This window comes from Moschus berezovskii, chromosome 4 (assembly GCF_049115385.1).
Source record: "Moschus berezovskii isolate FMDL1 chromosome 4, NW_MosBer_1.0, whole genome shotgun sequence".
Taxonomy (NCBI): domain Eukaryota; kingdom Metazoa; phylum Chordata; class Mammalia; order Artiodactyla; family Moschidae; genus Moschus; species Moschus berezovskii.
In genome coordinates, this window is record NC_142463.1 from 109,126,929 (window position 1) to 109,199,017 (window position 72,089).

The window sequence follows — 72,089 nt, forward strand, 5'->3', positions numbered from 1 at the left end:
CAACTCATGCTGGCCAGTTGCCCACTCAAGACTAGACAAACAGCCACCTTTCAGTATTCATCCCAACAAGTCTCAGAGGTCAGTTTGACAGTCACGTGGTTCCTATGGGACTGTTGATCTAGGAATCATTAGGACACCTCACCCACCTGCTGTGTCCCCGTTTCCCCCGACACTGGCCTTGGCCACGCCATCTGCTCCTGGAACATTTGCACTGGTCTAGCCCACTCCAGGCCACTCAATAGGAACTCAAGATTCTCATAAAGAAAGTTGTTTCCAAAGATGTCTTCTCTGTAATCTTTGAGAGTGGGGGTGGGGAGATCCTCACGGGCCAGGGTTGGTAAATAAGAGGTAAAGGGAGAATACTGGGGAAATTGGATCCATGAGAGGTTAAAGACATTAAAAAAAATCTAAAGAAAAGGTCAGTGGTAACCAATGATTGTGATGGGTGGCCTGACAAGTCCATTCATCAGATGGAAAAGATAAGGCTTGGCCTGGAGTAGACAGAGCCCAGAAATACCTCCTGGGGAGGTCCTTTGTAGAAAAGAGGCCCTGGAGGATAGGGCAGAGGTGAGGCCCGGTCTCCTGGAGATAGATATGGTTGTGTGGAAGGCACATCTGCTCCTGGAACATGGGTTTGACCCGGGCCCGCATCCTGAAAGCCATATTAAATGGAGGATTGAGATGAAATGCTGGGTGAACAGCAACCAAAATGCTGAAGGAAATCCCTCTTGTGTTCTCAGGGGGCAGCCTTACCTTCCAGCCTATCTGGAGCTGGGAGCTGGGGGACAGTCTTACATCCTGCACTCACCTTAGGTATGAAGAAAATGGTTCATTTCCTTAAAGGCCTGGATACATCTCCCTCTAGGTGGGACCAGATGCCTGAGACCAGAGAGGACAGAGGTGTTGAGGCTCCAGGCCACACAGCAGGCAGAGACACTGTCCTTCACTGTCTGTACAATCTGTTCAGCTCGCCCGACTGTTTCAACAGATTGTGAGTGACACCCGTGCAGAGTTCTGGCCCTAGGTTAATGTCCCCAAAACATATCGCTGGCCCTCCTGGCCTCAGTTGTTCCATCTGTATAGTCAATGAAGAGGAGGTTTCACTGTGACTTAGAAGGCCTCACTGTCAGGTATTTCCTATCCTCTGGTATGGTAGTTTTACAAGGTCAAAGAGACTTGCACACATCCTGACCCAACGGCAATGTGGAAAATGGTGTTTCCTTTCTGAAATCAAGACAGAGAAATACTCTAGCTGCCATCTATAAAGTAAAAAGCAAATGGCCTGTCTCCTAAGACAGTAGCCAAGTCAGGTCTGTCCAGGCTACAACCAGCACCTCCCAGCAGGCAAACAGGTGGGGGTGGAGGGCTGTAGGAACCCCTGGAGTTGCATCTGTGGTCTGTGATGCTGTCTCAAGGGACACTTTCCTACTCTGGGCCTTGAAATCTCATGCAGTGTGTGTCTGGGGACAAGATACTTGATGGAGGGCTCTGCTGGGGAAGGTTGGGGTGTGGAACTGGGGAAGTAAGTAAAGGTTGTCTGATGCACCCACCATGGACCAGACAAAAGCTCACCTTTGAGATGGCTCCTCTCTGCTGGCTGAGGGGGACCCGTTCCCCAGGTTCTGAGCCAGTCCCAGCTACTGCTGTTGCTGGAAATCCCAAGACCACAGCTCCCTCTGTTCTCCATTTTCTTATCCCCCAGAAAACCAAGACTCGAGGCTTTCTAAAAATTCAGATTCTTTTTTTTTTTTATTTGTGAGGAATGTATATCGTTAGTCACTTATACCAAAGGACACATAAAAGCAGAATCATAAAACTGACTGCACCCATTGTGGCCCCCAAGTCTACGCTTGGGCTCTTCTCCACTCTGCTCTTGGGAGTCACTACCGAGACCCCAAAAGCCAGCAAAATCCTTTCAACGTGAGTAAAGGAAATAGCTTGAAGCAGCGACAAATTTTTTTACATGTGATTATTCAAAGAATGCACAATAGCCACAGTTCAGACAAATCAACTACAAAGATCATTAAAAAAAAAAGCTGGGGAGGAGGTCTTGCTTATCAAAAACAAAGAATGGACAAAAAAGTGAAGCAGACACTTTAGGCAGGTGGGAGTTTGCCTCTTCTGAGGGAGGTCGGTGGGGCGCCGGGGTGGGGGCGGCCGTGCAGGGCCCAATACAGGCTTGTATCCAGAGGACGCACGGGTACAGGGAAGCCTTGCTCTCCCCCTACAGCAGAAACTGAATACTGTAAGTTCGCTAGACAAGATCTTGGGGCAAGCAGGGGCTCTGACTGGTTGAGAGAGCCCGGGCTCCCAGCTGAGAAGAGGTGGCTGAGACTGAGCTCTGTGGAGGTTCTAATGCCCAGAGGGGCTGGACATGCCAAGGAGTGAGTAGGTGATGCTCTCCAGCCCAAAGAACCAGAGAGCTGAGCTGCCTCCTGGGGCGGGACTGATCTCATGTGCCATTGGAAGATTCTCAGGACCGAGGGGTAGGCCCCTGCCACCTCAGAAGACAGGCGCTGCTTCCCTTCTAGTTCCATGGGACACTTTGGTGTTCTGCAGAAACATCCTTAAGTGTATTTGAAAGACTTAACGTTTTCTCACTTTGGTCAAAAGTACAGAGGGCACAGCAGCCACGACAATAACTGTGCAGACCTGGTGTACCCACTGTTGGCAGGGTGGGACAGACAAGGGTTAACTAGTCAGCAGTTTGCAGGGTGTGGGGAGGATGGAAAATCAGCTGAGGGCACTGGTTTGGCATGTTCACAGGTGACAGAAGAACTGTCCAGAGAGAATGAGGCAGGCTCAGGTCTGGAGAGGGCAGAGCCTCTGTACTTTTCGGGAGCACACCTGGCTGCCTTAGGCCCGGAGCCAGACTCCACAGAGAGACGAAGGCTCTGACCACAGGAGGCTGTGCTAGCTTGAAGTGGAGACCCTGAGTCCCACCTCACAGAGTTTTAGGACAACCTACCCTTTCACTTGGAATTACTGCTCAAGGTCAACCCTAGAAAGATTCCCTAGCAGGCAGGAGACCTCGGGTCTGTGACCCGCCCGCAGACAACCTTCTGAAGCTATTAGGCAAAACAAAAGCACTCGGTTAATCAACGGAAAATGACATCTGAACTTCAAATCTGTGCAATTACAAGTTATCTGTAGCTGTTGAGGATCAACATTTATGGCATTCTTTCTAAAACTCCCCATTTACCATGAATTAGTCACCTTCCCTTGGTGTCACCATCATGAGAAATATGCTGCGGGGAACAGTGGTCTGACCCAACATGATTTTTTGCCTTATTCCTGCTAAGTCATGATTATCTGAGCAGAGACGATTTACCCTCTAGGATTTACCCTGGGTTTCTTCCTACCAATTGGTCGGGGTCTACAGCATTACTTCCCCCGTCAGCAGGACAAATTCCTAGGAATGCTTTAGGAGGAGGAGCAGCTGGGAGCTTGGCAACATTCCAAGGTGTGTCTGCCTACCAGGGAAGTGGTCTGTGTTACCCCTGGAGGGCAGGCCTCCTCCAGTGCTCAGGCAATTCCATTAGCCCCATCTGGCTGGTCCCAGCCCTTGCCGCCTGGGGAAGGGATGCACCTCCCCGGCAGCGGCCTCCCCTGCTGCTGGGCCCCCCCCAAGCCGGCTAAAGTGCAAGATCACGGAGCATAATCTGCAGGTTCTCATCACGCTTGGCACCAGTAACAAGCTGACTGCAGCATTCGACTCCGGCCCTTAGAAATGTTTCACCAGATTCTTTAAGTTCACGGCTTTACCCTCTTGGAGGAAAAGGAAAAACTAACAATCACGAGGAAGGAATCTCAGAAGGGGAAGACGGGAAGCAGAGGGGCCTCAGAATTCACAAATGAAAAATCCTCTGTCCCTGGCATGATGCACACGGTTGACTGGAACCTAATCGAGACCACAAGAGGTCAGTGTAGCAAACACAAAGGGAAAGGAAACAGAAAAAAACCGGAAGTAGACCGGAAGAGGACATGGCGGCAAGAAGGAAGAACCCTCCTCTGCCCTGCGGTCTCTGTCTCTCTGCTGGGGAAAAAAGAGGGGGGATGGTGAGACCCAGCCTGGTATTCCCAAAGAGAAGTGGAAGGACAGGAACCCAAAGTTCCCAGAGTCACCAACCGTGGTTCCATTTTTTTTTTTAAAAAAAAAAGGAAAATAAAACCCAAACCCCTTGACCCACGTGAGAAGGAATGCTACGACCTCTCTCTCGCACCCAGTGTGAAACACCCAACCTGTCCGTCACTGGGTCACACTACACTGGGCAGAGGTAAAAATTCTTCTCCTCCTGGGGCTTGCTTATCCAGTTCCCATAGCCCATGTCCTTCAGACATTTTTTGAAGTAGTTCTTGGCTATCTCATAGTCACGGGCAGCTTTCTTGGCCTCACCATAGGAGAGTCTAAGTAGATCTCTGCGGTATCGGAAGGAGCAGAGCTTCTTAAATAGAAGGAAAATGTTCTTTTTGGAGACCCGGGACAATTCGTTCCGTGGCCTGGGGAAACAAAAGAACTCATTATTCACCTGGAGTGGAACAAGTGGAGGCACTGGGGGTGGGGAGGGGGCAGCTTTTAAACTCTGGTGTTGGACAAGGTGACGCCCCTTGGCAGTCTGGCTAGCACGCCTGGCTGTGTGGCTGTGCTCCCGCAGCTCCTTACCCATCCACGGTGCCTCTGGTCCCATCTAGGATTTCTAGGTCATAGCCATCAGCCAAACACCAGTTGACACTTGTCTCCTTAGTCTTCCCAGACTGCCTTTTGGAATCGTATACGCTGACTCGGCCCACCTAGGAATTCCAGGAGCAAGGGGGAGGAAGATGGAAACTTTCAGGGAAAAACTTCTGAAGCAGGGACTCAAGACTCACAGGAAAGAGGGAAGACGGGGTCACAATCTTTCCCCCTTGTTTATGATTCTGTTTGGCTAAGACTCAGATGTACTAAACCCACCTCAATTCAAATGAATTCCAAACTAAAAGAAGGAAAAAAGTGAAAGTGTTAATTGCTCAGTCATATCCAACTCTTTGTGACCCCATGGATTGCAGCCTGCCAGGCTCCTCTGTTCATGGAATTCTCCAGGCAAGAATACTGGAGTGGGTTGCATTTCCTCCTCCAGGGGATCTTCCCAACCCACGGATCAAGCCCAGGTCTCCTGCTTTACAGGCAGATTCTTTCCTATCTTAGCCATTGGGGAAGCCCCCAAAGAAGGCAGGCCCTTAGCATTCAAAAGGAGGGAAGGCTAAGTTTGAGGAAAACCAACTAAGGCTCCCCTTGCCCACACTGTACATTTCTGCTCTGCTGACAGGATTACTTGAAAAGGAGAAAACATCAAGGGAAAATGGGATTGGCTTATCGCACCTTGGGGTGGTTAACAATAAAGGGATGTCGGAGTCCATCCTCAAATGCACTTCCATCTCTTGTCACACGACAGCAAATGGCACGGGTCAGGTGCCCCTGGCTGAACAGGTAACCTGGGCACAAAAAGAAACGCACACATCTAATTATCCCCAGTGCCATGAAGCAACAGAGGCATGTGGGGAGGGGGAGGGCACAGACAAGAGCATCAGCTCCCTAGGCAGGGAGCACCTGCTGACTGCGGCTGCCCAGGATACACAGGGATCATCAGTTAAGCACAATAGATAAGGTTCCAGGTACGGCCAAGCGCTGAGAGGGCAAGGGCACTAAGACGCTGCAGTTTTAAGCTGCTGTGTTTCTCTAACTCACCTTGCAAGACTTGGCTGGCATGTCGTTACTGAGACTGCTGCCTAAACCAATTTTCCCATTACAGCAGACGGGACACTCAGAATCAATTACTAAGCACTGAATCGAGCACACTTTGAAAGGGGACATTCATGTTAACACGTGGCAACGAAGTGTGCGGTTTGCTGGGATCTGGGAACCAGGATGACAGTCCGGTTCCAGCTCCCAAGACAGGTCCTTACCCAGAGTGACGGATTTGAGATACACAGGTTGCAGGAAGTGGGTCAACAGTGCCCCCTGCAGGCCCAGCACATTCCAGCGCAGGATTTTGTCGCTGCAGGACATGGTGCGGAGTCTCTCCCCCAGCCGAATGCCATCCCATGTGGGCACAATGTCACTGGACTCCACTGGGATCGTGCCTTCCCCTGGATGAGAGACTTGGGTTAGACCTGCAAGGGCCGCTGGACCAGGCCCCTCCCTGGTGTGGCATTTTCTGCTCCTTAGACTTGGGCCAGAGGCTTCTCAACCATTTGTTCTTTGAATATTTCACAGCAGCTACTTTGTGCTGGGCACTAGGCCTGGTGCTGGGAAGCAATGGTGAGAAAAACCAAATCAGACCCTTGCATTCCTAGAGGGTTTATGGGAGTCAGGGAGCAGAAAGGGAACAGACACTAAACAAGAAAGCCAGTACACACATTAACAATTGTAGATGGTTTGAGGGAGCTATAACAGACAGGTCAGGGAATCTCCTGGGACAGGATTGTCGGGGGGCTGAGACACGAAGGAAGAGGAGAAACAGCTGAGAAAGAGTGTTTCAAACACAGAGGTCAGCAAAAGCAAAGGCCCTGAGGCAGCAGAGGGTTGAGCTGTTGAGGGACCTGACAAAGAACCAGTATGGCTGACGTGGTAGGGTTTGCTTTCATGTAGTGGGAAACCACAACAGGGCAGTGGGCTTTTCGCTTTTAGTGCACTTTAATGAGATACAATCTACCCATTTAGAGTATATAATAATTTTCAGTGTATTCACAGACTTGTGCAGCCATCACCACAATCAATGTGAGAACATTTCATCACCCTCCAAGGAACCCTCCTATCCATTAGCAGTCACGCCCCCTTTCCCTCCAGCCCCTTCCACCCCTGGCCCAGCCAGCCCCTAATTTACTTTCCTTCTTTATGGATTTTCCTATTCTAGACATTTCAAGTAAATGAAAACGTGGGAGCCATGTAATACAAAATCTATCGTGACTGGCTTCTTTCCCTTCTTAACACTGTTTCTCAGGTCCCCTCGTGTTGTGGCAGGTACCAAATGATATACCCCATTGTATGGATATGCTTCATTTTGTTTATCCAGTCATCCACAGATGGACACTGGGGCTGTCTCTACTTTTGGGCTATTATGAACATTGCTGCTATGAACGTTCTGTATTAGTTTTTTCTCCCAGGGTCTCCATAATGGGAGACTGCAGGGGGAAAACAATGAGAGGAAAAAAAGCAGACGCTTTAGGGCTGAAAAGCGCAGGGCCAGAGCAGCAAATGCAGTAATGATGCGGCAGCCTGGAGCCTCCTCAGCCCCAAGAGGGGCAATGCCGAGAGAAGGGGTAGCTGGTCTGTGTTAGCTTCTGTGTGGGTGTATTTTCATTTCTCTTGGGCATGTTCCTAGGAGTGAACTGCCAGGTCATACGGGAGCTCTGTGTTTAGACTTCAGGGTTTTGAGCAGGGAGGCAACAAGACATCTGTTTGAGGGTCACTCTGATGACTGCAGAAGGATGGCCTGAAGGGCATGGAGTGGCCGTGAGGAGACGGTGAGGAGACATGGGAGACAGAAGAGACGGAGGAGCTGGCAGACGAGGTGCAGACTCAGCAGCCAACTAGGCAGGAGGGGAGGCGGGGGCGCGGAGTCCTCCTGTCAGCGCCTCAGGCTTGTTTTCTTTCCATTTTCTCCAACCTTCCCTGAGGTGATCCCATCCCTTTCCATGGCCATAAAGATCTACTGTAGGAGAAGAACTCCCCAACTTTGATTTACAGCCACCTCTCTCTCTGAGCTCTCGATGGGTACCTCTGCCTCCTATTGGACTGGAGATCCCCCCAGCTGACTGATTCAAAATGGATCTTCCCATAGATCTTCCCCAACCTACCTCTTCCCTCTCCCTGGAGACAGACCCTGGTATCCCACCCACTGACGGCAGAAACCCTGCAGCTGTGCCCTGGCCCTGTGACGGGCCTGGGGCTTTGCAAAGCCTCTCTGTGGGAGATGGAGGGCGTGTCACTCACCATTCTCTACCTTGGTGCGGAGCTTGCCCTGTTTGGGATTCTCGAAGACAGGGTAGTGGCGGGAGTCTGTGTTCTCCAGGGCTCGGTCGCTGCAGGACTTGTCAAAGAGGGCGCCATCCCCACATGGGGCCGTGCTGCAAGGCAGGGGTGGCTGTCAACACCCACCCGTGCGCATGGACCTCTTCAGCTGCCCGGGGCTCAGGAACAGCTCCGTGTGGCAGAAACAATGGTTTGTTTTTTTTTCTCTGAAGCCTATCAAGGGCTACTGGAGTGGGCAGAAGTGTGTCATTCCACACTGGGATGTGGACCTCAAACAGGAGTCAAGCATGGCCCACTGAACAAGCTCTGAATTACGGACGAGGAGACCATTCAGACACCCAGCCCCGGAAGGCCAGCAGGCCAGCTTTAGTGGCAACAGAGACTGTACAGACCTGATATAGAGGTGGAATGACACGCTCTTTTTTATTTGAAGCTTTTCTCCCCCTTTAGCAGGTTCAAATATACTATCCTTCGCCGTCTGGGGGTTGTATTTCATTAACTCGCTGTAGAGAAACCTAAAAGAAGAAAGTCTGGTTAAGAAGACAGCTTTGATTCTGGGAACAGTGGTTGCTTCTATAATCTGATCCCAAGTAAGGAAAAGCCTTAACGGTGCAGACCTTTCACGGTTTCTCAGGTTGAAAGAGTGGTAGAAACTCTTCATGGGTAGCATTTCTTACAGTTAAGTTAGCCTTTCAGGTCAGTTACAATTCTGCCAAGAGTTTCTTGCTCTGGCAGCGACAGGGATTTTAGGGCAGAACAAATTGATTCAAGAACTGCAGGAGGCTGTGGCTTCTTTCCCTTCACAAATTAAAGATGAACTGGAGAGGAAAGCTGGCAGGACGGTGGGTTTGTTTGCAGGTCCTCAAATGGAGACGGAAGGCCTCCTCATCCCCATAGCACTGAAGATCAAGAGGTCATCATGTGTTTTTTAAAAGGGGCTTGAAGTGGAGTTAGTGGGAAAAGACAGCGCTCTTCAACAGCAGGCCGAGGAGAGGGATGTAGCCATGTCACCGAAGGACTGATTAAGAAGTTCAAAGGCGGACACGGCAAGGCTGAGGGCCTGCCTGTGAGCTGGTGTCGGAGCCCCGACGCCCCGTGGCCCTGCTCACCTGATGAAGCCTCTCCGGGAGATGATTTCTGCATGACAGTCGTTGACAGTTTCCCCCTTTAGGCTCAGAGAATCTCCTTTCACGCAGCGATTCCCTGGAAAGGCATTTAAAGCAAATGTGAAATTTCCAAAGGAAAACAATGATGAATAGGATATAGGCTGCTGGTTCTTAAAGCCTGAAGGTACAAATAGCCTCAATTTATCAATCCTGACTCCTGTATTCTTTTTCCTAAATATGAGAATTCATTCCTTGCTCTGAATAAACTGTAGCTAAAAATATAAGCTGAGTCTTCTGCCTTAAATTCACCCACAGAGGAGCATAAGGAGGTGTGTGCAGTCACCACAGGGCATGGGGAGCTGGGGGGACACATTTCAGAGCCCACTTACCTGTCCCCAGGCTGACCACAACACCGAGGTCGTCAGAGTCTTTCTTCATGATGATGGCAGCCAGGATCTTGCGGCCGAGTAAGGAGGGCTGGAAACTGTTGGTGAGGGCATTGAAGCACCGGTGACTCAGCATGGCTATCTGGTCGTGGAAGGTGCTGCCCGTGAGAGGAAGCTGTGGGGACAGGAGGCTGTGTCAGGGCCACAGAGCCTCGCCTGCGTCCACCATGTTTCAGACTGTGCGGGGAGGTCGAGGACTACTCGACCTGTGGGTCATCTTTCCCCCTCTGGCACTAGCATCCCAGCTCTGTGGAGGCTAATATTAAAACCGAGGGACAGTTCACATGACAGCAAGTTAAGAGCTGACTCCACCCAGACAGGAGTTAGCAGGACCCCCAAAAAAAGATAGCACCAAAAGTAGACGGCTTAACTGTCTTTCGCTTTGCTTCTGGGGACCTTGAGAGGAGGAGCATAGTTCTTCTGAGACTGGCCCCTGTCACTGGGGTTACCTCTGTGAAACCCATGCGCTCTGCCTTCTCGTCCTCCCCAATCAAAACGCGGAGGGCCGCATCTGCAGCTTCCTGCTTGCCTTGCTTCTTGCTGTGTGCGCAGACGGCTGGGAACCAGCGACCCCCAACTTTCGCTTGGTAAACGAACCTTGGGGATGAGAAGCAGGGAATAAAGACAAGTACCTGACCCCGACAGCTGCTCCAGAAAAGGGCTGGTTTTGCTCAAGGGGAGGCCAGACTGGCTGACATCTGGCCTCATCACTCCTGACAGCTCTGTTTCTAAGGCACCACTTCCCAGACTTTGAATATTCCTGAATCATAGTGTGGTTTCCGCTATATCCAGGTATCACCTGAGTATTACTTACTTAATATTTTTCTCTAAATTGACTCTTTTTAATGTAAATACATTTTAAAAGGACACTTTGTATCCCTACTGTAAATGAAAAATCAGGATCACTTGCCATACACGGAAGGTGGTTATAAATAAACAGGATAAAATCAAGTTATTAAATTCTGACGAGACACTATGGCTTGCAAAGGCTCTAAGCCTATCTTTATCATAAAGGAAATTTAGTAAGTATTAGAGAGGCTTTAACGAAATACTAGCACCACATGTGGACTTCCTTTTTGACTTAAGCAGAAACGAGATGGGAGTAACTTTCTTCCCGCTTCAATCACTGTTTCTAATGCTCTGATTTTTTAAGTACCCGATTCCATTTCCTCATGCATGTCCTGATTAGCTCAAGAGGACTTAACCTGGAGAGATCTGAGAGCAAGGCTGGCTTTAGCTCAGGGAACCGCACCTTTATTAGGAGTTACTTTTAGATTCCTGGGGGATACCCTGGTGGCTCAGACAGTAAACAGTCTGCCCACAATGCGGGAGATCTGAGTTCGATCCTTGGGTCTGAAAGATACCCTGGAGAAGGAAATGGCAACCCACTCCAGGATTCTTGCCTGGAGAATCCCATGGACAGAGGAACCTGGCGGGCTACAGTCCATGGGATCACAAAGAGTGGACACAACTGAGCGACTACACTTTCACTTTAGATTCCTGGAGGCCTCACGATAACTAAGGGGGAGGGAACAGGTAGTGAAGGGAGGCAGGCAGTGCTGCCAGGCAGGGATGGGAGTGGCCTGTGGTTTCCCTCCCTTCCTGGCTAAGCATCTCCACACACACAGAGGGAAGGAAGTGATGGAGCAAAACAGCTTGGGAAGCTACCAGGCAAGGTTTCAAGAATCCCAGCTTTTAACCAGATCCTAACCTGCTTTCGGAGAAGGCAATGGCAAGCCACTCCAGTACTATTGCCTAGAAAATCCCATGGATGGAGGAGCCTGGTAGGCTGCAGTCCGTGGGGTCGCTACGAGTCAGACATGACTGAGCGACTTCACTTTCACACATTGGAGAAGGAAATGGCAACCCACTCCAGTGTTCTTGCCTGGACAATCCCAGGGACAGGGGAGCCTGGTGGGCTTCCGTCTATGGGGTCACACAGAGTCGGACACGACTGAAGTGACTCAGCAGCAGTAGCAGCAACCTGCTTTAGGGAAACCCAGCTTTTTGGATAATCTAACTGCATATAACAAAGGTTTCAGTATCAGGATTTATCAGTCAGCTCAAGGCAGTGAAAGGAATCCATCTTTCTGGTCAACTACGCTGAGCTTCTCACTATTACTTGCTTGTCATAAGCATCTGAATGCTTTTGCTCCTTTCTTTGATGATGCCAACTGGTTTGTGCAAGCCAGTGGGTGGACTAAAGCTTATGAAGGAAAAGCACACAGGCATGAAGAGATGTTGAAGAGAGGGGATGGGGCCAAACTGTGTGGAATCTTGACCTGAGGGATCCAGGAGAATTTCATAAGTGTTCTCTGTGTTTGAAAAGAATATGAACTCTTAGGCACAAAGAGATACACATACATACATATACACATACCTATATATGTACACATGAAAACAAGATTGAAGGCAAAAGGAGAAGCGGGCAGCAGAAGATGAGATGGTTAGATAGCATCATCGATCCAATGGACATGAAAGTGAGCAAACTCCAGGAGACAGTGGAGGACAGAGAAGCCTGGGATGCTGCAGTCCATGGGATTGCAGAGTCAGACAGAACTTAGTGACTGAACAACAACAATATATAGAACAAAGTTTTTCAGTTGTGCAATTAGGATCCACTAGAGCTTCACTGTCCAATATGATAGCCACTGGCCACATAAGGCTGCTAACTTTAATCAAAATTCAATACAACTGATAATTCAGTTCCTCAGTTACACAGCCACGATTCGAGTGCTCAGCAACCACATATGGCTAGCGGTTAGTTAGCCTTTTAGTGGAATGCTGGGGACTAAAGCCTAACTGGAATGAGTAGAGGAAGGGAAACCAATGAAGACACAGAGTATAAACAATTCTATTGAGGGGAGCAGAGAGACGAGGTGGTATTTGGAGGGAGAGGTGGGGTCGAGGGAAGGGTTTTAGCAGATGGGCACAGGCGTGTGTGAAGGCCGATGGGCATGACCCAACAGAGGGGGCAACTGACCATGAGTGAGAGAACGGACGGACAGGGCGAGGGGCCCAGGGCACGGGACGGAAGCAGGCTGCCTCCTGTACACAGCACAGGTGTCAAGTGCAGATGCACGTGGGAAGGTGGCCATGGTGATGGAAGAGTAAGGACTGTTACTGCTAGTATCTACTACTGTGGGCCAGAATCCCTTAGAAGAAATGGAGCAGCCCTCATAGTCAACAAGAGTCCAAAATGCACTACTTGGGTGCAATCTCAAAACGACACAATGATCTCTGTTCGTTTCCAAGGCAAACCATATCACAGTAGTCCAAGCCTATGCCCCAACACTAATGGCAAAGAAGCTGAACTTGAACGGTTCTATGAGGACCTACAAGATCTTCTAGAACTAACACCAAAAAAAGATGTCCTTTTCATCAGAGGGGACTGGAATGCAGAAGTAGGAAGTCAAGAGATACCTGGAACAACAGGCAAGTTTGGCCGTGGAGTACAAAATGAAGCAGGGCAAAGGCAAACAGAGTTTTGCCAAGACAATGCACTAGTCAGAGCAAACGCCCTCTTCCAATACCACAAGAGACGACTCTACACATGGACATCACCAGATGGTCAATACTGAAATCATCTTGATTACATTCTTTGCAGCTGAAGATGGAGAAGCTCTATATAGTCAGCAAAGACAAGACGGGAGCTGACTGTGGCTCAGAGCACGAACTCCTTATTGCCAACTTCAGACTTCAATTGAAAAAAGTAGAGAAAACCACTAGGTCATTCAGGTATGATCTAAATCAAATCCCTTACAATTATACAATGGAGTGACAAACAGATTCAAGGGATTAGATCTGATAGAGTGCCTGAAGAACTATGGACAGAGTTTTGTAGCAATGTATAGGAGGCAGTGATCAAAATCACCCCCAAGTAAAAAGAAATGCCAAAAGGCAAAATGGTTGTCTGAGGAGGCCTTACAAATAGCTGAAGAACAGAAGCAAAAGGCAAAGGAGGAAAGGAAAGATATACCCATTTAAATGCAGAGTTCCAAAGAACAGCAAGCAGAGATAAGAGAGCCTTCCTCAGTGATCAATGCAAAGAAATAGAGGAAAACAATAGAATGGGAAAGACTAGAAATCTCTTAAAGAAAATTAGAGATACCAAGGGAACATTTCATGCAAATATGGGCACAATAAAAGATAGAAATGGTATGGGACCTAACGGAAGCAGAAGATATTAAGAAGAGGCAGCAAGAATACACAGAACTGTACAAAAAAGATCTTCATGACCAAGATAATCATGATGGTGTGATCACTCACCTAGAGTCAGCCTTTCTTGGAGTGTGAAGTCAAGTGGGCCTTAGGAAGCATCACTAAGAACAAGGCTAGTGGAGGTGATGGAATTTCAGGTGAGCTATTTCAAATCCTAAAAGACGATGCTGTTAAAATGCTGCACTCAATATGCCAGCAAACTCAACAGTGGCCACAGGACTGGAAAAGGTCAGTTTTCATTCCAATCCCAAAGAAGGGCAATGCCAAAGAATGTTCAAACTACCACACAATTGCACTCATTTCACATGCTAGCAAAGTAATGCAGAAAATCCCCCAAGCTAGGCTTCAATAGTATATAAACTGAGAAACTGCAGATGTTCAAGCTGGATTTAGAAAAGGCAGAAGAACCAGAGATCAAATTGCCAACATCCACTGGATCATAGAAAAAGCAAGAGAATTCCAGAAAAACATCTACTTCTTCTTCACTGACTACGCTAAAGCCTTTGACTGTGTGGATCACAACAATTTGTGGAAAATTCTTAAAGAGGTGGGAATACTAGACCACCATACTTACCTACCTGCACACAGGTGTTACAGGTCAAGAAACAACAATTAGACCCAGACATGGAACAATGGACTGGTTCAAATCTGTGACAGGAGACAGTATGTCAAGGCTGTATATTGTCATCCTGCTTTAACTTATATACAGAGTACATCAAGCAAAATTCCAGGCTGGATGAAACACAAGCTTGAATCAAGACTGCTGGGAGATATATCAGCAACCTCAGATATGCAGATTACAGCACCCTTATGGCAGAAAGAGAAGAGGAACTAAAGAGCTTCTTGATGAAGGTGAAAGAGGACAGTGAAAAATCTGGCTTAAAACTCAACATTCAAAAAACTAGAATCATGGCATCCAGTTCCATCACTTCATGGCAAACAGATGGGCAGTGACAGACTTTACATTCTTGGGCTCTAAAATCACTGAAGACAATGACTGCAGCCATGATATTAAAAGACACTTGCTCCTTGGAAGATAAGCTATGTCCAACCCAGACAGCATATTAAAAGACAGAGACATTACTTTGCCGACAAAGGTCCATCTAGTCAAAGCTATGGTTTTCTCAGTAGTCATATATGGATGTGGCAGCTGGACCATAAATAAGGTTGACTGCCAAATAATTGATGCTTTCGAACTATGGTGTTGGAGAAGACTCTTGAGAGTCCCTTGGACTGTAAGGAGATCAAACCAGTCAATCCTAAAGGAAATCAGTCCTGAATATTCATTCGAAGGACTGATGCTGAAGCTAAAATACTTTGGCCACCTGATGCGAAGTGCTGACTCATTGGAAAAGACCCTGATGCTGAAAAAGACTGAAGGCAGGAGGAGAAGGGGATGACAGAGGATGAGATGGTTGGATGGCATCACCGACTCAATAGACATGAGCTTGAGCAAGCTCCAGGAGATGGTCAAGGACAGGGAAGCTTGGTATGCTGCAGTCCACAGGGTCGCAAAAAGTCAGACATGACTGAGTGACTGAACGACTATAATTTCTCAGTTAAGTAAGATCATCAGTTTAGAGTGAGAAAGGGGTTTTGTTGGAAATTTGAAGACAAATGTCTGAAATGGTTTTCTTAGAGTATGAAGGAAAATGCAGTATAAAAATATAGTTAGGAAAAATGCCATGGAGAGGGCAAAAGTTGGGGTTGGGGGGGGCAAGTGAATCTCCCTTACTTAAAACCCTTCAATGGCTCTCTACTGCTTGGGAGGCAGGAGGATGACATGGCTCACAAGGTTGCCCCTTCAGTCTCATCTGGCATCAGGCCTCCCCTGAGCTCTCTGCTCCACCCACTGGCCTTCCTGCAGCCCTTTACTAGCTCTGCAGACCTGGGGGTACTAAGGTCTCAGCTTATGCGTCACTTCTCAGGGAAGCCCTCTCCTCTCTCTGTACTGAGTCAAGTCATGCCATGTAGGTTCTCATCACATCATGCAATGTGAGCTCTTTATAATCTATCAAATACAAGATCTTACATTTCTTTATACGATTATTGATATCTGACTCCCGTTCTAACAAATACAATGTCCTTTATAGATATCTGTTGAATGAATAAATAGATGTAGAGAGACCAGGAGACTATTTCCTGGTTTAGGTGACAGAAGACAATGGCTTAGCTGAGAGAGTGTCAACACTGGAGGCAGAAAGGGGAGGAAGGGATTTGGGGTAGAAATTGTAAGTACAATAAACAGAGCTTCCCTGGTGGCTCAGAAATGAAAGAATTTGCCTGCAATGTGGGAGACCTGGGTTCGATCACTAGGTCGGGAAAATCCCCTGGAGAAGGGAATGGCTACCCACTCCAGTATTCTTGCCTGGAGAATTCTATGGACAGAGGAGCCTGGCAGGCTACAGTTCATGGGGCTGCAAAGAGTTGGACACAACTGAGCGACTAACACCTCCTTTTTTCTTTTCTTCAAGGATAGTTTGGCTGAAGGAGGTGAACTGGATAGGGGAGAGGGTCCCCAGGTTTTTGGCATTTTATCTAATGCGGAACGCACATATTCCCTATTAGGAATGTGTCTGAGTCACTTATCTTTTTAGCTAAAGTTGCAAACAGAATATTTTCTACTACATTTTTAACTGCTTATTACTATACACAAGAAAAGTTCTTGACTCTCACACATCATTTTGTAGTCCCCTGTTCTCCTAAATTCTGCTTCATCTCTGTATTTCTTCAGTTTTCTCACGAATATTCCAGGCATACTATCGAATCATCTACAAATAATGGTAACCTTACCTCCCCTTTCCTCTCTTTGCACTTGATTCTTTCTCTAAACGGCTTGCATTAGCTGGAATTCCGGAATGATATTAAATAGTGATGACACTGGCAGCCACACCTTCTTCCTGACTTTAATGGGAGCAGTTCTGGGTTTAACATTAAGCTGCTGGCTTTTGACTTCAGACATGTTCCTTACCATGCAAAAGATGTATTCAATAATTTCTGCTTTCTTAACAACTTGCTTTCTTATTCTGAATGGATGCTGAATTTTACTATATGTCTCTTTGGAACCTCAGGAGATGATCATGTGGTGTTTCTCGTTTGACCGATTAATGTGGTAAATAGTAATAATAAATATCCTGGTGTGGACTAGGCTTTGCACTGCACAGAGACACCATTTTTCGCCTTTTAGAATGCTTATGAGGTAGAGGAAGAGACATTCTTTATATATCGTTGGTGGAAGCATAGACTGGTATAATTTCACTGGAGGAAAATTTGGCAAAATTTACCAAAACTTTAAATGCACATATGTTATTCATTGTAGCCTTGTTATAATACCAAGTTTGGAAACAATCCAAGTATTCATTAACTGGGGCTGGTTAAATAAATCATGATAAATCCGTACACTGAAACACTATACTTTGCAGCTGTATGCAAAGAACACAAAGTGATATGAAAAATTTTCTAAGATAATAATTTTATATGTAAAAAGCTAAAAATTAATGCATATATGTATTCCTGTGTAATGAAAGGGAATATAGCTGCTTGTATTTATATGGACACTCTGGAAGGATATATAACAGTGCAAAGTTATTACATGTTGGGGGCTGTGTGTATATGTATGTAGGTAGGTAAGAGCTGGGTGAAAGTGAGAATGAACTTTTAATATTTTTATTTTTGAATGATATTTTTAATTTTATGTAATCTATTACCTATTTAAAATACTTAAAAAACAACGTACAAGCCTCATGGCCCAGAACTTCCACTCCTGAACATTTATACCAAAGACAAGTCTGTACATGTAGACAAAGACATGCAGAGCAGGATGTTCACTGCAAGACTGCTTTTAAGAGCAAGACAAAAACCAGCCTGAATGTCACCACAAGTTGGTCAGATAAATCAAGCAAGGTGGGGCTTCAGACAGTGGTAACATTCTCCTTAAACTACGAGGTAGGCAGTTGAGTGTCTGTTTTAAGAGGGCCTTTTATATCTCCTGTTCAGTAAAGCAATTTAAAAACTGCAAATATCTATTCAACGGTGCATTTATGTGGTAGGTCTATACACACTCATTTGTAATGACCTCTGAGGCACACGGTTAAGTAGAACAGAAGATGATATATACTTATTTTAAAAAAGAGAAAGAAAAACAGGCTCATTTGTGCATGGACTCAAGAAACTGGTAATAGTATATGAGTCTGGGGAAGGAAACTAGAAGTCTAAAGTAGAAATGAGACCTTTTCATTGCACATCTTTTCAATCAGCTTGAATGATTTTTTATGGGTGTACATATCCCTTTAAAAATTAAAACTTGTTTAAAAAAATTTAAAAGGCTCACACTCACTGCAAGAGTGGGTATCTTCTGAAGATGGCTGCTCTAGTGTCTTCTCAGAGGCCCCGGGGACAGGGCTCTCTCAACATGCCCCTGCTGTCCTTCACAGCTAGTATGCACCCTTCCTTTTCCTGGGTTACAGGCTGTCCCACCCTGCGACACAAGGCTGTAGCCAGGACTGGAATACTCACTTGGGCTCGTGAGGAGGTCCGGACTGGTCAACCAGCTTGAACTCAGCAGCAAAGCCGTGGGAGCGGGCGTACTCCAACAGGCCGCCCACAGGGTTGGTGTTAAGGTATCTGACGAGCTCACTGATCCTCCTCACCTTGCTGGGCATCATGGATTCCAAGTTATCGAATGATTCCGTGTTCGCACTTCCGGGCTGAAGGAGAATCAGCCAAAGAGGAACCGTAAACACTTAATGGAAACTCTGAGGGGCTTACGGGCCATCCCGTGCCACTCAGTTGCTGAAAACGGCCCCACCTGGTCATCGGAAGACGTCGAGCTGCTCGCCTCCCCTTGCAGGGCCTTCATGGCTTCCTCTGCGGCCATCTGCTTTGCTGCCTTCTTGCTTGGGGCGCTGGCAGTGGGGAAAGTGTGGGTTCCCATTGCAACGCAGTACTGGAACCTGCCAGGAGATGAAAGGAGAGGATTAAACTGGTTTTGATGGAAGGGCTTTACCTAGCCTCTGCCAGGCTGTCCTCCTTTACGACTTGTAATTTCCTTGCACAAATCGTCCCTGTGCCTTGGCTCATGCAGTCACTTCTGCCTTGAAAAGCCGGTGCCTTTCACCCTCCTACTGCCCCAGTCTCTCGCAGCCCGACTGACCCCTATTCAACATTTTTAAGCATCAACCTAATTTGATCTCCTCCAGGAACCCTTCTCTCAAACATGTAAGTCTGCAGAGCCTCAGAGCAGAGAGCTTCTCAGGTAGACCTAGGGCTTGTGCCTCTTAGTCCCACCACCAGTAGCCTTCAAGCCATGTATCTCCTTCGTGCTCGGTCCCTGGTTTGCCCTGTGAACTCCTAATCCCAGATTCTCTGCTCCACAAGCAGCAACCATGCTCTCAGGGCCCCCCATTTTCCATACTGAAAACAGGAATGACTGCTCAGTGAAATAATCTGCCATCTCGAGGAGGCAAGGAAGAAAATGTATCTCTCTCTTTTTTGAGAAAACCTCAGCAGAGATACATGATACAAGAGATGTACTTGGGGTCATGGGCAGGGCCTTCTCTGGATAGGAGACGGAATTCACAGGAGCTCCCCAACTTGTGCACACACTCAAGCAATGTAGTGACGGGGTTCTTCCCAGAAAGGAAGGATGTTGCTGAAGGGGTGGTAGCCTGGGACTCTGCAGTCTGTGGAGAAAATGACACAAAAAACAAAAACAAAACAAGAACAAAAACAGACTCAGGAGACATTGGCTGCTCTGTCACAGCGGAGGGAATGGGGCCGGGAAGCTGCTTCTGGTCAGCTGCATGTCTGGGGCTGGCTTTCTAAAGGGAGAGGGCTGCGGGGATGGGCCGGGAAGCTGCTTCCGGTCAGCTGCATGTCTGGGGCTGGCTTTCTAAAGGGAGAGGGCTGCGGGGATTTTCTAGGCCTTGCACATCAGTTACTTAAATGTTCTTGGTTTCATTTTGTATCTGCCAAGAGACGAGATTGGATTCAATAAGTTTTAACGCCTCTTCCAACTCTGGAATTCTGCAATTCCAGTTAGGTTGGGAGGCGGCACCAGAAGGAGAGCTGGGTATGAAAAGGGGAAAGGTGGGCTGGCGAGGCGGGGAGAGGGGAGAGCGGGAAGCCGACTCTGAGACAGGGAAGGGGCTGGGCAGGCCGAGACTGTTTCAAGAGGGTCAGATGACGGTCTAGTACTTCACAGATGTGGACAGTGAGTGGGTGTCCTCCCAGAGGACAGGACACCTACCTTCTCTGACTCTTTCTCTGAGGAATAGTGGCATGATTCTTCTGATCTTCCACTGTCCTTGGCTTTAGCTTCCTCAAGCAGAATTGTCATGGCTTTCATGGCTGCATCCTGCTTGGCCACTTTCTTGCTGCCAGCTTCAGCTGGGGGAAACTCTCGGCCACTGATGACAACTTGGAATTTAAATCTTGATGGAAAGTGATTAGATGTGTGAACACTAGTCTAGGCCATCCCTTCTGCCCTCTCCAAAGAGATCTTCACCCTGGAATTTCCTGCTACGCTAAGGGGCTTCTTGACTTGTGAAGGAGATGGAGGGCAGCCCAAGGGACTCCTGTCCCTTCGCAGGCAAAGCCTATTCCTACTTTTTGGAAACAAAGCAGCCAGTGACTCTCTCTCTCCAAGCTCATTAGAGCAAACGTAGCCACAGGTGATAAGAAACTAGCTCAAGGAAAACCCACTATCCTTTAGCAATGAATTAAGATCAAATCTGTACAAAAAATGATGAGCTAAAATCACCATTATAGTCTTGTTAGCAACCAAAGAGCCTTTACCCTAAAGCAATGGTGGTAGACTCGGCCACCTCAAGGGCAGTTCCTAAAGAAAGCCAAGGCTTCTCACAGCGCAGTCTCACACTCTCCAGACACCTATGGGGATCAGATGTCTGCCACTCTGGGGAACCTGTTTTTGTCCCCAACCTACCCTCAGAGATACACTACTCTCATGGTTTCTTTTGAGTCATCCTACAGCTCTATTTGTCTGCTGCCTGAGATGAAAGGCATATCTCCCTGTTATGCAGAGAACCAAAAAGCATTTGTTCTAGGCCCCTGGACTTAGCTTAGTCCGCTTTTGTTCAAGCTTTCATACTGGTTCAGCTCTTTGCTCAATCTGGGATTTCATTTAGAAAAGTAGGTCAAATTTCTTATTTCCTGGGTCTTCTGAAATATTTGAACATGGCATAAATGTTTCTTACAGCTGGAGTCCAAAGAAAGGTTAACCACAAAACCCATTGCTGTGCCCCAACTTGGGAGAGGGACGAAGGGAGAAGGAAGGACGGCCATCCTACCTCCACCCCAGACAGAAGCACACCCGTCCTGACCCTGCCAGCTTTTGGATGCTCTCTTCCTCACAGCTCCCCTGCAATGTCATCTCAGTGTCATTAAGACGGTCAGATAAGGAGGCAGGGTTGCCACTGGGAATCGTTACCCTCATTAGACAGCGGCCTACAGTTAACGTAAAGGTTAGTGGGACTTTCTGCCGGTGTGCTCTCTAGTTGCGGTGGGCGGCCACTCGGCTTTAGTGGTCTTTGATCTCTGCTAGGCCATGCAGCGGCTCCTCCTGGGCCCACCTGTCTTCCTCTGTCTGCTGGCTTGGAAGCGCCTACGGTGCCGGGCCAGGCCAGCTGTCTGAGTGAGGTAATTTCTGCCTTCACAGCTTAGGAGCGGCAGCAAGTGCTAGCCCACCCATCTGTGCGGAGGCAGCTTGTAAAATTAGAACCACCACCTTCAACAGGCAGGCAGCCGTGCATACCCTCCACGTGCATCCCTTCCCTACTGGAGCTGAGCGGGAGGCAGGAGGGGTGGGGTGGTTTGAACTCACTGCTACTTAGCACTCCTTACTCCGGAGTGCAGCCAGCCAGCCAGCTGTTTGTGCATCCCATGGGGAGCTCAGCTGGTGTGGGAGGGTGGAGGTGGAGGAGGATGGCACACGGAAGGGGGTGGGAGGGGCATCAAGCCGTCATTACCTCTGGCCTTAGGAGGCAGGCATGACACTGCTGCATGGAAGCTAATTATCTCCAAAGAAGCTTCATTTTAGCCAAGAGTGCCAACCTCCCCCTTGCTCAGCCAAGACGCTGGCTGGGCTGAGGTCTATGTTCCCTGCTGAAGAGGTAGAGGAAGGGCCAGACAAGGATGACGCAGCCCACGGGTAGAAAGAAGGGGGAAAAGACAGGGGCCATCAACCGGCACCGCTCACGAGTCGGCTGAGAGCGCAAGAGCGCCTGACCCCAACCTTAGGCACAATTCCTGGGTGGTCTCTTACCGAGGTTCATGGGGTGGTCCGCTCTGCTCTATCATGTTGAACTCACAGGTCTGACTAGCGAACTGGGCATACTCTAACAGGCCACTGATGGGGTTCTTCAGCTGGCACTCTGTCAGTTTCTTGTAGGGTGAACACCGTGGCAAGCCATGACTGTAGAAGGAGGGCATCTCCATGATGGCGCGGAACTCACCTGGTGCGGCGTGGATACTATTCAAGTCATCGGGGATGTCATCTGTGGCCCACTGGCCGTTTTCAAAGTCAACATACCCTGTTTTGGAGGGGCCGTTGTCATGAACAGGCGGTTTCAGTTTTACTGGTTCTGCTGTGGCCTCTTGCTTGATTTTTAACTTGACGATGGGTTCCTGCCCATTTTCCAGCTTTCCTGGGGTGACCGTGCTGTTGGAGGCGTCTGATGCAGGTAAGCTGCAGGTGGGGACCTCTGTGGTTTTTCCAGTCTCTGGGACAGCAGCAGCTTGAGTGGTTTCAGGAACACTGTCCTTGTTTCTCTTGATCTGTATCCTCTCTCGCTTCTTGTCAGTCAAATACCATATGGGAGGGGTGGTCCCCTGCCTGTAGACATCCCCCTGCCTTTCCAAGTCAATCAGCACAGCATTCACATCCCGGGCCTTAGTGAAGCCAATGTTTTTGGCCAAGTTCAGGGCAGAGGAGTTGGACACGTTGAACAGGTAGTCACAGATCTTTTCCTTGATCTCAGCCATGTCGAGAGGCTCAGGAGGCTCTTCCAAGCCAAACGGGGTGCTTCTGTCTTCAGTTTCCACACTGGAGTCTGGGCTTGGAGCTCCTGGGGTTTGACTCTCTGCTCTTGTTACTTGGCTGGGCTGGTTCTGAGCCTGAACCGGGACTGTGGCTCTCCACAAAGGGGGAGATCCTGCCTCTTGGTGCAGCTTACCCTTCTCTGCCAGAGAGTACAGGACTCGATTGATGGCCTTCTTTGGGGCCTGGAGTTTCCGGGCCAGATCACGTGCTGTGGTGGCCTTCCCTTCCCCAAGCTCATCCAAGAGCTCTAGGGTCCTTTGCTCCTGATCCTGGCTGATGGTCAGTCCCTGGAAATGTGAGGAGAGCCTATCAACGCCTCTCCATGGCCGAATGTGGCCACATGGGGAAGGACGCTGGAACCGTCTTGGGAGTACCTGACTTCTGAGAGGCACGCCCCTGGGGACACCGCAGATCTGGAGGTGCCCGCCTCTGGCAGATGGTCCTGGAAACCTCGGCCAGAGTCCAGGGTGGAACGGTGGCAGTGACGGTGGCTGCTTTCCAAATAGGGGCACTTCTGGGAGCTGCCCCTTGAGAAACTCTATCTGCTGGAGCTGGAAGCTGTCACGGTGAGGCCCCCGCTCTGGCTGCCAGTGCCTGTGCCCGCTGTGCTCATAGCCGTGGGCTGGGCGGGCTTGGTGTCTATTGAGGGAACACCCCTGCAGAGCAAGAAGACGGAGAAGACAGTGAAGTAGGGCTGCGGCGGGGAGTCTGTCCCTTCCGCCTTCTTGGGGTGGGGTGGGGTGGGGCTGTATCTAATTCTGAAGAAGCTGAGTGAGACGTGGGCTTGTGACCCAGCCGGGGTGGCCTGCCCACCTCATAGGCACTACCTGTGGACCCAGCAGAGGGAAGAGACGGAGGAGCAGACAGCGAGATGCACAGAGCTCCCGGTCAGCACCGCCTCTCCAGCAGCCTAGCGCATTGTCTTCCCTTCAAGAGTTTAGGGAGTTGAGAATGTATGTTTCCACTCATCCAAAAAAAAAAGAAAAATCCTTTCACAATCAAGAAAACAAATAAAGGTTTTACTTTAAAAACTAACACACACAGAATAAGCTAAAAGTGCCAAAGGAGTTAGAAGACCATGAGACGGCCCACCGCCCAGCCCTCTTCTCTGAAATCTATCATCTGGGTGACTACAAAGAAACACGCAAGTGGACTGGGTGAACTGGAACCCCATCTTGCAAGGCTGTAGCAAAGGAAGTCTCACCTGGGGAAGGACGGCAGGACCTCACAGAATCGTGTGATTGTACTGCCATCCTGGGAGAACCAGAATTTGATTTTAGGGGAACTGGGCAGTTTACTTACAAAACAGGCACACTGTTCTCATCCTTCAGTATGGTGCCCAGGCTCAGAAGGGACACCGGGCACGTCTACTCAAACCACTAGGCCCACCTGTATGTGTGGAGCTGGTGGTGTCTAGTCCACACCCCCTTAGCTGCTTCCGTGGCACAACTTCAGAAGCCAGTTCTGTAGGCCACCAGCTACTCCATCCTCTCTCAGAATGCCACTCGTTGACCAGAGCAGTGAGCATGACGACTCCGTCCCCGCCCACAGACCAGCGATGCCACTCACAGAGCTGCTACCCACATACCAGGACTGCTCACTGGAGGGGCTGTGGGACCCAGGGCTGGGGTGTCAGTAAACACCTTGCTGCCTGTCCCCAGGATTGCACATCTAGGAAATGTTCTGTTTGCTCATGCTCACATCCTCCTCGTCTGACCCTCCGGAAGGCCACAGGGACGCGCAGGCGGCTGCGGCCCTTTCTTCAGTAACTCCAGCTTTCTCTCCCCCCAGCCCCGCCCCCGGTCCCGGTGAGGGGAGCTCAGTGCTCTCACTGGCCACGCTCGTGGTTCCTCAGTGCCTCTCCAGCGGCTGCCACCTCTGCCTTTCAGCCACACGAGTGGCTCGTCCAGCTCCTAATTCAATCTCACTGTTACCTGACCACTGAACCGCCAGCCCTGAAACTCTTTTCCAGGGTCAGCAAACTTTTTCTGTAAAGGACCGGTAGGACGGTCATCTGTAGCACTTCCTTTACAAAACCAGGGGAGGGCTGCAGTTGGCTGTGGGTTGCAGTTTGCTGACTCCTGCTCTTCTCCAATGGCAACTTCCCTGAGTTTCTACAACGTCCATTCCTTCCCCTTGTGGGACCTGCTGCTCACGTGACGTCCACTCCCACCCCCTGTAGCTGCGGGTCAGCCAAACACCTCCTCGTTCAGCCTGCATCTCAGGATCAGTTCCCTTCTCCACCCAAGGCCTGTTCTCCCCTTTTTCTGTTCCAAAACTTCCAAATGGTGCTGCAGGAGGATGCTAATAAGACCACATAAATTCCTCCTCTTGAATCTCTTGTTTCCAGGGCTGTTTGCTGGTCAGTTCGGTACAACAAATATACACCCACTCAATGCGGATCAAGCTCTCTTTTAAATCCTCCCACACCTTGGTGACACAGCACCAAAGATCTCTCATCTTTCTTTTCTCTTCTGTCTGTCTCTATCCTTTCTTTCACCCCTTAGATATAACCAGTTCCCGAGGTTTTGTCTACAGTGCTCTTCTTCCTTCCCCAGGTTGATTTCACCCACTCCCCTAACCTTAACCAGTCTTTTTAAGAAACAGTGTTCAAACCTGTTCTCTCCAGCTACCACCTGTGCTGAAGTTTAAGACTTGAATTTTCAAATGCTTAGACAATCTGGTCACTTAGATTCTTGACCACTACCTCAGATGGCACACATTCTGAACCAAATTAACTCTTTTCCCTCTCCCAGCCCCTTCTCCCGTCACTCTTATCACTGTTAACGGCAGCACTCTTCTCTTAGTTATTAGGGCTGGAAACCCGAGTCATCCCTGCTGCCTGCCTACCTTAGTCCCTTGTCTCCTACATCTCACCAGGCAGTTGCAGAGTCCTATCTTGTCAAGCGCCTCTCTCTTTCCTCTTATGTGTCTCTTCCCAGTTCTAGCCCCTCTTTATCTCTCACACAGCTGCCACCACGCCTCTCATTTCCCCTCTCTCTACATGCCAGTGCGACATCCCTGCTGCTCCCCCTCCTGCCACCTGTTACAACTTGGGTCCTTTCCCTACACATCTCTCTAGATGCCACCTTCTTCAGGAGACGTCTGACTCCCGCACACCCCAGCCTGTGTTTCCTCTCCTTGAACTCCTCCCACCCTGCACCTCTTACACCATGTACTTTACCTTTTATCTTCAGTTCAGTTCAGTTCAATCCCTCAGTCGTGTCCGACTCTCCGCGACCCCATGAATCACAGCACGCCAGGCCTCCCTGTCCATCACCAACTCCCGGAGTTCACTCAAACTCATGTCCACAGAGTCGGTGATGCCATCCAGCCATCTCATTCTCTGTCGTCCCCTTCTCCTCCTGCCCCCAATCCCTCCCAGCATCAGAGTCTTTTCCAGTGAGTCAACTCTTTGCATGAGGTGGCCAAAGTATTGGAGTTTCAGCTTTAGCATCAGTCCTTCCAATGAACACCCAGGACTGATCTCCTTTAGAATGGACTGGTTGGATCTCCTTGCAGTCCAAGGGACTCGCAAGAGTCTTCTCCAACACCACAGTTCAAAAGCATCAATTCTTCGGCAATCAGCTTTCTTCACAGTCCAACTCTCACATCCATACATGACCACGGGAAAAACCATAGCCTTGACTAGACAGACCTTGGTTGGCAAAGTAATGTCTCTGCTTTTTAACATGCTATCTAGGTTGGTCATAACTTTCCTTCCATGGAGTAAGCGTCTTTTAATTTCATGGCTGCAGTCAGCATCTGCAGTGATTTTGGAGCCCCCAAAATAAAGTCTGACACTGTTTCCACTGTTTCCCCATCTATTTCCCATGAAGTGATGGGACCAGATGCCATGATCTTTGTTTTCTGAATGTGGAGCTTCAAGCCAACCTTTTCACTCTCTTCTTTCACTTTCATCAAGAGGCTTTTGAGTTCCTCTTCACTTTCTGCCATAAGGGTGGTGTCATCTGCATATCTGAGGTTATTGATATTTCTCCCGGCAATCTTGATTCCAACTTGTGCTTCTTCCAGCCCAGCGTTCCTCATGATGTACTCTGCGTATAAGTTAAATAAGCAGGGTGATAATATACAGCCTTGACGTACTCCTTTTCCTATTTGGAACCAGTCTGTTGCTCCATGACCAGTTCGAACTGTTGCTTCCTGACCTGCATACAGGTTTCTCAAGAGGCAGGTCAGGTGGTCTGGTATTCCCATCTCTTTCAGAATTTTCCACAGTTTATTGTGATCCATACAGTCAAAGGCTTTGGCATAGTCAATGAAGCAGAAATAGATGTTTTTCTGGAACTCTCTTGCTTTCTCCATGATCCAGTCGATGTTGGCAATTTGATCTCTGGTTCCTCTGCTTTTTCTAAAACCAGCTTGAACATCTGGAAGTTCACGGTTCACGTATTGCTGAAGCCTGGCTTGGAGAATTTTGAGTATGACTTTACTAGCGTGTGAGATGAGTGCAATTGTGCAGTAGTTTGAGCATTCTTTGGCATTGCCTTTCTTTGGGATTGGAATGAAGACTGACCTTTTCCAGTCCTGTGGCCACTGCTGAGTTTTCCAAATTTGCTGGCATATTGAGTGCAGCACTTTCAAAGCATCATCTTTCAGGATTTGAAATAGCTCAACTGGAATTCCATCACCTCCACTAGCTTTGTTCATAGTGATGCTTTCTAAGGCCCACTTGACTTCACATTCCAAGATGTCTGGCTCTAGGTGAGTGATCACGCCATCGTGATTATCTTGGTTATGAAGATCTTTTTTGTACAGTTCTTCTGTGTATTCTTGCTACCTCTTCTTAACATCTTCTGCTTCTGTTAGGTGCATACCATTTCTGTCCTTTATTGCGCCCATCTTTGCATGAAATGTTCCCTTGGTATCTCTAATTTTCTTGAAGAGATCTCCTATCTTTCCTATTCTGTTGTTTTCCTGTATTTCTTTGCATTGATCTTAGCTACTGATTATTTTCTTAATGGCACATACAGTCACATACAGACTGTAGTGTATCTCAAAGGTGATGAATAATACTGGGTGCCCTAGAAATTATACTAACGTCTCCACACTCAACAGTCTCCATGGAGGACATGGGGGAGGCTGCAGTCAACTGGAGAGCAAGTCTCTGGGGGACAAAGACTACACTGCAGTTACAGCACCTGGCACGAAGCCGATCCTGAACCAACACCTGCATGAACAAGCCATCGCCAGACATGCAACCTCGTCACCTCATCATTGCTTCTCTTGCTCCCCTTGCTGCACACAACCCCCCTCCCTCTCCAGGGCTGAGGTATTTGAGTACAGTGAGTGCTCGGTTCACAGAACTCAATTATGGGGACTTCAGGGGATTTCTGATTAGCTCTTTGCGTGACCTTGATGAAAGAACTTTGTTTCAAAGTGGCTGAAGTCAGTTTCTAGCTCAGTGCTTTCTAGATTTAAACTGCTGTTTCTTGGCCAAAACTTGTAAAATATTTGAATGTCTATTTAAAGAAGAGTAGAACAAATCATGACACATTCGGGCTATGGAACCATACTCACAGTTTTTTTAAAAAATGTGTCATCTATTTAGGAATGATAAAATGTTAAATTAACAAAGAAAGCAAGCTGCAGACAAATATGCGTGCTATAATCCTTTTTTTCATAAACAAAACAAAACAAAAAAAAACCAGGAATGTGTATGTTTGATAGAAAGAACACAGAGACAAGGAAGGGATACACAAATTTGTTAACAGTTGTTTTAGAGAAAAATTAGAGGGAGATTATTGCTTTTTCCTTTGTACCCCCTGAAGTCTCCTAAAAGCCAGACCATCCCTTGAGAACAGCCCTGTGGAGAGTCACTGAGCGGGACTGAGAGCAAGAAAGGGGAAACCAACCCGCACGGTGATCATTCTCAAATCCTTCAACAGCCCTCTTCACCCAAACGCATGCCGAAGTACTACACAAACTGCATGACAGGTCACTTACGCCCTGCAAAGTCTCCCTTTAAGCTATTCTCCCATATTTAAGACTAAGAGAGAAGCCCCCACCTTTACCACATGGGCTCCATAGGGTAATATATTGCTTTGCATAAAAAAATGCTTTTCCCACAAGTCAAGTGTCCCTAATTCTTTTAAAGAAGGGGGAAAAATATACACATATACATATATGTATGTATACGTACACACACACACACACACACACACGTACATATACTTTGCTGCTGCTGCTGCTAAGTCGCTTCAGTCGTGTCCAACTCTGCACGACCCCGTAGATGGCAGCCCACCAGGCTCCCCCGTCCCTGGGATTCTCCAGGCAAGAACACTGGAGTGGGTTGCCATTTCCTTCTCCAATGCATGCAAGTGAAAAGTGAGAGTGAAGCCGCTCAGTCGCGTCCAACTCTTAACATGTATTTAAAATTAACGTATATTTATATACAGTAAAATATACCCTCTTTGGTGTATAATTCTGAGTTTTGACCATACAGAATCAAAGCACACACAGCCCTCTAACTACCACTGAGATCAAGATACAGAACATTTCCTTTTCCCAAAAACGTTTTTTATGCACTTTGTAAACAGCTTCTTTCTCCACACACAGCTCCTGTCAACGACTGATCTGTCTTCTGTCCCTGCAGGTTTTTCTTCCAGAATGCCATCTAAATGGACTCATAATGCAGGGTTTTAAGTCCAGCTTCTTTTGCTCAGCATCATGAATTTGAGATTTGTCCATGTTGTTGCATACAGCAGTATTTCCTGCCCTTTGTGGATGAGCAGTTTCCCACTATACGAATATATCCCAGTTTGTTTAATCACACATTGAAGGACACTAGGGTTTTCCAGGTTTTAGAGATAATGAATCAAGCCACTGTAAACTTTCTCCTACAGGTTAAGGAGGAGACGGTCAAAGTCAAGCAGGTTGTCCAAGGTGGGGGCGCGGGGGGAGGTGGCTAAAGGCGGGACTGAGCCGCCAAGGGGTCCTAGCAGAAAAGCAGAGGGGGGCTGTCTTGACCTGGGCTCAGGCCTTGGTCCTCTGGGGGAGGAAGTGCATTTCCCTCACAAATCCTCTTCCACATCTTACTCAACACAGAGTTAATAAGCATGACACAAATTTCTGAATTCCTAAAATAGCAATTTTGCTTGGAAGGAAAACACACACACTCACACAATACGCATATGTCAAGCAGGAAAACAAGGGACGTGCGGGTGGGTGGGGCGGAGTGGAGGATAATACGAGCCCAGGCCAGCAGGTTGCGGGCGCGCCGGCGCTGGGCCCTGACCCCACGGGCTTACCTGTCTTGAGTCCATGGCGCACCCCAGGCATGTTCCGGTGCCCGCCCGCAGCCAGCAGCGCGACCCTCCGCAGCTGGACCTTTCCCAGGGCAGGCCGCGGGCCTCCCAGACGCAGGGGGCGCCTCTGGAGTCGACTCAAGCCCCGGGAGCAGGGAGCCGGGAGCTTCAAGCCGGGAGCAGGGCTGAGAAATGGCTCCGGTTCAATTTCACTTTCGTTTCTTCAAACGGACCTCCCTCTGGAAAGTTTGGCCGAGGGGCGGGGCTTGCGCAAGGAGCCCGAGAAAGTCTGGTTTCACTCCGATTACAAGTTTAATCCTTTCCTTGCATGAGAACTGGGCAAGATAGGCTTTCTTTAGGAAAACAACTATAAAATACTGAGCTCATAAATCCCTTATGGCTGTCTCAGGAATACATGGGATAAAGCAAACTAAGAACAAAGCCACCCCGTGAAGCCTAGCGCTAGAGAAGAGTCTGGGGCTCTGTTTCTACTCCCAGATCCTCTCTAAGGTGAACACGTGTCTCCAAAGTGGAAGGGGGCCCAAAGCTCTTCAAGTGACTAACTGTCCTCACTGTGAACTATTTACCCATCGAGCATATTAACTGATGTTGCAGTTAAAAAAACGGAAAAGGTCTTTTTTCCCTTGCCCCGAGTTCTGTTTTTTTTTTAATTTAACTGTTTCTGATCTGTAGTCAACAACCAAGACTAACCTGATTTGTAAATTAAATCCTATACCTCAGACCTTGCAGGAGCTACCATCTGCATCTGTTATCTTTTAACTCTATGCTAATCACATCCCGTGTTTAGTGCTCACCTTTCTAGCACTCTTTGCAGACCACTCCTTGTAGTTCTTCACTTTTTTTTTTTTTTTTGCATTACAGAAAGGAGGCCACAGTACAAGTCAAGAAAGACTCTGGACCCAACAACTGGGCTACCAGACAGCAGCCAATGACAGTGCAAGAGGAAGAATACAAGACCCTTACACCTTTGCTCCTCATCACTGACCCCTGACTGTTAGCCTCATCCACAGAATCCAGATTCCTCCTGGAAGGCGGGGCACAGTTCTTGAAGAACAAGCCTACTCTGCTCTCCCTTCCACTGGCTGAGGATTAAAGCCACCTGTCTATTTCCTCCAAACTCTGTGTATTGTTTATTTGGCTTTAGTGGGCAGACAAAGCCAAGATCTTGGCTGCATCAACATGAACACATAACAGCCAGCATGTAGTAGGAAGATAATAATATCAGCAACTGACTTAAGGATCTACATCATAAAACCACTCCACCTTTCAGTATCCTTCCAAGCAAGGGTGGAGTCCTTTACATGCCTCATCTCTCTTTTTTTGGCGAGCCCCTGCAGTGGAAGTGGGAGTCTTAAGCACTGGACAGCCAGGGAAGTCCCACCTTATGTCCTTAATCTTCACAACAGCTCTGCAAGGTGGGCATTCTTCCCAAATTACAGATGTGGAAATGGAGGCTCCACTGGGGCAGTGCTGCTGCTAAATCCAGGTCTGACTGCAGAAAGTCACTCGTCATTACTACTCTACACTCCATCATGTTACATGATGACTTTCAAAAGGATAACTTTTGCTGTCAATTGATTTCATGATCAGGCTTATATACCTGCTCTATTTTGTCCAAGATGTCTAGGAAAAGATCAGTTCTAATGCTCAACAGCTCTCTTCCCCGCTCACCTGTGAGAAATTTCCTTTTCTGTATTTCATTTCAATTTTATCCCCACTGTGTGAATGAAAAATATTGCCTGCTGTATCAGTTAAGCAAAGGATGTTGCAGCCATCAAGTCATCACATTACAGCTATCCCAATAGTGAGCCCTGAGGGAACTCGGGCTAAAAACAATGCCCACCATCCAATCATCCAACTCTGCAGCCCTCTCCTCCACGTCACGGTGCCCCTGGAGGAAACTCAGGATGAGCAAACACAGGATGTATCCAGTTTTCTTTAATTAACAATAATTTCTTGATGTTCTGACTACCTGGTCTTTGTCGAAGTAACTCCTATATATCCTGGCACCTCCCTTATCTCTGGAGCAGTCTGTCAGAGTTACCTGAGAGGCCGTGTCCTGGGCTTACGTCCTCAGTTTTGTCCGCTGAATAAAACACAACTCTCAATTTTTAGGCTGTGCATCTTTCTCAGTGGACACTGCTTATGTGATTTACAAGGCAGTCCCTTCACGGCACGGTCTGCAGCTGAGGCCCTTCCTCACCATCCTCCCACTCCACTCACCCAGTTGGTGCGAGTCCCCCGCCCCGGCAACTTCACACTTCTAGTCCAGCGTGCTCCTTCCCTCTCAGTGCCTTTGTGCAGTCTAGCCTCGTCTTGAAAATACTTCTTCCACAGCTTCTGGTCAAAGTCTTTCAAGATCTGCTTCAAACACTATCTCCAAGGGAAGCCGTGCCCCACTTTCGGTGGGGGAGGCGGTGCAATTCGTGGTTCCTTATTTTGTGCTTCTCTCTTACTCAACACCTACCCCTACTGGAGCTCTTTGACCACCCTCTGAAAATGCCTCTTCTTCATTCGTTTAACAGAGGCTTCACTAAACGCCTAACACATGCCAGACACTGTGTTAAGCACTAAGGACACGAGACAAATAAGAGCCCTGCCCCTTCAGCTAACAGTCAGCCTGGTGGGGGAGACTGATGTTTCACATGATCATCACAATGTTATGAACGACTTGTTTATATATCTGCCTTTAGAGCTGTAAAGTCTTCTCCTGGGGCAGGGGACTCCCCACATTTCCTGATAGTGACCTTCAGGGGGCTGGTGACTTGACTAACAGACTGCTCTGTAGAAAAAACAATGGGCAAAACAGTGGCACAGGAATGTCGCAGGAGGAGATTAACAATATCAGTACACACAGGAGACAGTGCCCTACCTCACCACATTCAGTTCAGTTCAGTTCAGTCGCTCAGTCGTGTGTCCGACTCTTTGAGACCCCATGAATCACAGCATGCCAGGCCTCCCTGTCCATCACCAGGAAATGCAAAGGGAAGCCTCAGTGAGTTACTGTCCATTACCATATAAGCACATTAACGAGCTGATGAGAGCACGTGAGCGCAAGGGTGCAGAACAGCTCCTAGTTGCGACAGGAAACCTGGGAAAGCTGTGACTGACTCTACACACCCCGCAATTCAGCAATGTCACCCCGAGACCAGGACACACATACAAGAAGCTGGTAGCTGCATTATTCATAATAGCTCCCAACCTGAAACCACCCAAATGTTCTTCAAAAGGAAAATGGATAAATGGTGACATCTGCCTATGAGAGACCATTATACAGCAACAAAAATGAAAGAACTATAATCGCAGGCAACAGGTGGTTAATCATCTAAACATGATAATTAGTGAAAGAAGCCATACACATATGATGTGGTTCCACTTAGAAGTCCCAAGCCAGGCAAAACAACTATAGTATACCCTGCATCAAAGACAGGATGGTGGTTATCTCTAGGGTAGGAAGGAGAGGTTTTGACTGGAAAGGAATGTTCTGGGTGCTGCTGATATTCTAGTTCTTGACTTGGGTGCTGGCTACACAAATGGCTTTCCAATAATTCATTAAGGCATACACTGATGCGTTATGCACCTTTCTGTATGTATGTGCTGTACTTCCCAATTTTAAAAGGTTAAAAACAACAGTAAACTCTTCCTGTAGCAATTCCAGTGTCTTCTCTTTTTCATTTAAGTAAAATGAGTTATGTCTCACCTCTGCTTTCTTGCCTTCAAGCTAAACAATCCCAAGGCCTCTCACCCTTCCACAAGAATGATCCAGAAAAGCACTCATCACCGCTACTGTGCAGGGAAGCTGCTTTGCTGTTGCCTCCGTTGCTTTGAATCGAACCCAGGATGTACGGGGGAAGCAGGAAGGCGAAATTTGTTTCCTAAACAGAGAGTCAGTGTATGCCTTGAAAGAACAACTGCTCTCGTCACTTAATCTCAGCAAAGTAACTGCAAATAGTCTTATTCATGAATGTTTCATCTCCTGCCCTCAGTGACTGTTTCAGCTCCCACAGGCTTGTGAGGTGGTGACATCAGTCTTTGTGTTGTTCTATTGTAGGGGCCTGGTGAGTTGGATGAAGTTTTTTAAAAAATTAACCTAAAGTATTAATTAATAACACTTTAATTGCAGTGTTGATTGCAAGAAAATTAGAGATGAGCAAACATGGTCAAGTGTGAAAGTGTTAGTCGCTCAGTCGTGTCTGACTCTTTGCGACCCCATGGACTGAGCCCACCAGGCTCCTCTGTCCATGGAATTCTCCAGGCAAGAACGCTAGAGTGGGTTGACATTCCCTTCTCCAGGGGATCTTCCTGACCCAGGGATCAAATCCAGGTCTCCTACATTGCAGGCAGATTCTTTATCATATGAGCCACTGGTGAAGCCCACACACGGTCAAAGCTACCCCTAAATCTCCACTGCTAATTCACCAGTGCTCACCCATGCTGTTTCCCCTGTGTATCCAGGCTCCATGGACACATATATGCAGCTCTCCTAACACAGGTGCTTACCTCCCCAGGAGCTTGCAACTATCTGCTGCCTGGCAGCAGCCCCAAATGCAGGACCTCCTGTGAACATACTACCTAAGGTTACTTGCTAACAGCTGCCTAAGTGATAAGAGTTACTGTCTAAAATTAGGTATTACTCCAAAAGCCCCCCATTCAGTGTCCTCAGAAATCTGGCTTCCACATAACACTGACAAGCTCTGGCTCCATGTGCACCTTTGGGGACCTGGACTTGCCCAATTACAGGGAAAGACGTGTTATCATCTGGACTACTGGGTTGGTTTTTGTTTCCAGACCCTGCTACTCTTGTTTTTTAACTATATATATAAAACTGTTAATCTCACTTTGTAAAAATTAATTTGGCCTGTGTGGATTTTTTGTTGAACCTGACTACTTGCGTGTGTGCATGCTCAGTCACTTCAGTAGTATCTGACTCTTTGCGACCCTATGGACCATAGCCCGTCAGGCTCCTCTGTCCATGGGATTCTTCAGGCAAGAATACTGGAGTGGGCTACGATGCCCTCCTCCAGGGGATGTTACCGACCCAGGGATCAAACCCATGTCTTTTGCATCTCCTGCATTGGCAGGTGGGTTCTTTACCACTAGCGCCACCTGGGAAGCCCCTTACTGCGTGCAGGGATGCATATTTACAACAACAGTCTTCCTAGTCTGTAATTTCCCATAAGACTTTTCTGCACATATGGGCTATATCCAGTTGGATCATCTATCTCCCTACTGTAAAGCAGACGTCTGCAAACTCCTTCAATATCTGCTCATACAGCAGATACTGCAACAAAAATGGACTGCCTGTGAATGTGTGCAACTGAACTTGCAGCAAATTATCAAAAAAGTAATGAATTACTGAGTTATTTTAAATACTAGTGCACTATTTTAGAAGAGGATCTGCACCTAAATAAACTCATGTTCTTAACTCCTAGGAAATACGTAACAAGCAATTCATAGAGTTGCTAGGCACACATTTATTGCCTTCTTTTTTTGTTGTTTCAATATTTAATCACTGGGTTTTTTATTCTACTAGACAGCTACTGCCACATCAATATAACTTTCACAATTCCAAATTGTAAATTTCACAATAACCTGACTTGCTTCGATAACCTATAAGGATTCCTGTGGGCAGAACAGCGAAATTGTCCAACTGGCTGAGCAGTGCTCCACAGCTGTCTTTACGCTGATGTATATTCTATTAAGGGTATTGACTAGACTGGCTTTTGAAGTTACAAGAATGCAAGAGACGCCTCCGGTACCCTCAGAAAAAACACAGGTCTCCAGAAGCGGCCTCTACCTGCTCAAAGTTACCCAGCAAATGGAAGGAAGAAAAATAGTATCTACCAACTATCTATGGGTCGCAGAGAGTCGGACACGACTGAGGACTGAACTGAACTGAACTGATAGGCATTGTGGCAAGTATTATATTTTAAGGAGACTAGTAATAATGCCAAAATAATATGATTAGTAATGGCTTACATGCCTGCGATGAGTATTTTACATGTAAGTTTAAAGTGTGAATGTACATTTAGTCTCATAAACACTGCACACGCACAAGATGACTACACGGCTTGTGGTTTTATGCATTAAGTCCTGACACCCTGAAACCATGTCTTCTATGCTAGATTGGTCTGGCAAGAAGGACCTGACTGAGGTAGTTTGGCTCTAGCCAGAGAGGCTCAGCTACTGGTCCACATTTGGGTTCCACTGAGTCAAAGTTAGACTGTTAGTCTAGTTAGAACTGGACACGGAACAATAGACTGGTTCTAAATCAGGAAAGGAGTATGTCAAGGCTATACATTGTCACCCTGCTTATTTAACTTATATGCAGAGTACATCATGAGAAACATTGGGCTGAATGAAGCCCCAGCTGGAATCAAGATTGCTAGGAGAAATATCAATAACCTCAGATATGCAGATGACACCACCTTTATGGCAGAAAGTGAAGAAGAACTAAAGAGCCTCTTGATGAAAGTGAAAGAGAGAGTGAAAAAACTGACTTAAAACTCAACATTCAGAGAACCAAGATCATGGCATCCAATTCCATCACTTCATGGCAAACAGATGGGGAAACAATGGAAACAGTGACAGATTTTATTTTCTTGGGCTCCAAAATCACTGCAGATGGTGACTGCAGCCATGAAATTAAAAGATGCTTGCTCCTTGGAAGAAAAGCTATGCCCAAACTAGACAGCATATTAAAAAGCAGAGACATTACTTTGGCAACAAAGGTCTGTCTAGTCAAAGCTGTGGTTTTTCCTGTAGCCATGTATGGATGTGCGAGTTCGACTATAAAGAAAGTTGAGTGCTGAAGAATTGAAGATTTTGAACTGTGGTGTTGGAGAAGACTCCTGAGAGTCCCTTAGATTGCAAGGAGATCCAACCAGTCCATCCTAAAGGAGATCAATCCTGAATATTCATTGGAAGGACTGATACTGAAGCTGAAACTCCAATCCTTTGGTTCCCTGATGAGAAGAACTGACTCATTCGAAAAGACCCTGATGCTGGGAAAGATTGAAGGTGGGAGGAGAAGGGGACAAGACAGGAGGAGATGGTTGGATGGCATCACTGACTGGACGGACAAGAGTTTGAGCAAGCTCCGGGAACTGGTGATGGACAGGAAAGCATGGGGTCCATGCAGTCCATGGGGTCTCAAAGAGTTGGACACGACTGAGCGACTGAACTGAACTGAGTCAAAGTCCAAAGGGGGGACCTTCCCTCTCACTCTTGCCTTTCTCTCCTTTCTCTCCCCTAGGACCTAGCCTATGAGTGGCTGGGCTCAGTCTCAGCTTCCAGCAAGGGCAATGTCCTCATCTTCATGGCTTGTAGGAAGCAGAGGGGACAAGTACAGTACTGTTCGAGGCAGGCCTGAGGGCAGCCCCTGTCCCCCTGCCCCCCGAATTCTACAGTGTTTCCTGGGGAAGTGGGCAGAAAGCCTTTGCTTGCTTTCTTTACTTTTTTCTTTAAGCATCTAGCCTTAATTGACCAGTTTTTATCCTGCCTTCACAACAGTATTAGAGGAAATGTAGCTTGCCCACTCCCTGTAGATGAAGAGCTGAGACTGAGGAGGAGACCGGGGGTCAGCAGGAGAAGGCAAGGTTGAGGGGCTTTTGTGGAACTGAATTTCAGTGGACTGACTTTCTGGGAATTGACCTAGAGCCATTTCCAGGTGACCACAATTTTATTCCCAAAGGGAATGAATAAGGCTTTGCTAGACCGAGGGCAAGAGAAGAAGCAGGTGTCAGAGGATGGGATGGTTGGATGACATCACTGACTCAATGGACATGAGTTTGAGCAAACTCAGGGAGACAGTGAAGGACAGGGAAGCCTGGCGTGCTGAAGTCCATGAGGTTGCAAAGAGTCGGACACAACTTAGTGAGAGAGCAACAAAAATTCCTAACATATGTCTTTAAAAGCATTTCCTTCAGCATTGACAAGTTCAGACAAAAAAAAAAAAATTCCATCTATGCACACAGTGGAGAAGGTGTGTGAAGACATGGCAGAGAGAGATTTGAAGATGCAGTCCTTGAAGATAGGAGTGATGTGGCCACAAGCCAAGCAATGCAGCCAGCCACCAGAAGCTGGAAGAGGCAAGGACTGATTTCCCCGGAGAGCATCTAGAGAGAGCACAGCCCTGTAACACTTCCATTTCAACCCAGTAACACTACTGACTTCAGATTTCTAGCCTCCAGAACTGTGAAAGCATAAATGTCTATGGTTGTAGGTCATTTGTTATCGTAGCTGCAGGAAACTAAGACACAATCCTCTATAGGCTGTGCAAATCATGGAGCTCTGGGTAAAGAATGAGCACAGACCTTGCTGTGCGGCCAAGATTTCTGCATTTTGGGGGCTATCAAGGAAAAGGTGGAAAGAGACCAACTGGCATAGACAACACATGCACAGTCACGATTTCCACTCTTCAGTTAAACAGCACAGCCTTCTCATTTCTGTCCAGCAGAATGAAATTTTCTTTTGTTTTATTTGAAGTAAAGGTTATTTCTATAATATAACAAAGACTACTGATCATAAACCAACAGCCAATATCATATCTAAAATGGAATAATTAGGAATTCCCACTAAAACAAAAAATAAAGAGGGCCACCATTACCACCATAATCTCACTTCCTCCACTCTGAGATGTACTCCAAACATTTCTGATATTGGGATGTGAATTACATATTGCTGTTGTTTAGTTGCCAAGTCATGTCCGATTCTTTTGTGACCCCATGGACTATAGCCTGCCAGTCTCCTCTGTCCATGGGATTTCCCAGGCAAGAATTCAGGAGTGGGTTGCCTTTTCCTTCTCCAGGGGATCTTCCCGACTGAGGGACCAAACCCATGCCTCCTGAATTGCGAGGTAGATTCTTTACCACTGAGTCACCTGGGAAGCCCATGAATTATATGCATGGATATTATATATTGGGATATTTCAACTAGCAGTCCCTAAAACTATTATTAAATTGATAGCCATGTTTTTATGCTCAATGGTCTTAAAATCAAAGAAATATGCTATTTAACATTATTCTGAAAATCCTAGCATATTCTATAACACAAAACAGAAGAGATAAATTAACAAAAAAAGAAAAACATTTGCAGATGATAATATCATAACCCTAGTTGATACAAGAAGATTGAAACTCTTTGGACCACCATCAGTTAAGGAATATGGCTGGATGTAAGAGAAATATACAAAACACAACACTTCCTTATATGAAAAACACTATATTCTTAACAGCAAATAAAACATTTTAAGAAAGGTAAACAGAGACTTCCCTGGTGGTCCAGTGGTTAAGAATCCGCCCTGCAATGCAAAGGATGTGGATTCAGTGCCTGGTCAGGGAACCAGGATTCCACACGCTTTGCAGCAACTAAGTCCACGTGCTGCAACTACTGAGCCCACGTGTCACAACTACTGAACACGAGCGCCAAAATTAAAGTCTGTCTGCTGCAATGAAAGCCCCCATATGATGCAAGGAAGATCCTGCATGCCACAACTAAGACCCAAGGTAGCCAAATAAAAAGACAAAGTATTTTTTTAATTAAAATTAAGAAGGGAAATGGGCTTCCCTGGTGGCTCAGAGGTTAAAGCGTCTGCCTCCAATGTGCGAGACCCGGGTTCGATCCCTGGGTCGGGAAGATCCCCTGGAGAAGGAAAACAGTAACCCACTCCAGTATTCTTGCCTGGAGAATCCCATAGATGGAGAAGCCTGGTAGGCTACAGTCCAGGGGGTCGCAAAGAGTCGGACACGACTGAGCGACGGAACGGAACGAACGGAAGAAGGGAAATATGGGAATAATTCTGAAAAATGTGAAGAGCCTAATGCATCAAAATGTGTGGAAAAGTACAAAACTCTGTTGAGGAATAACTGTCTTAAATAGAAGGATACATCAGTTACAAATGTGATGGCTGAACAGTTTATGACTGCCAATTAGTGCCAAATTAAACAGCAGTTTATTGAAAATTCTAACCAGGTTAGGGGCAGTAAGGAGTGGTTGCCTGACAAAATGATTAAAGTTCAAGTGCAAGAAAAAACAAGCAAGGATGGCCAAGATATTCTTTAAAGAGAGGACAGCCACACTGATTAAATCAAAGCAGCACTAGTATAACACCAGAATGGAACTACAGAGCAGAACCACATCTCCTAACAGACCCCAGGGTGTGTACAGATCCAATGCAGGAAGGGAGCCAACAGCAGTGGCAAGGGGAAGATCAATTAGTCCACATATAGAGCTTGGCTAATTGACAGGCTTTCTAGGACAAAAAAAGATCTATTTAACCCTCCTGCACTGTTGGTGGGAATGTAATTTGGTACAGCCACTATGGAGAACAGTATGGAGGTTCCTTAGAAAACTAAAAACAGAGCTACCATATGACCCTGTAATCCCACTCTTGGGCATGTATCTGGAAAAAATCATGACCCAAAGGGATGGTGGTGGTGGTTTAGTTGCTAAGTTGTGTCTGACTTTGGCGACCACATGGACTGTAGCCCACTAGGCTCTTTCGTTGGTGAGATTTTCCAGGCAAGAATACTGGAGTGGGGTTGCCATTGATATATGTACCCCAATGTTCACTGAAGTACTGTTTACAAGAGCCAAGACATGGAAACAACCTAAACGTCCATCAACAGAGGAACGGATAAAGATGATGTAGTACATATACACAATGGAATATCACTCAGCCATTAAAAAGAATGAACTAATGCCACCAGAGCAAAATGGATAGACCTAGAGATTGTCATACTGAGTTTAAGTAAGTCGGATACAGAAGAGGAACTATCATATGACATCCCTTATATGTGGAATCTAAAAAGAAATGATACAAATGAGCTTACTTACAAAACAAAAAGAGACTCACAGACTTAGAAAACGAATTTATGGTTGCCAAGGCAAAGGGATAGTTAGAGAGTTTGGGAAGGTCATGTACACACTGCTATATTCAAAATGGATAACCAACAAGGACAGCACATGGAACTCTACTCAATGTTATGTGCCAGACTGGATTGGAAGTGGATCTGGGGGCGAATGTGCTGTGCTCAGTCGCTCAACTGTATCTGACTCTTTGTGACCCCCCCAAGGGCTGTTGCCGCCAGGCTCCTCTGCCCATGGGATTCTCCAGGTAAGAATACTGGAGTGGGTTGCCATTTCCTTCTCCAGGGGATCTTCCCAACCCAGGGATCTAACCCAGGTCTCCTGCATTGCAGGCAGATTCTTTACTATCTGAGCCACAGTGGATACATGTATATGTATGGCTGATTCCCTTCACTGTTCACCTAAAACTATTACAACATTGTTAATCAGCTATACTCCAATATAAAATAAAAATTTTAAATTAAAAAAAAAATACTTAAATCCTTCATTGTTGTTCAGTTGCCCAGTCATGTCCAATGCTTTGTGACCCCATGGACTGCAGCATGCCAGGCCTCTCTGTCCCTTACCATCTCCCAAAGTTTGCCCAAGTTCATGTCCACTGCATTGGTGATGCCATCCAGCCATCTTATCCTCTGATGCCCTCTTCTCCTTCTGCCCTCAATCTTTCCCAGCATCAGGGACTTTTCCAATGAGTCAGCCGTTCGCATCAGATGACCAAAATACTAGAGTTTCAGCTTCAGCATCAGTCCTTTCAATGAATATTCAGGATTGATTTTCCTTAAGATTGACTGGTTGGATCTCCTTGCAGTCCAAGGGACTCTCAAGAGTCTTCTCCAGCACCACAGTTCAAAAGCATCAATACTTCAGCACTCCACTTTCTTCATGGTCCAGCTCTCACAACCATACATGGCCACCGGGAAGACCATAGGTTTGACTATATGGACCTTTGCAGGCAGAGTAATGTCTCTGCTTTTCAACACACTGTCTAGGTTTGTCATAGCTTTCCTGCCAAGGAGCAAGAGTCTTTTAATTTCATGGCTGCAGTCACCATCCACAGTGATTTTACAGCCCAAGAAGAGGAAATATGCCACCACTTCAACCTTTCCCCCTTCTATTTGTCATGAAGTAATGGGGCCAGATGCCATGATCTTAGTTTTTTTTTTTTAATATTTAGTCTTAAACCAGCTCTTTCACTCTCCTCCTTCACCCTCATCAAGAGGCTCTTTAGTTCCTCTTCACTTTCTGCCATTAGAGTGGTATCATCCGCATATCTGAGGTTGTTGATGTTTCTCTCGCCTATCCTGATTCCATTCAGATAACCCAGCCCGACATTTCTCATGATGTGCTCAGCATATAGATTAAACACACAGGGTGACAGCAGACAGCCCTGTAGTACTCCTTTCTCAATCTTGAACCAATCACTTGTTTCATACAGGGTTCTAACTGTTGCTTCTTGACCTACATACAGATTTCTCAGGAGGCAGGTAAGATGGTCTGGTATTCCCATTTCTTTAAGAGTTTTCCATAGTTTATTATGATCCACACAGTCAAAGGCTTTGGTGTAGCTGATGAAACAGAGGTAGATGTTTTTTTTTTAATTCCCTAGGAGAAGGCAATGGCACCCCACTCCAGTACTCTTGCCTGGAAAATCCCATGGATGAAGGAGTCTGGTAGGCTGCAGTCCATGGGGTTGCTAGGAGTCGGACACAACTGAGCAACTTCACTTTCACTTTTTACTTTCATGCACTGGAGAAGGAAATGGCAACCCACTCCAGTGTTCTTGCTTGGAGAATCTCAGGGACAGGGGAGCCTGGTGGGCTGCCGTCTATGGGGCCGCACAGAGTCGGACACAACTGAAGCGACTTAGCAGCAGCAGCTTTCTCTATGATCCAGTGAATGTTGGCAATCTGATCTCTGGTTCCTCTTCCTATTCTGAATCCAGATTGGGCATCTGGAAGTTCTTGATTCACATAATGCTGAAGCCTAGCATCTAAGATTTTAAGCATGTTCTTACTAGCATGGGAGATGATTGCGATTGTCCAATGGTGAACACATTCTTTAGTACTACCTTCTTGGGAACTGGGAAGAGGGTGACCTTTCCAGTCCTGTGGCCACTGCAGGGTCTTCCAGATTTGCTGATTTGCTGACATATTTAATGCAACACCTTGAGGGCATCATATTTTAGGGTTTTGAATAGTTTTACTGGAATTTCATCACATCCACTAGCTTTAATAACAGCAGTGCTTCCTAAGGTCCACTTGACTTCACTTTCCAGAATGTCTGGCTCTGGGTGGCTGACTACACCATCATAGTCATATGGTTTATCTGGATCTTTTTAATTCAGTTCTTCCATGTATTCTTTCCACCTCTTCATAATCTCTTCAGCTTCTACTGAGTCTCTACCATTTACATCCTTTATTGTGCCCATCTTTGGGCAAAATGTTCCCTTGATACCTTCTATTTTCCTGAAGAGATCTCTAGTCTTTCCCCTTCTGCTGTTTTCTTCTAGTTTTATACACTGTTCATTGATGAAGGCCTTGTCTCTGTGCTGTTCTTTGGAAATCTGAGTTTTTTTAAATATATCTTTCCCTTTCTCCCTTGCTTTTCATCTCTTCTTTCTTTAGCTATTTGTAAGGTCTCCTCAAATAACCACTTTGCCTTCATGCTTTTCTTTTTCTTTGGGATGATTTTGTTTGCTGCCTCCTGTACAATATTAGTTGCTAAGTCATGTCCGACTTCTTTGCGACCCCATGGACTGTAATCCGCCAGGCTCCTCTGTCCATGGGATTTCCCAGGCAAGAATACTGGAGTGGGTTGCTATTTCCTTCTCCAGGGGATCTTCCCAATCAGGGATCGAACCTGCGTCTCTTGCATTGGTAGGCAGATATTTTACCACTGAGCCACTTCCCTGTCCATAGTTCTTCAGGCACACTGTTTACAAGTTCTAATCCCTTGAATCTATTCAGATCATCAGCTTCTCATAGCCAAATTCAGGCTTAAACTAAAGAAAGCCGGGAAAACCACTAAGCCAGCTAGGTACAACTTAAATCAAATCCCCTGTGAATGTGCAGAGGAGGTAAAGAATAGATTTAGAGCCTTGCCTGATATTAATAAACTAAAATAAATTACAAATGGATTAAAGGATTATTTATAAAGCATTTTGAACAAAAACACTGAAACACAAAATCTTTGTGTATGACTTGACCTATTTCACAGGAATGGAAGATATTACAAAGGAGAAGGCTGACATCTGTTTACTGCAGATAAATTTTTATACTTCAAAACAGTGACATGATGTTTGAAAATGTTCACAGTAAAAAATTTTTAAAATAATATCAATTAAAAAATGGAAATGAATAGGGAATCACAGTTACAACACATTATACACAAGCAGAGTTAATACGTATATATGTATATATAAAGCCCATATACCTGAAATAAGACAGCATGTGCATATGGAGGGCTCATATGTGCCAGCACTGTAGTTTATCTTTTAATTTTCACAACCACCTTATGAGAGAGGTACACTGTTATCGTCCCTGTGGTATAGCAGGGGAAGCTGAGGTGGACCAAAGTTGTTTAAGATAACTAAGTCAGTACTGGCAGAGCCAGGATTCAACCTCAGGCACTTTGGCTCTGGGGCGGGTGCTCTTGGCCATTACACTATGCTGTTCCCACTAATGCTGCAGTCGACAAAAAGCCAATTCACAAAAAAGGAAGTGCAAACGTGTGGGGAGATATTCAATCACATTCATAATACAACTTACATTTTCATTCATAAAATCAGCAATTAAAAAAAAAAAGCAGTGCCAGCTGGGGTGACTCTACGGCTACCTTCACAATCTAATCTTAGATTCTAGGAATCCACTCTGGCCTCCTCCAAAATGTTCTCAAAGATGGTTAGGTCACCATCACCTCCCTTCTTTAACCCTTTTTTGGCTACCTGTTACTCTTGGCATAAAGGCCCAAGTCTATACCAAGGTCAGCGATTCCCACTCTCCGGCCAAGCCTATCCTTTCATGTCACAAAAAGCACCGCCCATCCTGTTTGCCCAATAGCCACAGAGCACTCTTGCAGCCTTGAAAAAGCCAAGATGTAGACTCTTTTCTCCTCCAGTCCTGTCCCTATGCCAGAAGGCACATAAACTGTATAGTATCTATAACCCTAGGAAGCTTCCTTCATAATACTTATCAGTAGCTACAGTTACACAACTGCATGATCTCTGTCTGTCTGTCCTGAGCAGTACGAGTCTCACACCCTCATGACCCAGTACAGTGCTTTGGCTGTCAAAGATATTTAACAAATATCTGCCAAAGGAATATACATTAATGACTGAATGAAAGAAAAAGAAAGAAGAAAAGTAAAAAATAAGGAAAGGAGGAGAAACAGGCATCCTCCTAGATGGTGGTACGATTGAGATGCCTCCTTTTTTTTTTAAACAAAGCAATCGGACAATGTGTGTCAGAAGTTTTAAATATATTAATAATGTCATGTAACAATCAACAATCATTATTAATCTTGTAATCATACTGCAACATAATTATTAATAACTAATAATACAATCAAAAAAACCTACCTTGAGGAAGATAATTCAAAATCTAGTACAGAAATTTAGGCTGGCTATAGAATTGCGTCGGAGAAGGCAATGGCAAGCCACTCCAGTACTCTTGCCTAGAAAATCCCATGGATGGAGGAGCCTGGTAGGCTGTAGTCCGTTGGGTCGCTATGAGTCAGACACGACTAAGCGACTTCACTTTCACTTTTCACTTTCACACACTGGAGAAGGAAATGGCAACCCACTCCAGTGTTCTTGCCTGGAGAATCCCAGGGACGGGGGAGCCTGGTGGGCTGCCGTCTATGGGGTCGCACAGAGTCGGACACGACTGAAGCGACTTGGCAGCAGCAGTAGCATAGAATTGCGTACAACAGCAAAAAACTGAAAACACCTTTAATGTCCGAAACTAGAGATGTGGTCAAGTAGACTGTGGTACAGTCATAAATTATACAATATATAAAAGTCATATTTATGAAGAGCTAATGCCATGGAAGATGTTTAGTTCATTATAAGGGGAACAGTTAGGTTTTTTAAAAACAACATGACTAAGTGGCAGACCGTGCTGAGTGCCTACCCTGGAACTCTGCCTTCCTTTCTGACAGATCCCTGGTTCTGTCCACAGTCCTCTGGAAGGCCAGGCTCCCTCCCTGGGGTCAGCGGAAGGACTGTGATTAGTCTAATCTAACCCGGTTTTGGCAGTTCCACTCCTCTTGCCAGTGATACATGTGATACAACTCTGGCCAGAAAAACACAAAGGAAGTCTGTCAGGGGCTTTCTGTGACAAAAATTCCTTGCTGTGAATAAATGATGCCCTGAGGATGGCAGAGTAGAGGGCTGGGACAACGCTGAGCTGCTGTATCAACCTACCCTGGAACTGCCCTATCTGTGGGCTGACCAACACAGCACCACGTGAAAGACACCAGAATGTTCACGATGATATCTGAGAGGTAGGATTACCAGATATTTTACTCATTTTAATAGCTTCTTCAGTTTTCAAGCTTTTTATAATAAAGCATCTATCACACCCAAAGTAAGAGGGAAAAAGTTAATAAGAAAAAGATAACTACCTACTGTATGAACCTTGCCCTGAAGAATCTCAGTCCAAATGGAAACAGCCATGTAAATAAATGATTAAGATATGATCAGATAAAATCACAAAATGCCACACCAGAGCTATTTGTCTGTTGTTGCTCAGTCAATAAATTGTGTCTGACTCTTTGCGACCCCATGAACTGCAGCAGACCAGGCTTCTCTGTTAAATAAAAAATTTTAAAATCCCTCATAATATCTAACGGTGAGGATATGGAGAAACTAGAACTCTCATATACTGTTGGTGGGAAGGAACATGAACCAGTACAACCACTTTCAAAAACCTTTTAGCAGTTTCTTCTAAGGCTAAATAACGCAAATATCCTATGACTCAGCCACTATACTTCTGGGTACTTACTCAAGGAAAATGAAAAGAGATGGTCATAAAAAGACTTACACAAGAATGTTTATGGAACCAGGGATAGGGAGAAGGGAAAAGGGAGAGTTGTTTGCAGAGTTTTAGATTTGAAAATGAAAAAGTTCTGGGACTTCCCTGGCGGTCCAGTGGTTAAGACTGGGCTTCCACTGCAGGGAGCATAGAATCAATGTCTGGTCAGGGAACTAAGATCCTGCATGCCGCATGGCCAAAAAATATATTAATTAATATATATATAAGAAAAAGAAAATGAAAAAGTTCTGGAGATCGGTTTCACCATGTGAATATACATATACCATTGAACTGTACACGTGAAAATGGTTAATTTGGTAAATTTTATGTGTTTTTTCACCACAATAAAAAAAGAAGAAAAAGATTGCTCATACAACTTTATTCTTGATAGCCACAAACCAGAAACAACCCCAGAGTCCACAAACTGATGAATGGATTAAACAACTAATGCGCATGCATAAAGTAGATAGTGATACATGCAATGTGGTTGAACCTCACTAAAAGAAGCCACACACAAAGTACATAGCAAATAGTTCAATTTACATGACATTTTAGAGAGGCAAAACGGTCAGAACAGTGGTAGCCTCTGGGGATAGTGGTAACTAGAAAGGTGCATGAGGAAACTGTCTGCAGTGATGGAAATCCTTTATCTGCTTGATCTGGAGATAATTAAATGGGTAACTGTATTTGTCAAAATTTACTGAATGGTATTCAGTGAATACCATATCATATTCATAAAATGTTTATTGTATATGATTATATCTCAAAGGGAGATTTAGGGAAGTTTTCAGATGAGGGAATTGGAAGAGGCTAAATTCATCATTTTGACTACACTAAGAAGCTGTTAGCTGAACAAGAGTGCTTCTTTAAACCAGATCAATAGCAACGGATAAACATCTCATGCAACAATTTATAAAATGCTTAAGAACATTAAAATGATGACAATTATACATATATTTGAAGTCAGTTTTGTGGAGTAAGCTTTGATATTCTACTAAATTTAAAAAAGGAAAAATATATGATACATACACACTAATGTATCTTTAAAACAAAACATAGACCTTTATTTAATTAAAACTGCTTTTATTTAAAACACTGCACAATATTTTCATCAAATATCTTGTTAAAATCTGAAATAAAACCAAATATTAACTTTTTAATCATATGTCAAAAAGCAAACCTTTAGGACACAGAATGAAGAAAAAATATTTTTAAGCTTACAAGCAAAGGAAGAAATCAAAAAGGACAAAATATGTCTACAGAAGAATGAAAAACAGGTTTTGTATATTTAATAATAAAGCCAAAATTAGATGGCAAACAACCAACTGGAAGGGTGTTTACAGCACATAAGAGTTTTTTGCTTTTTATAATCAGCACATACTAATTTTTTAGATAATTTGTATAATTTATAAACAAAATCATTTACAGACAACAAGCAAAGAGACAAAGTCACAAATTAACAGAATTTTTAAAATGGAAATAAAAATGGTTAACAAAAAACAGTTCAAATTAAATCATAACCAAAAGTGCAAATTAAAATGAGACACTGTTTTTCAAGTTAGCCAAGATTTTCCTCTTTCAGTTAAAATATCCAGTCCTGGAGAGGGCAGGGCAAGACAGAGGCACAGGGAATGGTCAGCCACTGCAGGGTAAACTCAGATTGCAGTGTAAACTTGTACTCACTTAAAAAAAATTATTATTTATTTTTAATTGGAGGATAGCTGTTTTATTTGGAGAAGGAAATGGCAACCCAATCTAGTACTCTTGCCTGGAAATCCCATGGATGGAGGAGCCTGGTAGGCTGCAGTCCATGGGGTCTCGAAGAGTCGGACAGGACTGAGCAACTTCACTTTCACTTTTCACTCTCATGCATTGGAGAAGGAAATGGCAACCCACTCCAGCGTTCTTGCCTGGAGAATCCCAGGGATGGGGGAGCCTGGTGGGCGGCCGTCTATGGGGTCGCACAGAGTCTGACACGACTGAAGTGATTTAGCAGCAGCAGCAGCAAGTGTTTTATTAGTGCATATGTATTATATATGTTTCCTTTACAATGTTGTGCTGGTTTCTGCCATACATCAACATGATTCAGCCACAGTCTTACTCACTTTTAAGGAAGCAAATGAGGACAAGAAGGTACTGCAGCTAGATAGAAGGGAGGCCCAGATATTTGGGGGTGAGAGTGGGGTTAAACAACAGCCCTCTCACCTCCAGCCTCTAATTGTAAGAGAACTACTTTTTGTGTGTGTTAAAAGAAGAAACGGGAGGGTATCACTGCTCCACTTTTTCTGTTGGGGGGCAGATGTGGCATGAGTAGGGTTCCCTGAAGATAAGGCACCAGGAAGACGGATGCGGGTTTGGGCCCTCCCTGGGACAGGGCCGAAGACCAACACCTGAGCAGCCACTGTGCTGAAGGACAGACTGCACTCTGTGCTACAAGTCCCCCCACATTTGGCTCTGCCACTCACCCCAAGGCAGGGTGCTGTCCCTGGGGAGTAGCGCTGGGCATAGCAGAAGCACCTTGAAGATGGCTATGGAGAAGGCGAGGTGCAGATCAGCGTGCAGAACATCTGGGTGAAAAGTCAAACAACCACAAGATGGAGCATATTTTATTTAAAAGTCCAAGAAAAGGAAGGGAAGAGATACACACCAAGCTATTAGTAGTAGCTCTACCTCTGGAGGGTGAGATAAGCTGGATGGAAAGGGGTCTCATTTCTTTTATAATTTTCTAGTTTGGATTTTTTTTTTAAGCCTCTTTTGAATGTTTGGGTATTAAAAAAAAAAAAAAGGTTTAAAGTTCACAACCCTTGATCCCCAAACTCCAGTCAAAGAATGAATTGTTAAGGGACTTAAAACCTTCCCTGGCTCATTGTAAGTGCTCAAGGATATGTTTTAAAGATAAATACTCTAAGGGGGACAAAAAAAGACTCAAACTATGAAAAAAAGCCTTAATATCCTACCTATCACAGTTTAGACTACGAAAAGACTCTATAAAGTCCCTTGGACTGCAAGGACATCAAACCTGTCAATCCTAAAGGAAATCAACCCTGAATATTCATTGGAAGGACTGATGCTGAAGCTGAGGCTCTAATACTTTGGCCACTTGGTGTGAAGAGCCAACTGATTGGAAAAGACCCTGATGCTGGGAAGGATTGAGAATGGCAGGAGAAGGGGACAATAGAGGATGAGATGGTTGGATGGCATCACTGACTCAATGGACATGGGTTTGAGCAAATTCCAGGAGACAGTGAAGGACAGGGAAGCCTGGCGTGCTGCAGGTCACGTGGTCTCAAAGAGTTGGACGGGTCTTAGCAACTGAACATCATAGTTCAGGAGGGTTTCCGGGGGGGTGAAATATCTCACAGGGTGGAATTTCCAGGTGGCTGTTCCTTGGGGCTTGACCCTTCACCTCTGCATGTTCAGATGCACACAGGGAGAGAGGTTCTGCCTTGCTGGGATGGCGCCTGCATACTTGTGTTTACAGACATTCGCAGTGACAACTGTATCTATCATGCAGATTAATGTTGATTAATCCTAATCAAACAGTGGCAGCATTTTCTCCCTGTGAGTAGATTTTCAGTTATTCATCTAATAAACACTTACTAAGCACATACTATGTGCCAGGCACTGTCCTAGACCCTAGAGATACAGCGGTAAACAAAACAAAAATTTCTTTCCTCATTACTTTGATGAAACTGATGTTTTAGTGAGAAGACAGGCAACAAACAAATATACAATGTCAATTAGTTCTAAGTGCTAAGAAGAAAAATAATGCAGCTAATTTCTTAGCTAAGTAAGAAATACAGAGCACACAGCATCCGTCTTCAAGGCACTCTCAGTCTAGCAGGGAACTGACCTGAAAATAGACGGTTATCAAACAGAAATCAAATCCACAATGGGGTTGTGCTCAGGGGTTTATGTGACTTCCTAACTGATGGAGGTCAAAGAAGGCTTCTGGGAAGAGAAGCATGGCCTGAACCCAAGGAAGTCAATTAGCCAAAACAGTGTGAGTGAGTGTGTGCATGCACACATGCACAACCCAAACAGCAGATGCCAAGGCAAGGGAAGGATAAAAAGAACATGATCAATGCCATAAAAATAACAATGTGCGATGGACAAGCAAAACCAGGTGGCTTCATTCTAGTTGGAAGACTCTGGAAATGCCTCAGAGAAGTGGGATATGAGGACACATGTCAGCACAAATGCCTATGCATGCACACACACTTGAAGCAATCATTTGGTGTTTTCACCTGCCTAGTACTTCTGCACTTCCCCATCCCCTGTCATTATGGAAGAAGTTTTACTTCTGCCCTTCAAAAGTGGGCCTGTGACACAGACTTGCCTAATCATGGCATCCGTTGCTCCTTGTCTACATGATTATTTTACAATGCTAGAAGTGAGCTATAAGGTCATAGGCTTGGGGCTGCCAGAAGTCACCTTTTTCAATATGAATAGAGAAAACAGAAGAAAAGAATGAGGGCAATAAACAAAAAGAAGCAGAGAAAGGCAGGGTGAACAGAGTCTTCACGGCATCATTTCGGTCTCATGATCCAGCCATGCCTGAAGTTCACCTTTGGACCTCCTAGTTAAATAATCAATCCTTTTTTGCTTACGTTAGTTTACATTAGGTTTCTGCTATTTGCAATTAGATTAGTATATACCCTTCTGGGGAAAGAACTTCACTCTGTGTGTGGTGGTGGTGGGGTACAAAGAGAAAGGAAGGATAAATTATGTTAAAGCATGTCTCCCATTAAGTCTGATAAATGTGATGAAATAGGTGACTTTAGGACATCTGGGAGGGTACAGAGGCAGCAATGAGAGCTCCTTGGGTGGAAGAACTGAGAGTTTATTTGTCACAATCTACATGGGTGGGTTATGTAAATCTTCCAAGTTCCTAATAACTCACTATACAGCCAAAAGTCATCTTCAAACTGAGAAACAACACAGAACAGCTGATCAAAACCACCAAGAATATCATCTGTTTAAAACCCATTTACTATTCCCACATTAATGCACATCCATCACAGATCTTTCTCAAATACTTAATTTTGTGACAAACTTAATATTGTGAACTCTTTATCCCTGATACCAAATGATCATCCAGTGTTCTCCAGGAAACTTAATTCAAGCAGCTGTACTCACTATGGTCCAAGTCTAACAGATGTTATAGCAAAATAAACTGCTGTATCTCAAGAGATCACCACAAAAGCCCAAAAGCTCAGATCCTGTGGTTCACATATTTGAAACTCAAATCAGTTGGTCACAGATAATACCAGTGGTGGTCTGAATTACAGCTTCAAATCTTTAAATCCACAAATGAGAAGGAAGGTCACATTACACCCTGTTATAGTATAAAAATAACTAGCTTAAAGGAAACTGTCTTAAACAATGTTACTCCTGGTTGAAGTAACAATATCTCAAGATGTTTTCTTCTTTCCAAGTATCTATTGTGTGTCTATGATCCCAGCACTATGTTCTCTGGGTGAAAAGGCCAAACGTCGGTTCACATCTGGACAATGCTGGGCAAGATATAAAATACAAGATAATTGATCACCAGACAATGAGATGTTATTCTTAGAGCAAACACTGGCCCTGGAAACTCTGCTTATGCCTCCCCTCCCCCACTACACTAGGCTCACACTGCCTGGACTCAAGTCGTTGAGAAATGTTGTTCAGTTGCTAAGTCGTGTCCAGTTCTTTTTGACCCCATATCAGTCTTTCACTATCTCTGGGAGTTTGCTCAAATTCTTGTCCACTGAGTTGGTGATGCTGAGAAATAATAAGACCCAAACCCCACATAGCCTGAGGGCCTGGGTTCAAGTTCCAGCTCTGCCATTAAGGAGTGTCAGGAACTTGGCAAAGCTCATCTTCTGCATCTGTAAAATGGGAATAATACTTATTATAGCACTGGGTTGCTGGAGGGATTAAATCAATTAGTGTCTGTAAAGAGCCTGGTTACAGCGTCACACATGTAGCACGTGCTCAATAAAGAGAAGTTATAATTAAGAGATGGAGAAGGAAATGGCAACCCACTCCAGTAGTCTTGCCTGGGAAATCCCATGGACAGAGAAGCCTGTTGGGCTGCAATCTATGGGGCTGCAAAGAGTCAGACACGAATGAAGCAACTAAGCATAATTAAGAGAATAAAGTGAGGCTTAATCTTTTTCCAGTTCTAAAATTTGATAGTCTACTGTAGAGAGATGGCAGGTTTCTAGTCTCCCCACCCCCATCCCAAGTCTGCTTTATCCTATCTGGCAGAATAGCAAATATCCAGAATAGCAAAAAGTTCCCCTGCTTTTCAAGCAGCTGTACCAAAGGGAAACCTTCAGCAAGGGAGCAAGTTCAAGTCATGGGTGCTGGGATCTTACTAATAATAGCTAGACATTTCAAATTCTGACAACAACCCTGCAAGGTAGATATAATTATCCTCATTTTGTAGATAAGATCAAGTAGGAGTAGAAAGGTTAAATAACTCAGTCACTGTCATACAGCTGGCAAAGCAGACCTGACTCCCAAAGTTCATGCTCCCTTTCCACTCTATTCCCTGCCTCTCATACAGCAAGCACAACCAACTGTGAAATAATGCAAAAGATTTTTCAGGATCTCTGACACGATGTGAACAGGCTTTCTTTAGTAAAGAAAGAAACTGGCATCATCACTCACATTTGCTGTACAATTTGTTGCTCCTGCGTTCTCGCTCCCAGCGACCTGTTCTAGAGATCCGGCCTCTCTCTCAACAACAGCCACTGTGCAGGCCTCTGCGTGCACATCCTCCTCCCTTAGCAGCTTAGACTCTGTTCCCTCCCTTACCGCAGGCTGGGACACCCCGACACTGCGTTGAACATCCAGTGACAGGTACTAAGGCCTTTCTGAAAAGCAAGTTTCCCAAACTCTGACATCAACACGTCACACCTGAGGCAGGCTTACCCTCTAGCGGGGCCCAAGAATCAAGCCAGATGAAGGAAGGGGAGGTGACGCAACTAGGCTTCCTGCACCAAGGCCAGAGCGAGGCGGAGCGCAGTGTCCGTGACCCCGCAGTGGGCTCTACACGGCGGACGCCTACGCCTTCCTTGTGGAAGGCACGCCAAGGGCGGCGGATGTTATCCCAGGGATGAGGCGCGGGCCTATGCAGTCAGAGCTGAAGACGCAGGAAGGAGCAGACCGGAACGAGTCCCAGGCGCCTTGCTCTACTGTCACTCTCCCTCCGGCGAGGGAGTTGGCGAGAGGGAAACAAGGGCCTTTGGTACCCAGCTGTTCGGCTCTGGCTGGCACGAGCGCCAGAGCATCCGTGCGCAGTCTCTGCCGCCCACGCCCGGGAGCACGCACACAAGCACTTGGCCCCCGGCGCTCAGCTCCCCGCGAGGCTGCCGAGCCCCGCCGCGGCCCGCGACCCCCGCCTCCGCACCTGGCCCTGCGGCCACCTTCAGCCCACCCGGGCGCCCCTGCGCGCCCCCTTCCAGTAGCGCCAGACCCTGGAGCGGCGGCGGGAGCCGGGCGTTCAGGCCACAGAAGGTGATGGCGGGGAAGGGGAAAACCTCTTACCGGCTCCTGTAATTCTCCCGGACACAACTCGACACCAGAGACAGCCACTGCCGCCCAGACCCTCCCCCCGCCCTCCCCCACCACGTAGCCCTCTCTACCTTCAGTCTGAAATCAATGGCCCTGTCGCGGGTTGGTGACATCACCGGCGCGCCAGGCGTGGGAGGGAGCACCACGTGATTTCTCTCTCTTTTGTTTGCGTCCTAGTTAAGCTAGGATTTTGTTGCTGCTTTCCTTGGGGTTTTACTGTTCTGTTAATGGTGTTGCTGTAGGCATGGTGCGGAATAGGAACTTGGGTTTGGGATGCTACATTTTTGCTCATGGCTTTGGTTAAACTCCTCAGTCATTCAATACGTAGCTGGGCCTGAAGGCCTGGATGGTAGGTGGGTACCATCTTAAAAAAAAAATGGATCTCAGCTACAGTGGATAAGTTAATAATGCCCCCAAATCAGTAGTCCTTGGATGGAAAGTTCAGATTAAGTATTTTTAATATGTTATAATGAACATCACCTTTAACTCGGCCATTTTGCCACCGCAACCGAGACAAGAAATACTAGCAATAATTTAAATCTTATAAGTGGGCCCCATACTGTACCACTGCTTTCCCCTCAGAAGTAACCTCCATCCTGACTTGTGTTTACACAACTTTTATATTGCTTTCATTTCTTTTCACATTTATGTGCATTATCGAACAGTATATTTTTAAATTAGTTTTTTGTGTGTGTCTGTGTGTATGTGTGATGTTTTTGAACTTTCATCTACTGTTTTGGACATTTATTTTAACAAACATATTCCTAAGTTACTTAGTCCATTCAGGCTGCTATAACAAATACCAAAGATTTATAAACAGAAATTTATTTCTCACAGCTCTGGAGGCTGAAAGTCAGGGTGTTCCAGGGAAGGCCCTTTTCCTATTGGCAGAGTTCTTGCATAGCATAAGGAGTTATGGATCTCTGTGGGGTCTCCTTTATAAGACTTTGAATTCCATTCATAAGGGCTCTACTCTCATGAGTTAAGCTAAAGGCCCCACTTCCTAATACCATCTGTTGGGCATTAGGATTTCAACTTAAGAATTTGGGGGAGAATACAAATGTTGACCATATCACTGGGATTCATTCTTGTTGTTGAGTGAAGTTGCATTTCATTCATTCTCTCTGCTATGTAACAAGTCATTCAATTTTGTGGGTGTGCCCATTATTCATTCTCTGGCAGCCTAATATTTATGTGATTTCCAGTTGTTGGGTTTTTATTTTTGTATATATACAAACTATATATATATACACACACACAAACACATAAAATGTATATTTATATACAAAATACATGTATGTATATATATATATATATGTATTCAGATTTTTTTCCACTATAGGTTATTACAAGATTTTGACTATAGTTCCCTGTGCTATACAGTAAGTCCCTGTTGTTTTATCTATTTTATATATAATAATATGTATATGTTAATCTTAAACCCCTAATTTATTCCCCCTACTTTTTCCCTTTGGCGAAAGTTTGTTTTCTATGTCTGTGGGTCTATTTCTATGTCTGTTTTGTAAATAAGTTCATTTGTACCATATTTTTAGATTCCACATATAAGATTCCCTGTCTGATTTACTTCTCTTAGTATGGTGATCTCTAAGTCCATCCCTGTTGCTGCAATTATCTCATTCTTTTTCTGTGGCTCTTTTATCCATTCATATGTTGAGGGACAAATGGTTCCTCAAATATTTGTTCCCCTTCTTGTAGGAGGACTACACATTTCTATCTATTGCCATGTGATTTGAAGTGCCCCTTTTGGGAGGAGTATGCATATCCACCCAACTGCAATGAGTTTGGTCACAATGACTTCATATCTGACCAGAATCTTTAAAAAATATTCTCTCTGTGTTTCCACTAGCTCTCTTGCTTATTTCCCTCTTCAGTGAGAATGGCATGTCCTCCACTGGGGATCTGAGAATGCAGAAGACATGTGCTATACACAGCAAGCGAAAAATAACCACTGAGATTTCAGATTTTGTTAGTTACCACAGCATATTATAGTGAAAACTGACTGATAAATTATTTATCTATGTCTTCTTTCCTGTTTTTCACAGATAAATCATTGTAGAAGTTTATTTTGTTGGTCTTTTCAAAGAACCAACTTTTGGCCTTGTTGCTTCTCTCTACTGTAACTTCAGTTCAGTTCAGTTCAGTTCAGTCGCTCAGTCATGTCCGACTCTGCGACCCCATGAATCACAGCACGCCAGGCCTCCCTGTCCATCACCAACCCCCGGAGTTCACTCAAACTCATGTCCATCGAGTCGGTGATGCCATCCAGCCATCTCATTCTGTTGTCCCCATCTCCTCCCACGCCCAATCCCTCCTAGCATCAGAGTCTTTTCCAGTGAGTCAACTCGTCGTGTGAGGTGGCCAAAGTATTGGAGTTTCAGCTTTAGCATCAGTCCTTCCAATGAACACCCAGGATTGATCTCCTTTAGAATGGACTGGTTGGATCTCCTTGCAGTCCAAGGGACTCTTAAGAGTCTTCTTCCACACCACAGTTCAAAAAAGCATCAATTCTTCGGTGCTCAGCTTTCTTCACAGTCCAACTCTCACATCCATACATGACCACTGGAAAAACCATAGCCTTGACTAGACGGACCTTTGTTGGCAAAGTAATGTCTCTGCCTCTGCTTTTTAATATGCTATCTAGGTTGGTCATAACTTTCCTTCCAAGGAGTAAGCGTCTTTTAATTTCATGGCTGTAACTTAGTTTCCTATTTTATTTTTTAATTCCTACTTTTGCTCTTATAATTATCATATTCCATTCACTTTCTTTGAGTCTATTCTATTGTTTGTTTTCTACTTATGTTATACACTTAGTTAATTAATTCTCAGCCTCTTCCTCCTTCTGCAGAAAGTACTTAAGGCAATAAATTTCCTTTGCAGCACTGTTTTCATATCCTACAAGTTTTAATATATACTGTTTTCATTAAGTTGTAAAATGTATTTAAAATTGTATTATAGTTTCTTCCTTGACTCATGAGTTATTTAAAAAGCATGTTTTCCAATGTCAAAATCTATGGAGATTTTAAATTCTAAAATATCTGCACTGTGATTAGAACATAGTTTTGTAATACTTTTCTTTGAAATTTGTTATTTGCTTTATAGCTTAACTCATAGCCTAATTTTGTAAATGTTCCATATGTACTTGAGAAGAATTTGTACTCTCTCACTGTTGGGTGCAAAATTGATGCATGTCCATTACTATAAGCTTGTTAATTTTGTTGTTCAGATATACATCTTTGCTGATACTTATTTTTGGGGGGGTCTGCTTGAATCATCAGACACAATGACATGTTAAAAAAAATCTCCTGCAGTGATGATATATTTGTCCATTTATCCCTGTAGTTTTTATCAAGTTATAATCTATATGTCTTTTTTTACTGGAGTAGAATTGCCTTACAATGTTGTGATAGTTTCTGCAGTACGTAAAAGTAAATCAGCTATATGTATACATATATTCCCTTCTTCTTCAGCTTGCCTCCCACCCAACCCCCATCCCACCCCTCTGGGTCATCATGGTATACTCTTGAGCATATTTTATTAGATGCTTATATTTTTATTTTTTAATTTTTTTTATATCTAAAAAAGAATTTTATTAAAAAAGCACAAATGCAAAGAAATGAACAGAGGAAAATTTATGCGTCGAACCTGGACTGGTCACTTATGATAATATACATGCTACAATTCCATTCTCTCCAATCATTCCACCTTCACCCTCTCCCACAGAGTCCCAAAGACTGTTCTAAATGCCTATGTCTCTTTTGCAGTCTCTTATACAGGGTTCAGGTTACCATTTTTCTAAATTCCATATATATGCGTTAATATACGGTATTGATGTTCTTCTTTCTGGCTTACTTCACTCTGTATAATTGGCTCCAATTTCATCCACCTCATTAAAACTGATTCAAATGCATTCTTTTTGATGGCTGAGAAATACTCCATTGTGTATGTGTACCAAAGCTTTCTTATCCATTCATCTGCAGATGGACATCTAGGTTGCTTCCATGTCCTGGCTATTATAAACACTGCTGCAATGAACACTGGAGTACATGTGTCTCTTTCAATTCTGGTTTCCTCGGTGTGTATGCCCAGGAGTGCGATCGCTGGATCATATGGCAGTTCTATTTCCAGTTTTCTGAGGAATCTCCACACTGTTCTCCATAGTGGCTGTACTAGTTTGCATTCCCACCAACAGTGTAAGAGGGTTCCCTTCTCTCCACACCCTCTCCAGCATTTATTGCATGTAGACTTTTGGATAGCAGCCATTCTGACTGGTGTGAAATGGTATCTCATTGTGGTTTTGATTTGCATTTCTCTGATGATGAGGGATGTTGAGCATTTTTTCATGTGTTTATTAGCCATCTTTATGTCTTCTTTGGAGAAATGTCTGTTTAGTTCTTTGGCCCATTTTTTGATTGGGTCACTTAGTTTTCTGGAATTAAGCTGCAGGAGCTGCTTGTATAATTTGGAGATTAATCCTTTATCAGTTGCTTCATTTGCTATTATTGTCTCCCATTCTGAAGGTTGTCTTCTCACCTTGCTTAGAGTTTCCTTTGCTGTGCAGAAGCTTTTGATTTTAATTAGGTCCCATTTGTTTATTTTTGCTTTTATTTCCAATATTCTGGGAGGTGGGTCTTGGAGGATCCTGCTGTGATTTATGTCGGAGAGTGTTTTGCCTACGTTCTCCTCTAGGAGTTTTATAGTTTCTGGTCTTACATTTAGATCTTTAATCCATTTTGAGTTTATTTTGGTGTATGGTGTTAGGAAGTATTCTAGTTTCATTCTTTTACAAGTGGCTGACCAGTTTTCCCAGCACCACTTGTTAAAGAGACTGTCTTTTCTCCATTTTATATTCTTGCCTCCTTTGTCGAAGATAAGGTGTCCATAGGAGCGTGGGTTTATCTCTGGGCTTTCTATTTTGTTCCATTGATCTATATTTCTGTCTTTATGCCAGTACCATACTGTCTTGATGACTGTGGCTTTGTAATAGAGCCTGAAGTCCGGCAGGTTAATTCCCCCAGTTCCATTCTTCTTCCTCAAGATTGCTTTGGCTATTCGAGGTTTTTTGTATTTCCATACAAATTGTGAGATTATTTGTTCTAGTTCTGTGAAAAATATTGTTGGTAGCTTGATAGGGATTGCATTGAATGTATAAATTACTTTGGGTAGTATACTCATTTTTACAATATTTATTCTTCCAATCCACGAACACGGTATATTTCTCCATCTATTCATGTCCTCTTTGATTACTTTCACTAGTGTTTTATAGTTTTCTATGTACAAGTCTTTTGTTTCCTTAGGTAGATATATTCCTAAGTATTTAATTGTTTTCATTGTCATCATGGTATACTCTTGAGCATATTTTATTAGATGCTTATATTTTTAGAACTGTGTTATGGTGTATGCTCAGCCGTGTCCGACTCTGCAACCCCATGGACTGTAACCCTTCAGGCCACTCTGTCCATAGAATTTTCCAGGCAAGAATACTGGAGTGGATTGCCATTTCCTTCTCCAGGGGATCTCCTTGCCCAGGGATCAAATCATGCATCTTTTGTGTCTTCTGCATTGTCAGATGGGTTCTTTACCAGCTGAGCCACAGGGAAGTGTTATGGTAATTAAATCTTAAATCATTATAGAGTTATCCCTTTCTATCCCTATAATGCTCATTGTGTTTAATATGTTTTATCTGATATTAACATGGCCAAACTAGCTTTCTTTTAGTATTTGCTTGGAATATAATTTCCTTTTCCTTTTAATCATTCTAAGTTCTTTTGCTTTAGAAGTACTCAGAAATCCAGATGGACTTTAAAAAATTTCTGATAACCTCTGTCTTGTAACTGTCAGTTTTTGTCCACATATATTTATTGTAGTTCTTGATATATTTGAAACCGATTCTGATTTCTACTTCATCCATGTTTTCTGTTTCTGGCTTTTTTTCTTTCTTACTTTTTTCCTCCCTTTTCTTTCTTTTTGGATTAACTGAGTTATTTTTGAATTTTTTTTCTATTCCATATTTTTCTTTCTAAATATTTGGAATTATGCTTTCTCTTTTTAGTGGTTACCCTTAAAATTTATCACGCATTGTAAAGTTTAAACACAATGTTGACATTCTCTTCTACACAGTACAAGAGCTTTTGAATAGTTTAGCACTTTTCTTACCCCTTCTGAATAATACAGCAGTACTGTCTAATCTTTGGTTCTGTTTTTTCTCTTTTTTTAACTCCGTAAACTGGTCATTGTCATTTTATTCTACCCAGACAATATCTGTTTGAGTTTACATACAGAGAAAGAAGGAGAGTTAATATGAGGGTGTGTTTATGGACTAGCTGTCACTACGTGCAAATAGGATAGCTTGATGTTATGGGACTGTTCTCCAAAAAGTCACATAAAATGTGTTTCAGGAAAGTATGCCTGGGAAAATATTTTAAAGATGTCTTCAATTAATAAACTGTCTTGGGGAAAGAAGACAGGAATTGTCCTACTGACTCCTGCTTTCCTTCTGTTAGGAGAGTTAACTCCCCTTCCCCTTGTGTCGTGCAGTGCGCCCCGCGGTTTCGGATGTCTCTGCATCAACTGGGTAGCCAGGAGGGAAGGGGTGTGTAGTGTTGGTATAGAGTGTGTACTTGCATGAATGTGGGTGGAGTCTATGCAGAGCTGGCTCAGATTAAAAGCTCAGATTAAAAGTGAGGCCAAGGAAATCTCAAGTGGAGCATATAAATGAAAAATAAAGAGGGAGAAGATTCTCAAAAGAAGGAATAGCATTTTAGAGGCACAGAGATGGAAGAAAGCTCTCTTCCTTTAGGGAAATGCAAGAATAGCAATTTCTGAGAATTCCCTGGCAGGCCAGTGGTTAGGACTCTGAGCTCCCACTGCCAGGAGCCCAGGTTCAATCCCTGGTCAGGGGACTAAGATAGCTGCAAAACAGTTTCTTTCAAACTGAAGAATTTCCTTTCTGTGACCTCTTAAAGATGTATTTTTACTTCTGTGAGCCTTTTCTGTAAGCTCAAAGTTCAGGTTGTATATACATGAATTTGAATTTCTAACATTGGGGGTAATTACAGATAGAGGGTACAGGTTACTGGGAAGAATAAAATGATGTTTGTGGGCATGTATGTTTTTGCTGCGATAGTTTGGTAGAGATAAAAAGCTAAGGCAAAGAAAAGTCTTTGGAATGGTCCATCTCAGTATCCCTGCCAGGAATGGTACTGAATATGTCAGGACTTCTCAAGAGCCAGATCAGTGTGTTCTGTTAATGTTCTGGTGGGTTCTCAAAGTTTCTATTGGCAGACTTTTACATTTGAGAAATCCTCTGGGTGTTATTAAGGACTTCCCTTTTTAAAATCTCTGAGCTAGGTAGAATAAAATCATCCAAGGATATTTCATAACAGATTGTATCAGACCAAACCTCCCATGAAGAATAGTTAGATGATCTGGATAAAATATTTTTTTAATATCTATTTGAAAGCATATCCATTGAGATAGCAAAGGATTTAAGAGTGAAGAGACTGGAGAAGAGGGAATCCCACAGAAGTGAGACCAACATTTGACCCCACATATGGTGTTTACTGTTAGCTTTCCTGGTGGCTCAGTGGCAAACAGTCTACCTGCCCATGCTTCCTGGCCGCCTGCCAATGCAGGAGATGCGGGTTCAGTCCCTGGGTCACAAAGGTTGCCTGGAGAAGGAAATGGCAATCCACTCCAGTATTCTTGCTTGGGAAATGTCATGGACAGAGGAGCCTGGTGGGCTATAGTCCATGGGGGTCACAAAGAGTTAGACATGACTTAGGGACTAAACAAGAACTGTGGTGCTGGAGAAGACTCTTGAGAGTCCCTTGGACTGCAAGGAGATCCAACCAGTCCATTCTAAAGGAGATCAATCCTGGGTGTTCATTGGAAGGACTGATGCTAAAGCTGAAACTCCAATACTTTGGCCACCTCATGCGAAGAGTTGACTCACTGGAAAAGACTCTGATGCTGGGAAGGATTGGGGGCGGGAGGAGAAGGGGATGACAGAGCATGAGATGGCTGGATGGTATCACCGATTCGATGGACATGAGTTTGAGTGAACTCTGGGAGTTGGTGATAGACAGGGAGGCCTGGCGTGCTGTGATTCATGGGGTCGCAAAGAGCTGGACACGACTGAGTGAACTGAACTGAACTGAGGGACTAAACAGCAACACCAACTGTATTTTTGAATTCTGAAGTCAAAGCTGTGAGGGTAAGAAGCTGGACAGAGCTTTTGGAAGGGGGAGAGTAACCGAAGTTCAGAACTCACTGATGAGAAGGGTCCTGGTAAAGATACCAGGTTTAGACTGGGATGCCTAGCGCTCAAGGAAATTGAAACCCAGCTGGAAACAATTCAGTCTTAGATGTATTAAGTGGTTTTTCCCTATCTTAACCTCTCCTATAAACCGTCTTCCCTGGGAGAAGATAATATCGTCCAGTACTTCAAACATTTTCATACAGTACGTCTAGCATTTAATGAAAAATAGGGTGGGGAAAAAAAAAAGACTGTCCCAAAATTCAGACACAAGATAAATAATAAAAAGAGGTCGACAGGAAATCCAGATATTAGAGTTATCATACACAGAGTTTAAGATAGCTATAATGAATGTGTTTCAGAAATTAAATTACAATACAGTGTTTTTGGCCTGTGGTTGTACAGTAAAAATGTACTTTTTTGTCCTCCCAACTCACATCAATTGTTTTTACAAAACAACGTGCAGAGGAATTCTCAAGTTACATTGCAAATACAGGACTGTTGCTAGAATATCAGAATTGTTGGTAGAATATCAGAATCAGATGTTTTGAGATGTAAAACCAGTGTCAACAAAGGAGGTGCATATAGGGATATTGGTTTTAAAACAAGCCATTCTACTGCATGCAGAACAGCTGTTTGTTGACAATTATATTAATTATTGAGAGTTTTAGCCTATTATCATCTGTTACTTACAGGTGTTCTACTGTGTTTAGTTTTAGGAAATTGATTAGAGAGTTTGGTTTGAAATTTAATACATTATAATTTTTTCCTTTTAAAATAATGGGAAATGAGCCCTGATTAGATTTTTTTGTGAAGAATACCTGGTTTTCAAGATTGAATTACTGATATTATCAGGCATTATCAGGAGATACTTGCATTGGTGAGCAGGTTTCACTGTATCTTTTTTTTTCAATTGCTGCAGTTTTTAATGCTCTCTTCCTAAAAGTCCATTTTCTAATCAGTTATTAATGGTGAGTAACTATGCAACTAACTTTTGCATGTTTATGTTCAGCTTTTAAAATTCTACTGATTTGTTTATTCTGTGTATTTTTCATGTACATAATATGCCCTGTGAATGCCAGATTTGACTCTTTCCTTCTAGTCTGTATACATTTTATTCACTTTTTTCTTTTTGGTCTTACTGTTTCGGGTAGAAACTATAATATAGCAAGTAGTGGTTGTAAAACATGTCTGCATGTTTAAACCTCTTCTCACAAAAGGGAAATATGGGTTGCTGTAGTGACTTGTTTCTAATGAATAAAATTTGGCAGAATTAATGCTGTGGTGTGACTTCCAGTGTTATATGTAAAAGGCAGTATTGCTTTGTGCCTCTTTTTCTGTCTGTCTTAAACTAAATCAGTTTCCCTCAGGTTTATCAATTTTCAATCAACCTTGGCTTTGTTGATCCTGTTTTCAATTTCATTATTTCTCTACTTATTATTTTCTTCCTGATATTTTCCTCTTGATTGTTATTCTTTTTCTAATTTCTTAAGTTGGACATTTAGCTCATTATTTTTATTCTCTCCACATTTCTAACTAATTTCCCTTCTTTTAGAATGTCACCGATTTTTTTATTTCTAGAAGTTCCGTTTGGCACTTTTTCACAGCAAGGTCATTTTTACAGTCTTGTTCCTTACTCATGTGTCTAAGTCTTTTTTAAAAAAAAATCTACCAATATATTTGTTTTTGTTTATATGATCATTTCAATACCACACATCTCTGTGGGTCTGATTTTGCTGTAGGTTTTTCTTCTGATTCTCTCATATGATGTCTTGTTTTCTTGTATATTCTGTAATTTTTATTGTGCTCTTCTGTTTGTTGAAACTGTATTGTGAGCAACGTTCGAGGCCTACATTAAGGGTATTTCCTTTAGAAACACTTTTTCTTTCTGCTTACTATGTCAGGGACACTCCAAAACTTCGGACCACTCTGAACTAAATTTTTGGCCTGGAGTTTTTTGATCAAGCAGTAGCAATGAATTTGGCTACCAAATCTTCGTGAGGGCCAACTTGCTGCTTATGAATTATTTGGGGGAAATTTTACCTTACTCCACTCAAGAGCTATATCCCTCTCCTTTTATGAAGCAAACTTTTGACAGAGAGCATAGCCCTTTGACAGTCCTGGCTTTATGCAAGCTTTCAAAACCAAATTTCCAACTTGCAAGGGCACTAAACTTGGCTCTTGTTTCATAGTATGGTTGGTGAAACTACAGTTCTAGGTTACTGGGGGTCATGAGATGCTCCTAGGAAGGAGGCTGGATTCAGGGCTCATTCACCCTCTGGTTTTATGCTTTTGATTTATTTTAGCCTCTGAGAATTCCCTTACTTTCTTGCCTGCTCAGTTATATATGTATGGAGATTTAAAAAAATATTTTATTTAGTATTTTTAGGAACTGTTTTTAAAGCAGGAGTGTTTTTTTGTTTCTTTTGCTGTGCTTTGAATAGTAACTTTTCTTTCATATTGCCAGAATGGGAGCCCTGTTAATTCTCCAATGCTTGCTGAAGCTTCCATTCCTACCACTTTGCTAAAACTACTTTTGTTGAAGCTATCAACCATTTCCATGGTGCCATATTTAATGACCCTTTCAGTGTCCTTGCACTTACTTGACCTATTTAGCACATTTTTATTACAACCTTTTCTTTGAAACATTCAAAAAGTAGATTCAAATGGTATTAAAATTCCCTTCCTGGCTTCAAAATTGTTGCTTGTTCTGCTCTCAACACTGCTACTGAATACAAATGTATATTTGTATATATATAAATGTATAAATGTAATATATTAAATATTTAATTGAAAGCATTGTAATCAATATCATTCCCTGTAGAAGTATTTCCAAAACCTTTAGGCTCCTTATGTGACTGCTGACATTTACTACAGCATGAAATCAAAGCAATATGATGAGATCAGAATAAATACATAACCAACTTTCTATTTTTTATAAGCACATTATCTACTTTGTGAATTATGTACTGTGATGTGATACTTTTCCTTAAAGTCATGATCCCCCCAGAGCTATCAGTTAAATCATTAATAACATGACATAACCAGAAGAGAAGTTTTTGGTGAGGATACTGATGAATAGCCTGATTAGTCACTGCAGAGAAAAAACTTAAAATTCCTTAGTTTGGCATTTAGTTCCTAAGTTACTCTTCCAGGCTCGTTACTCCCAAGAAAAGTTCACTTTTTTCAACAATATGGCCTACGGTCTAGTCCCTTCCCTGAAAACACTTACCCACTTTTCTCCCGTATATCTTCTTTCTTTCTGTGCTTCCTTTCCATATTTCCCTCCACTGTTCTCTTATTCTGCTGAATTTCTCACTCTTTTAAGTTGCACCTTTCCAGTTCCTCCCCCATGAAGCCATTCAGGCTATTCCAATGGTCATAGGAAGCATCTGACCTGGCTCCGATACTCCCTGAAGTGAAGTGAAGTGAAGTCACTCAGCTGTGTCCGACTCTTTGCGACCCCATGGACTGTAGCCTACCAGGCTCCTCCGTTCGTGGGATTCTCCAGGCAAGAGTACTGGAGTGGGTTGCCGTTTGCCTCTGCAGGAGATCTTCCCAACCCAGGGATCGAACCCGGGTCTCCCGCATTGGAGGCAGATGCTTTACCATCTGAGCCACCAGGGAAACTCACCAATACTCCCTACCTCTGGTTTTCGTGTATAATCTCCCCTCCAGTGTAGGCTGGACCCAGGGCCTTGCTCCTAACAAGCAAATAGCATAGAGCAAAGTAATGAGGTAGCAGGTCCATGGCTTTTGTTTTGCTAACATTCTCTTTTGCTGGTACTATCTCTTCCCTTCACTTCCTCACTCTGATGTGGGATATTCTCCAGAGAGACTTACATGGCAAGGAACTGAGGGTGGCCTCAGTGCAAAAACTCATGTGAGTGAACGTGCAAGCAGATCCTTCTCAGTTGAGTCTTCAGCTGAGATGGCAGCTGTAAGCTGACACTCTGAATGTGGCTTGTGTAAGTCTGTGAAGCAGAGGACCCAGTAAAGTCATGCCTGAATTCCTAACTCACAGAAACTGTGACATAGTAAATATATTTTGTTTTTAGCCACTAAGTTTGCGGGACAGTTTGTTACAGAGCAATAGATAACTAATACACCATCCTATATTTATTGTTACAGTCCATAGGGTCTCAAAGAGTGGGGCAGGACTGAAGCCACTGAGCATGCACCCACGCGCGCGCCTGTGAACACTAAGTATTTGTTATCCACACTGTTTGTAATTTATTAAAAAGACATACATGTGCATGATGAAAAAATGCAACAGTATAAATGTCCTAAAATAAAAAGCAAAAGATTGCCATAACCTGTTCCTGACGACCCTCTAGGGTAAATACTACAATCATTCCTTATGTACTTTAGAAGTATTTTACCATAAATGGGATCATACTATAGATACTGTCCAACAATTTATCTTTTTTCACTTAACAATCCATCTTTCCATATATGACTTCATGGCAAATAGATGGGGAAACAGTGGCTATTTTTCTGGGCTCCAAAATCACGGCAGATGGTGATTGCAGCCATGAAATTAAAAGACTCTTACTCCTTGGAAGGAAAGTTATGACCAACCTAGACAGCATATTGAAAAGCAGAGACATTACTTTGTCAACAAAGGTCCATCTAGTCAAGGCTATGGTTTTTCCAGTGGTCATGTATGGATGTGAGAGTTGGACTGTGAAGAAAGCTGATCACTGAAGAATTGATGCTTTTGAACTGTGGTGTTGGAGAAGACTCTTGAGAGTCCCTTAGACTGCAAGGAGATCCAACCAGTCCATCCTAAAGGAAATCAGTCCTTAGTGTTCATTGGAAGGACTGTTCCTGAAGCTGAAACTCCAATACTTTGGCCACCTGATGCGAAGAGCTGACTCATTTGAAAAGACCCTGATGCTGGGAAAGATTGAGGGCAGGAGGAAAAGGGGATGACAGAGGATGAGATGGTTGGATGGCATCACTGACTCAATGGACATGGGTTTGGGTGGACTCCGAGAGTTGGTGATAGACAGGGACGCAAGGCATGCTGCAGTTAATGGGGTCGCAAAGATTCGGACACAACTGAGTGACTGAACTGAACTGATAGGACTTTTAGAAATATAAACTATATTCATTGTTTTTTCCCTGTTTATGAAAATAGTACATGGTCTTAGATGAAAATCTGACATATACATAAAAGCATAAAAAATTAATTTTCCTCTACTCCTACCATCCAGAGATAAAGTATGGAACTGAATGTCTCTTATGGTCCGTCTCAGGTCTCTTCTGGCTCTCTTCTTGTACAGAACTCCTTTCTTGTGAGGAATCCATCTGATACAATCAGTTTGGGCCTACCTTCCCTCTCTAGGTGTGGTTCTATGACCTGTATCTGGCCAATCAGAACCCTCCTCCACTCTTCTGCCTTCTAGAGTGGTACATAGTTGGGCATGCAACTCAACCAAGCAAGGGAACAATCAGTCTTTCTTAGCTTTTGCAGGGCGGTGTGGGGGAACTAATGATGGCTTCTTTTGCCGGGTTGTTAAACTAGGATTGTGTGATATGAGGCCTTCCAGAGGCCGTCTCACTGTCATTTGGGGAGTGGATATCTGGCTTCATAGCCAAGGAGGGATAAATAAAACTGAAAGATGAAGAGAGTGAAGCCCTGAGGACATCTTTGATCCATGCATGTCTAAATTGACTGGAATTCAGGTACACCCTTGGTTATCTCAATTTTTGATATCAGCAAATTCCCTTTCATCTTTTCATCATCCCTGTATCCAGAGGAGCCTTACCTAATAGAAGTATTATGCTGACCTTTGTTTGAATTTAATAGAAACAAAGTAAAATTTAAATGAAAATGGAAGAAATGATGACAATAGATCATTTCTTAAAGTCCCTTTAAAGTTAAACAAAACATATTTTGAAAACATTTAAAGGTTGAAGTATTCTGTTTTGTGCTTTATAGTTTGACTTGAGGTTTCTTATGAACATAAGTTTAAATATCTAGAATAACTTAGTCAACAGTCTCAAAAACTAAAAGTTACCTCTGATGTCTAACCAGTCAACTAACTAACCAAACATATCCCTTTAATTTTTTCAAATGCAAGACAAATTAAATTTTATATCTATACATAATATGTACGGGCTTCCCTGGTGGTTCAGCTGGTAAAGAATCCACCTGCAATGCAGGAGACCTGGGCTTGATCCCTGGGTTGGGAAGATCCCCTGGAGAAAGGAATGGCTACCCACTCCAGTATTCTGGTCTGGAGAAGTCCATGGACTGTATAGTCCATGGGGTAGCAAAGAGTCAGACATGACTGAGCAACTTTCACTTTCACTATAATATGTACACGTGAATAATGTTGAATGCAAATATTTTATGCAGAAATGTCATGGGTTTTTTTGGATTTTTTAAATTGAAATATAGTTGATGTTCAGTATTGTATGTCACAGGTGTACAATATACTGATTACAATTTTTAAAGGTTATAGTCCATCTATAGTAGCTATAAAATATTGGTTATATTCCCTGTGCTATATAATATATCCTTGTAGCTTATTTATGTATTGAGTTGGCCAAAACATTTGTTCAAATTTTCCTGTAAGCTGCTATGGAAAAGCCTGAACGAACTTTTTGGCCAACTCAATAAACTAGTTTGTATCTCTTAATTCCCTACCTCTATCTTGCCCCCAATCCCCTCTTCACAGGTAACCACTAGTTAAAACAAATATCTTGTAAAATATAAGCCCTAAGCCTACCTTTAGGGTCATTCTTTAAATTATTAGGGGACGTGAGGCTTCCATGGTGGCTCAGTGGTAAAGAATCCGCCTGCCAATGCAGGAGACGTGGGTTTGATCCCTGATCTGGGAAGATGCAGCAGAGCAACTAAGGCTGTGTGCCATAACTATTGAGCCTGCGCTCTGGAGCCCGGGAGCCACAGCTAAGGAGCCTGTGTGACGCAACTACTGAAGCCCAGGCACCCTAGAGCCTGTGCTTCACAACAAGAGAAGCCACCACAATGAGAGGGCCACACACCATAGCTAGGGGGTAGCGCCCACTCTCTGCAACCAGAGAAAGGCCCAGAGAGCAACAGAGACCCAGAACAGCCGAAACTAAAGCAGAATAAATGATATAACAAATTATTAGGGAAGAAATTAATACAGATGAGATTGATCAATAAGTACAATACTCTTTTGTGTAAAGAAATCTCCACTTTTCAAGAAAAATAAAAACACCAAAAACAGGAGAAGTAATGATGGTTATTGCCTATTATAGATCTGAAGTGAACTCACTTAATCCAAATGGTTCTAATACATCATTCAAATGATTCCCTCATTGCTCTCTTGTACTTAGTCAGTGTAGATTAAAGCCAGTTGTTATTGTGTTAAATTTTTTTTAATGTTCCAATGGCTTAAAAAACCCACAATTCTTCTTAGAGAATCTTCAGAATATTTTGGAAAAAAGATTTAAGCTAATTTGGATACTGGCACCAAATATCCTCCAGTGTATTTTACTTCAGGAAGAACCATTTAGTCTATATTCTACTGGAAGTAATATGGTTATCATGTGGAAGAACCCATCTTGTCTAATGGCATATTTAATAAAAGCATATATGGGAAGACAATATAACTGTCTTCCCAGCCCAAGAATGAAGAATGGTCTGCAGTGGAAGTATGACCTATTCAAGTTCCATCAATTTAGAAACGATCAACCTCAACCTGGGCAGCTGTCCATGGCCTTAGGGAGGCCAGCTCAGGGTCCCTGCTTAGTGAATGCTATTGATCGACAATGCCAGGTGAGGATAAATTTGTTCATGCTCATAACCCTGTGGCCGGTTAGCTATCCAGAGAATCTCTTTCACCATAAGCTTTCCCATGTAACTGTAAGCTGTAACTGCTGTGCTCAGTCATGTCCAACTCTCTTCGACCCCATGGACTATAGCCTGCCAGGCTCCTCTGTCCTTGAGGACTCTCCAGGCGAGAATACTGGAGTGGAGTTAGCATAAAATTGTAGTTATGTCTTTCTTTGGTTTATTTCTTGTTTTCTACTCCAATAAATATTTATGTTGAATTTTCAAGCTGGCCAGGGCCCTGGAATAGCTGAGAATAAATTTCTATATGACAGGCAAAGGTAAATGGCAGTGTGCTGTGTTGTGCTTAGTTGCTTCAGTTGTGTCCGACCCTTTGTGACCCAATGAACTGAAGCCCGCCAGGCTCCTCTGTCCCTGGGATTCTCCTGGCAAGAATACTGGAGTGGGTTGCCATGCCCTCTTCCTCCAGGGGATCTTCCCGACCCAGGTACTGAACCCACATCTTCTGTGATACCTTCACTGCAGGAGGATTTTTTTTTTTTTACCACTGAGCCACCAGGGAAGCCCAAAGGTCATTGTAGTGGTGGCCTAAAATTAGGTCTTTGAGTCCTCGCTCTGCTGGGTGCCAGCATGACAACCCTCCTTGGGCAAGTCCTGAAATCACTAGTGCCTCAGTTTCTACATCTATAAATTCAGGAAAGTGATAGTCTTCTTGATTATTTCCTACGATTGTTGTAAGGATCAAATGATATAACGGATAGAAAAGAGCTTTGGAAATGAAAAAGGGCTATACCAAAATGTTGCTTTATCACCCACATAGTATTCTGAAATATTTCTGAAAAATTTCTTCATTTGTTAGAACTCATACACCCAATTACCAAAATACCATTTGTTTGTATACCCAATCACTTCTATGCAAATTCAGTAGATTTATTTCCTTGCTTAGTTCCTGGGTAAATAACAAATAAAAACACAATTAGTGAAATGTGAAAATGTGCAGTTTCAGACAGTCAGGGGTAATGTGTTTCCTTTATGGATTTGGAACTCTGTATAAGCCAAAGGCCTTCCTCTTTGCCTGCCAGTAATGATAAACTACATTTCAGCCAGTGCACACTGCTTCCTGGAGAGACTTTCTCAGGGCTCTGCTCTTTGCCAGGTGTTGGCAGATTTTCTCACCCACCTTGGAGTTGTGATCAGGGCTCCCCCTGCGGGTGACTATAGCTCTGACACCTGCTGCAGGGTTGGAACTGTGGCCCTGTCCTCTTTGAGGAAAGGAACTGGGAAGCTGCTCCATTTGCTATTTGGCCACTTGGCCGCCACCCAGCATGGTATAATTCTTCCTTTAAATGCAGGCATCCCAAAGTGGCTGGGCATTTGGCCGAATGATAAAACAGGTCATTTTGTTAACAGTTGCCTTCTGGCTT

General features: G+C 44.4%; 1 protein-coding gene across 7 annotated transcripts; it reads right to left on the bottom strand.

Moving 5' to 3' along the window:
- Positions 1–1,725: 1,725 nt before the first annotated feature.
- Positions 1,726–54,688, bottom strand: ADAR (adenosine deaminase RNA specific). Of its 7 annotated transcripts, none has more exons than XM_055401757.2 (16): positions 30,114–34,421; positions 22,333–23,498; positions 22,066–22,215; positions 20,032–20,215; positions 19,317–19,465; positions 18,592–18,736; positions 18,300–18,490; positions 9,935–10,160; positions 9,507–9,678; positions 9,121–9,214; positions 8,404–8,526; positions 7,973–8,106; positions 5,944–6,126; positions 5,360–5,472; positions 4,664–4,791; positions 1,726–4,500 (listed from the first exon to the last, which is right to left on the bottom strand). In XM_055401757.2, the coding sequence occupies exons 1-16, from the start codon at positions 30,126–30,128 to the stop codon at positions 4,263–4,265; spliced, it is 3,411 nt and encodes a 1,136-aa protein (XP_055257732.1). In that variant the 5' UTR covers positions 30,129–34,421; the 3' UTR covers positions 1,726–4,262. The 7 variants fall into 7 exon arrangements, with proteins under 7 accessions (XP_055257732.1, XP_055257731.1, XP_055257735.1 ...); XM_055401756.2 differs by having other exon boundaries at positions 22,066–23,129; positions 23,217–23,498; positions 30,114–34,416; XM_055401760.2 differs by lacking the exon at positions 30,114–34,421 and adding an exon at positions 54,670–54,688 and having other exon boundaries at positions 22,066–23,498.
- Between the last annotated feature and the right edge of the window lie 17,401 nt (positions 54,689–72,089).

Bases quoted from the DNA above. Each gene is read 5' to 3' on its own strand.
- ADAR (XM_055401753.2), bottom strand. The intron at 8,107-8,403 runs GTCTGTACAGTC...CCTGCCTTGCAG, and splicing joins TCATTCCACCTCTATATCAG to CACGGCCCCATGTGGGGATG. The intron at 6,127-7,972 runs GTGAGTGACACG...TCTCTCATCCAG, and splicing joins CCGCACCAAGGTAGAGAATG to GGGAAGGCACGATCCCAGTG.